This window comes from Medicago sativa, chromosome 5 (assembly GCF_051527215.1).
Source record: "Medicago sativa cultivar Bolivia chromosome 5, Bolivia_mono, whole genome shotgun sequence".
NCBI lineage: Eukaryota > Viridiplantae > Streptophyta > Magnoliopsida > Fabales > Fabaceae > Medicago > Medicago sativa.
This window is the reverse complement of record NC_140753.1, coordinates 55,384,568-55,456,656: the sequence shown is the minus strand read 5'-3', so window position 1 is coordinate 55,456,656 and position 72,089 is coordinate 55,384,568. Positions and strand designations below refer to the sequence as shown.

At 34.5% G+C, this 72,089-nt stretch overlaps 4 protein-coding genes across 4 annotated transcripts; 3 read left to right on the top strand and 1 right to left on the bottom strand.

Moving 5' to 3' along the window:
- The first annotated feature begins 6,344 nt into the window (after positions 1–6,344).
- Positions 6,345–9,513, top strand: LOC146923213 (cytochrome P450 CYP736A12-like). The gene is made up of 2 exons (XM_085715908.1): positions 6,345–7,062; positions 8,422–9,513. The coding sequence occupies exons 1-2, from the start codon at positions 6,367–6,369 to the stop codon at positions 9,259–9,261; spliced, it is 1,536 nt and encodes a 511-aa protein (XP_085572034.1). The 5' UTR covers positions 6,345–6,366; the 3' UTR covers positions 9,262–9,513.
- Positions 9,514–13,094: 3,581 nt separating this feature from the next.
- On the bottom strand, positions 13,095–17,035 carry LOC146923212 (uncharacterized). The gene is made up of 7 exons (XM_085711672.1): positions 16,871–17,035; positions 16,458–16,605; positions 14,992–16,415; positions 13,942–14,886; positions 13,746–13,859; positions 13,320–13,653; positions 13,095–13,234 (listed from the first exon to the last, which is right to left on the bottom strand). The coding sequence occupies exons 1-7, from the start codon at positions 17,033–17,035 to the stop codon at positions 13,095–13,097; spliced, it is 3,270 nt and encodes a 1,089-aa protein (XP_085567798.1).
- A 2,341-nt stretch (positions 17,036–19,376) lies between these two features.
- Positions 19,377–23,286, top strand: LOC146923211 (cytochrome P450 CYP736A12-like). The gene is made up of 2 exons (XM_085715907.1): positions 19,377–20,489; positions 22,303–23,286. The coding sequence occupies exons 1-2, from the start codon at positions 19,794–19,796 to the stop codon at positions 23,137–23,139; spliced, it is 1,533 nt and encodes a 510-aa protein (XP_085572033.1). The 5' UTR covers positions 19,377–19,793; the 3' UTR covers positions 23,140–23,286.
- A 34,569-nt stretch (positions 23,287–57,855) lies between these two features.
- On the top strand, positions 57,856–62,455 carry LOC146923210 (cytochrome P450 CYP736A12-like). The gene is made up of 2 exons (XM_085715905.1): positions 57,856–58,735; positions 61,377–62,455. The coding sequence occupies exons 1-2, from the start codon at positions 58,040–58,042 to the stop codon at positions 62,211–62,213; spliced, it is 1,533 nt and encodes a 510-aa protein (XP_085572031.1). The 5' UTR covers positions 57,856–58,039; the 3' UTR covers positions 62,214–62,455.
- Positions 62,456–72,089: the final 9,634 nt, after the last annotated feature.

Below are 72,089 nucleotides of genomic sequence, written 5' to 3'. Positions count from 1 at the left end.
ACAGGGGTACTTACTTCATAGAAATCAGCATCTTTTAATTCTATGATCACTTTAACATTTAGGTCCTAAAACCTATATGTTTCGTTATTTATCGCATACCCGATGAATACACATTCATAGGCTCTACTAGTGAGTTTAACTCTCTTGGGTTCAAAGTCCGAACTTATGTCAGACAATCCCAAGTTCAAAAAATAAGACAAGTTGAATTGTCTTTTCTTCAAAAATTTCTTAATTAGAATTTTTGTTCTTAGACTTGGGTTCTCTATACAACATAAATTTCAATTTTTGTTATAAAAATTGAACATTCAAGCATATCAATTTTATTTTCCAAAATGCACAGTCATCAATAAATATGATAAAATATCATTTTATCATTTCTAGTTTATGTGTCATCAAATTCACACATATCATAATTTATTATGTTTAGAGATTCATATTCTCTAAATTCTGATTTATATGAACTTTTGGTTCATATATCTTGACTGCAATAAATAAAATTGTCTAATCATATAACGTTGGAATTAAATCCAAGTTACTCAAATTTAAAATTAAAAGCTTGTTCACATGTCAAATATTAAAATCACACAACTAATAAAATAGAAGCAGAATTTAATTTTGATCATGTCATCAAAGTGCAGTCTTTTCTCATAAGAATGCATAGAGTACAAGTCACTAGACCTGTTCTTATAGGATTAACATCCTAAAATAATTGAGTGCTCAAATTTATATCCGTCTGCCAAAATTGATGCTCTAGCTTTCATTTATGTTGTAGCTTTCATTTACCAAAAGAAATTTATTTAGTGCACGTGCTGAACTGAAGCAATTTTGGCAGAGCATGCACACATTGATTCTAACAATGTACACTCATCTTTCAATTAGAACCGTAGCATCCTTTTTCATTTGTCAATGCACCGTACAAAATTTCCCAATCCTTGACAATTAGTTTTATCCTACTCGATCAGCCCTGTGTTACGTTAAATGTTTGTCTTTGTCAATCATCAATAGAAAATTAGAAACGATGCATCAACACTCGGGGGTTCTATTCATGTACCAATTAAGGTTATTTATTCACAGAACCGTATTGTGAATTTCTTAGTGTTGTTGTTATAACAACATACACTTCATTGTTTCAGTCGAAATTGTTTCAGTCGAAAGATGTAATTTTATAGCTTGATTTATCCTTAATGTATTTAGGGACAACGAAATCTCAATAAGTAATTTCTTCGGTAGACATAGCAGATCGAAACGTCTTAAAATTGTTGTTTTTGGATTTCCAAACTGTTGTATTTGGATTTCCAAATTCTATTATCTACCGAAGTTGTTACTAGGTTGAGTCACGACCAGGTCGCTCTCTTTAAGACGTTTCGTGGCACTACCCAAAATTGTGCAAGGTAGACTATCAACCACGCCGCCTCCAGGATAAAACAAGCCCAGCTACAACTGTGCGGTTAACTACTGCACCGTAGAAAACCATTCGAGAATTACACCTTCAAATATGGTACTAAGACCACTCTTTAATACTGAAACCACTTTAATATGGTATTATTACCATTCTATATGGTGCTAAGACCACTCAAATATGGTGTTTCCACCATTCTAACCTTTAAGTTCTCCAAACTTTCAATATGGTACTACGACCACTCAAATATGGTGATACCACCATTTCTCCTCAAATAGAAAAATATTTAAATAATTTATATACTGTTAAGATCATTCATAATTCCGACGGGACATTATTATTACGAAAGGGACTATGATCTTAATAGTACTCTTTATTCCGAAGGGACATATATTATCGAAAGGGACTATGAACTTAAGACCACTCTTAATTCCGAAGGGACATTAAACCGAAAAGGGACTATGGTCTTAAGAACACTCTTAAAAATATGGTTCAATCGATTGATCGAAGCCACTCGATACGGTACGTAACCGCTCTATTTGAAACCGAAAGGGACAGAAAGGAGTAGAAGCAGAAGAAACTTGTTAACACAAGTCGGAGGGAGAAGAGAAGAAAAGAATTCCCGACAACTCAATGAAATTCTTTTCGGTGTGTGGAATGCACTATGTGAGTTCTCTATTTATAGGGAAAATTCACAACTAATAAGTGAGAAACTTTGGGAACAAGTAATATGAGAAACTTTGGGAATAAGTAACATATTACTTTGCGATTAAGTAATTCACATATTAGATCTAGTACAAAAATATCTTAATTGAGTACTAAAATATATTAAATTTAGCACAAAAATATATCATATTATGTACCAAAATATTTTAGCAAAACTTGGGGACTAAGAAAGCACTTTCTAATAATGATTAAATTAATTATTTAATTTATCATTTCCAAATAATAAAATATATATCAATATATATTTTTTCTCTAGTGCTTATGTACCCCCATTAATTAGAGGTACACCCCCACTATATAAACACTACTAATGTGTGTGTTCCATCCGATGTGGGACTTCCACTTTTTTCAATTCACACAACACTAGTTCTACCCAACATGGGAATTTGTGTTTAGTCTTTTAACTCAATTTCCACACATGTTCCAACAATTTATCTATTTATTATTTATATCCATCTTCTATCTATCTATCTATCCATCTATTTATCTTCTATCTATTTATCTATATATCTATTTTCTATTTTCTAAACTTGAGTGATCCATAAACAAGCATTGTGCCTATGTGGCACTTCTAAAAACAAAAATCTTCATTGAAAACTAAAATTTAGAGGTTTTTAGGCAACGGTTTTCTATCATTTGAAAAAAATGTATATTTTCTATCTTCTAGAAATAGAAGATATCATTAAACTTCTATCTTCTATCTTATAAAAGATTGAACCCCTTGAACTTCTATCTTGAATCTTAGACCTTAATTTTTATTTGGAACTTATTTATGATTGTTTATAATAACAATAAAAATATATGTCAAACATTTGTTTGCTTCATTGATCTTTCAACTACATTTTTCTTTCTTCATATTCCATATCTATTTACCACTCTCTCACTCAATACTATATTAACGCCTAACTTAAATTATTAAATTGATGAGTTACAAGTTTTTTTAATTGCATATTATCCTATATATTCACTTTAACAAACCAAAAAAGAAGAATCAAGTAAATTAAAAAAATGGAAAACCAAACAATATACTAATAAAAAAATGGGACCAATAAAAGTCAAGATATTCCGCTAAGTAAAAGTTTGAGAGGAAAATCCACAAGAAGTCGTTATATCAGCACATGAATTGCATTTTAAAAAATATGAGAGAAAAGGAGACAACCGTCAAATATGAATCACACTCTAATAACTTATTTCAATGCTTTTTATGAGCAATATTGACAGGAAACATGAATGCATGTATTTATGATTTAAAAGATTAAGTGATACCCATATAAAAATCAAAACAACTTACGCACAATTGCGATCTATTAAAAAAAAGTTTTTATATGATTACATTATTAGGATAAAATATGAATTATGATGATATATCTCTTCAAACTTATGAAAGACACATCAAGAACTGTATTAATTATCCTTAACATATTTAAACAAATTTGAATTCTCATATAGTTTTTAAACAACCCTCTTATATTTAATATAAATTAATATCAAACATAACATAATATAAATTAATATTAAACATAACAATATCAACATATTTTAAAACAATATCAATCATTTAATTATGCTTATCATTGGTATTATTTTTTTTATCTGTACAAATATTTTAAGTACATATTTTATTCAAACCCGTGCAACGCACGAGTTATATACCTAGTTGAATCTTAAAAAGCACATCAAATATCAATAATCAACAATACGATTCAAAAAAACTAGACAAGATCAAACCAAACCTGATTGAAATAAACCAAACTAATACTATGAAACACAATGTATATGAATTAATGATTTGAAACTTAACTCAAATTTAATTGTGATAAAATTAAATTTTAAAAGAATCTTAATTCAATGAATTAAGATTGGGGTTAAGTATGAAAATTAATCACAATCAAATCAAATAGCTAAAAACTTTAACATCCATATACAACTAATAAAGCAAAATCAAAGAGAAAAGAGAATAGTAGAACACTAAAATTTTATAGTAGTTTTCCCTTTCGTCCTCGCTTCGGGGTACCTCTACTCTTCTTGATAGAATACGTCTTGATCAAGGACTTCCATTATTGTTGAAATTGGATTACAATTGTCCAGATTACAAAGAATTCCCTCGATAACCCTAATCTTCAATCCTAAGCAACCACAACGCCCAATCTTCAAAGTAAGCCTTGAAATTGGTGATTCTCCAAGTCTTCGAAACTCAAACTCCCATCTAGTCCTTGAAGTTCTTCACCTCGAACCCTTCTTTTCTATGTCCGAAGATTGAATCTCCTTTAAGTTGAGAAGATTAGAAAGAACCCCAATTCCCTTGGAGGTGGAAAAAAATCGCTATTTTCCCTTTGAACCCTTGATTCCCAATCAAGTTCCTTGAAATAAACCAATCTACAATCCCTATAGCACTCTAGCAATCTATGAATCAAAAACCACAAAGATTCTTAGAAAAGTGTTTAATCTAAAGAACAAATGGAGAGAGGGGTTTGAAGACTCAAGAATGATAGTTGCAATTGATTCAGTAATTCGGGAGTAATATTGGTATAACTATATATAGAATGAATGGTAAGCACAATATTTTAGGTAAAAACAACTTAGTGATTCGAATCAAGTAATGTATGATTCGATTCAGATATGTGTAAATGGACATATCTGAAGCTATGAAGGTTGATATATGAATCAAGCATTATGTGAATCGAATCAGAAAAACTTAGATAAAGGTTGATACAAATCAAAGAACTGTGATACAATTCAACAAGCCAAAACACAAGACAAGAGAAAGTCAATGATATGAATAAAGATATTGTGATTCGATTCACATGTGATACGATTCAAAGAATCATGAATCGAATCAAACTACATGACCTACAAGAAACAATGACAGAGATAATGATTGACGATTCAAAATATTGTGAACCGAATCAAGGACTTGGAAAAAAGTTGTTGCCACTCAAAAATGAAGATTTTCACACACAAATATACATTTGATATACAAAACACATATGACACAATGAGACAAGGATTGCTAGGTTGTTTACCATGTTATAGGCCTTAACGAAAACTTATTTAAACATCATCAAAGAAATCTAGATAATAAACATTATCAAAACACAAACCTAACACTATAAGCAACTTCAATTATGTTACATCAAGAATGATCAAATTTCTTCAAAGTCAAGAATAAAAATTAGATCAGAATGAAGATTAGATTGTACTTCAAAATGCATATCAAATATACAAGCATTGCAGTTCAACAACACATCATATTGAAGTTCTAAAGATCAAACTTCAGATTAAGAAATTAAAAAAACACCAAAAGAATGATGAAGGGAAACAACTTGTTCAAAGGTGTGTTAGAATATGAGATTGATCTTCAAAAGATGAAATTCAAAACCAAATAACAACAATTACTTTTGGAAGAAGTGTGGTCACCATGGAAAAAGTCTATCTCACAAAAGAAAAAATAATAGCTACTTTGCTACTTGCTCACCAAGACAAGATAGGTCCCCCCATTTCCTATATGAGGGACATCATTCAAAGATATATCACATCTCACTACATCTGATAAAAAAGACAAGATTACAAAAGTATGCAGAATACTGAGATCAAATTCAATCCCAAGTTAATAATCACTTATAATAATAGATGACAAATTTATTCAGAGAATTAATTAGTAACAAAAACAAAAAGTGAATACGGTTATAAAATCAAATTAATCTAAAATTGAAGTTATTTAAGTTTATAAAGACAAATAGTAACATAACATGCTTAATCTGCACTAAAAAAAACATAACATACTTACTCTACTACTACTATACTAGTCCTTTGGTCTATTATGCATACTATTCACACAACATATTTTGTCATATTTTTTTTACTAATATATAAAGATAAATAGTAAAATAAAGATGTTATTTTTCAAAATATCAAAATTGTGCATACATATATAAAAAATAAACAAAATCAATAATTTTATAACTGCGGGAGTAGGTTGACTAATAAATGTTGTTAAATGACTGCTTATAGCACTTTCCTTTTTTCCTTAAGAAAGTGACTAATAAATGTGGCCGATATAAATATCTCAATACGTTTATTAGGGGAAATATCTCAATACCTTTTTTAAGGGAAATATACAACCAACAGTTCCACAAACAAAAACGTACACCACCGGTTTCAAGATAATATTAGATCAACTTGGAGTTCTATATAGTCTTCAACCTTAGTTATGTACTTCAACCCAACCATTCATTGTAGACATGTCTTTTGCACTAACAACAACAATATTTTCTTTTCTTTTCTTCACTTTCACATACTTTCTATTCAAACTCTACTTACATCCAAAACAAAAAACCCTAAACCATAAAAAGCCACCAGGTCCACCATCACTACCAATAATTGGAAACCTTCACATATTAGGCAAACTTCCACATAGAACATTTCAATCACTCTCCAAAAAATATGGTCCAATCATGTCCTTACAACTTGGTCAAGTCCCAGCTATTGTCATTTCATCTTCAAAAGCCGCAGAATCATTCCTCAAAACCCATGACATCGTTTTCGCAAGCCGGCCTAAGAGTCAAGGATCTGATCTCATGTTATATGGTTCCAAAGGGATAGTTTTTTCTAAGTATGGTCCTTTTTGGCGTAGTGTGAGGAAATTTTGCACTTTGAAACTTCTTAGTGCTTCAAAAGTTGAGATGTATGGTCCTATTAGAAAAGAGGAGTTGGGTGTTTTGGTTAATACTTTGAAGAAAGCTTCTTTGGTAGGTGAGGTTGTGAATGTAAGTGAGATTGTAGAGAATCTTATAGAAGATATTGTGTATAAGATGTTGTTTGGTCGGGGTAAGTATGAGCAATTTGACTTGAAAAATTTGGTTCAACAAGAATTGGTTTTGATTGGAGCTTTTAATCTGGTTGATTATGTTCCTTGGCTAGGAATTTTTGACCTTCAGGTATGTTTGTCAAATTATAACTCGTTATGATGACTTACACAAATTAAAAGGTATAGGCTGTGTTTGGTAACACAAATAAGCTAGCTTATAGCTTGTTGGAATAGCTTATAAGCTTGTTTTGATAGGAAGTGACTTGTTTGGTAAAAAGCTTTTCACATTAGCTTATAGCTATTTCAAGTAGCTTTTGAGCTTATAGCTTTTCATTTTTTCTTCCAATTTTAACCTTTAATATTATTTTTTATAAAAACAAACTGCCCACGTTCATTTTTATTGTTGAAGGATATGGCCACGTTCTAGTGTTCTTAGTTACTCTATTATTTGATTATTTCGATTCTTTCATTTTACGTTGATTGTTATTTTAATTCTAGTCTTTGAAATATTGTTCCAAAACGGTGACTTTCTATTAAATTTATGTATTCATATTTATCGTTTTTTTCTTTTAACTTATTTACTGATTCAAATAAAAAGAAATATTTTTTCATAGAAAAATAAATAAAAAAGATATGAAAATTAAATCAGATAAAATTTGTTAAAAAAGAATATCAATTAAATTCATATATCACATTTATCATTTTGAAGTTAAAAAATACTTTGAAATAAATTAAAATATTTAAGATAAAAATATCAGTTAAAGATATTTATAAAAAAAAAAGTAAACATACATGTACTTTTATGTCATTTCATATATATCGCTCATTTTAAAAGCTAATTTTACCAAACACTTTAATTTCAAACAGCTGACTTTTCAGCTATAAGCTTTCAGCTATCAGTCATCAACTATAAGCTAGCTATTCAGCTATCAGCTAGCTTATAGCTTATTTTTACCAAACAGAGCCATAATTAATTTTTTATGAGAAAACGAAATTATATGAATTATTTTATAAAATTACCTTTTATTATTGGTATAGAAAATAATAATATTAATGTTATTGTAAAATAACTAATAATTTAGAACAATTTCTTCTAAAAACAACTTATAATTTGAGAAGGTGAGAGTACTATGTATAAGAAATAAAACATTAATTATTGACTTAAGTTTAACTTTAAGTCTCTTAAATAAATATCGTGATTGTATAATTTTGATCACTCAAGTTTTAAATATTTTACATTCCCTTAAATATATTGTTTTTTTTTTTGAGGGAATCCCTTAAATATATTGTTATATATTAATTTTTTGAACTGTAGTTTAGTTGATAAGATGTTTCACCTACACATATAAGGTTGTGGGTTCCAGTCATAAAGAAGAAAAATGGAGAACACAATCCTCTTAAAAATAAACATGCTTTAATGGTTCTGTTAAGTACTCTGCAAATATTCATTTAATAATTGATATATTAAGTTTAACTCTTTAATTGTTAGGGATTAACACGATCTTGCAAGAAACTCAGTAAAGCAATTGATGAGGTGCTAGAGGTGATATTAATAGAACATGAACAAGCTGCTAATGTAAACAAAACTAAAAATAAAGATTTTGTAGACATACTTCTTTCAATTATGCATCAAACCATTGATGTTGAGGGTGAACAAAATCTCGTAATTGATCGATCTAACATCAAAGCTATTTTGCTCGACATGATAGTGGCATCAATTGATACATCTGCTACCTCGATTGAATGGGCTTTATCTGAACTTTTAAGGCATCCAAGAGTGATGAAAAATCTTCAAGATGAAATACAAAACGAAGTAGGAAATAAAAGAATGGTTGAAGAGAAGGATTTGAAGAAGTTGAATTACTTAGATATGGTGGTTGATGAAACCTTAAGACTGTATCCTGTTGTACCCTTACTAGTCCCTCGTGAATGTAGAGAAAACATAACAATTGATGGTTATTTTATAAAGGAAAAGACGAGAATTGTGGTAAATGCATGGGCAATAGGGAGAGATCCTAATGTCTGGTCAGAAAATGCTGAAGAATTTTACCCAGAGAGATTTATTGAAAAGAAAATGAATTATCAAGGACAAGAGTTTGAAAGTTTACCATTTGGTTCTGGTCGTAGGCGTTGCCCTGGAATTCAATTGGGTTTAACTACTGTTAAGTTGGTTATAGCTCAATTTGTGCATTGCTTTAACTGGGAACTTCCATATAATACTAGTCCTTCCAATTTGAATATGGAGGAGAAATTTGGACTCACTATACCAAGAGCTCAGCATTTGCACGCAATACCAAGTTATCGTTTGGACGATGCTAATCATGAATAGTTTCAAGAACAATATTATGTGTGTTCAACAAGTTTATTGCTAGTAAAAATGCCAAGTATAGTAGGTCTAATAATGATGTTCGTATAAAATAAATTAATGTATATTGCTTGTTGTTTATATATGTTAATAGCCAAAATTTGAGTCTCCATTGGACATAGAGGTCAAGGAAATGAATAATACACGCACAACACACACCTTCATGATCATTGATTTGTGCAAATCAATATTATAAGTCACCGATGTTCGTATCAATGATTTGATAGCACAGTTTAAGTTTCTTGCAATGCAAGGAAAAGTTTCTATGAAAATTAAGATTGAGAAATTGAGAGAATTGAGAGAAAGACGAAGAGTAATTGATTTTTGTAAAACTGTTTCTCATTGAGTTGTGAAAAACTATTTACAACATGCTTATATTGTGCTTATTTACACTGCTTGCTTAGTAAGCAATCAAAACAAACTTAACTAATTTTGTTAACTAATAGCTAAACTTCCAAGAAACTTGTAACAAACTTTCTAACCATTATTTAATATCAACTAACTTGAGTTAAAACCATCTAACTTGAATTAAAATAATATCCTCCCTTAATTAAAGTTTTCCAACTTCACTTGTCCAATCAAGCTTCTTAGCTTGTTAAACCTTTCAATCTTCACAACCTTTGTAAACATATCAACAAGCTGCATTTCAGTTGAGCAATGTATGACCTTGAGAGCCTCCTTGTTCACTTTTTCTCTGAGAAAATGGAACTTTGCTTTAATGTGCTTGCTTCTTCCATGCAACACATGATTTTTGGCTAAGTTTATGGCAGATTGATTGTCTATAAACAATGCAATAGGCTTGCATTCAATCTTCAGTTCCTTTAGCATATAGTCTAGCCATGCTGCTTGACATGTTGCTAAATACCCTACAATGTACTATGATTCACAAGATGCATATATTTGCTTGGGTGCTTTAACAACATCTAATAAAACCTAAGAGATCAACACAAAGAAATCAAAAACAACATGCTAGGATAACAAGCTAAACTCAATATCAAGTAACTAATAACATCATCAAAACATTTGTGTCAAGAGACTTGAATCTCCAATAGATCTTGTGCCCCAAACAGATTCTTCATCGCATCACTCCATCTTTCCCAATTTCCACCTTCAAGAATTGGAAGATGAGTATTGAAACTATTGTTACCATTCATGGTTTCAATTACATCGTTTATGCTCCTAAATATTTGCATGATTGAAGTATTCTTTTTCCTTTAGATCAGAACCAGTGGCTCTAGATGCCAATTTGATTGCGCAACTTAAGTTTCTTGCAATGCAAGCAAGAGTTTCTATGAAAATTAGGGTTGAGAAATTGAGAGAAAGAAGAAGAGTAATTGATTGTTGTAAAATTGTATTATTATTAAGTTGTGAAAAAATATTTACAACTTAACTAATTTACATAGCTTGCTTAGGAAGCAATCAAAGCAAACTTAACTAATTTTGCTAACTAATTGCTAAATCTTCCAACAAACATTCTAACTATTATTTAATCTCAACTAACTTGAGTTAAAATCATCTAACTTGAATTAAAACTAACATGATTTTTAAGTATATTTAGAACTATATAAAAAAAATTCTTACAAAACGTTCAAAGATAAAAAATAGGGTCTTGTTAACCAGTGCCCCCTGGACACTAGTTAAGGAAACAAAAAAGGAAATATTTGCATTGAAAACATAATTCTTTACACTTTTTTAACTTTGACTACACAAGTTTCAAGTTCCTTATACTATATTTGGTTTCCTTAACCAGTGCCCCGGGGGCACTAGTTAACATTTTCCTAAAAAATAAGGGTTAAATAGTGTTTTTCCCTGTAATTTAGGCGAGTTTTGGTTTATTCTTGTAAAAAAAAGTTTGAGATTCTCCGTTATCATTTGAATATTATTTGATTTTAGAGCTTAATCACAGATGACTATACAAATTAGCTTATGTGGCGCACTGAGTCAGGATTTTTTTATTATAAAAAGGGAAGCCCGGTGCATTAAAGCTTCCACATACGCAAAGTCTGGAAGAGGTCTCACCATTTGGTGTATTGTACGCAATTTTATCCTATTTATACATAAAACACCGTTTCCAGGACTTGAATATGTGACCTTTCAATCATGTTATGTGACATTTGAAAAATATCTTAGTCAACATGTTTTAACAAATAATTCATATATTCAACGAAAATTCTTTATCTTCCCCTTTATCACATCCATCACCAAACTTTGAATAAAAAAAATAAGGGTTAATATGTGTTTACCCCCCTGTAATTTGGGCGAGTTCCGGTTTTCCCCCCTGTAAAAAATTTTGTTAAAATTCAGCCCCTGTAATTTGAAGATTCCGTCGAAAACCCCCCTGGTGGAATCTGGCACACTCCTTTTGCTGACGTGGCGTGACGTGGCGCGCCACATGTGTAAATGTTTTTTTTTTATTTTTTTTCTCCTGACACATGTGTATGTATATAACACCTCATTATTTCCATTATATTATTAAAATCATTTTTATAATTTTACAAAAAACATAAAAATAACAAAATATTATTAAATCCTCCCTCCCTTTATCGTCTTCTTCATTCTCCTTCATTTCCTTCTCCATCTCCTTCCTTCTCCTTCATTTCCTTCTCGTTCTCCATTTCCTTCTTTGATTTCAGATCCGAAGCTCGTAATCCTCTTGAATCTGTTCTTCAATTTCGTTTTTTCGATTCTGTTCTTCTCATGCTCACATTTGCGATTTTTCGTTTTTTAGGGTTTGTCATGGGTGGAAGCAAAGCATCATCAATTGGGAATTCACATGGAAGAACAACACCCAAATGTGGGTGCAATAGGTTTATGAGATTGTGGGTATCAAACACAGATGAAAACCCAAAGAGGAAATTCTGGAGGTGCTGTAATTTTTGGGAGGTAATAATTTTTTATTTTTTTTTTTTGTTTTTGTTTTCCCCTGCTCTTCTTGTAATTCTTCGGTGACTGTCACTGATCATTGTAATTCTTCAATTGGGAACCAGAATGAAGATCATTGTAATTTGTTCATATGGGATGACAAGTTAGAAACACCAAGAGTGAAAGCCCTGTTGAAAAGATTGGCTGAAAATTACAGGGACAATGAACTTGGTTGTACATTGCAAAACTCGAAAGGTTCATATGGCTACGATGTTGGAAGCAGCAACATGGTAAATCTGACTGGTAATAATGTTGAAGATGGTTGCAAGAACTGTGCAAGTATATCTGAATATCTAAGGGTGTTTGGCAATGAAATTGGAGAGGAAGTTGGAAAGGAATTAGGCAAGGTATATGGTACTGAAATGGCCTCAACCAAGCACCTAAAAACAAAGAAGAAGCTGCAAAATGAAAGAAGCAAAAGCTTTGGCCTACTTGTTATATTAGGGTTGTCATGGATTTTCTTCTTGCTTGTTGTTAAGTTTATGTAATCTGTTGAAATGTAATGTTTTGAAAGATGATCTGTTGTAACATCTTTAACTAGTATGATGTAATGGTTGGTATTAATGAAAGCAGAACTTTTCCTTTGTTACATTCTGGTTTAACTTTGGCATCAGTAACATCATGAAATTAGTGCATGAAATTCTTAAGAAAAGAGCACATAAAGTGCATTACTCATTAGATAATAAGGTGAATAAGGTGAATAAGTCATTACTTAGCACCACTGTTAATTGTGCTTAAAACACATTACAAAACATTCAAAATATAGCACCCATTGTGCTTACAGTCATAACAGTGAACAAACTTTAAGTAGGATGCACACAAAGTACTTAATGTCATTACATTACAAAACAGTAACATCTAAGCTGAAACAAAAGCTATTTCTCTGCAACTAAAGTTGGCAATGTTCTCATATGTGGAAGAACTACTCCTTCCTTGTCTGTAGTACCTTCTTGTGTTAACACCCCTTCTTCAGACTCATCTAACACCATAGGTGCATCTGCAGTAGCCCCTGGACCTGTAATTGCCTTTGTCTTTAGCTTCCTTAACCTATCACTTGTCCTCTTCTTAACCTGCTGGACTTTATTCTTCAACTTAGCAACAGTTGTAAAAGATGGCCCATTCAGCATCCTTGGCCCATTCATCATCCTTGGCCATTCTTGGCCCAGTTGCAGCAATAGGTACCTCATTTGCAGTTGCAGACACATCAGGAACAACATTTTGTGTAGTTTCAGTAACAGGGACTTTAACCTGAGATGCAGTAGCAGGAAACTGTGTTTCAGCTGCAGAGGCTTGAACCTCAGATGCAGCAGCAGACACTTGGTCAGATGTAGCAGCAAAAATAGGGACTTCAGGAATGGATGCAAACACTACATCAGGAATGTCATCAAACACATCTTCAATGGATTCCAAAGCATTATGAGAACTATATTGTTTCTACAAAATAGCAAGAAAACAATATACCTTAAGTAATTTAATACAGTATCATGTGTAAAACTAATGGATATGCAGTGATTATAAGAAAATACCTGTCTTTTAGCAGGGTTATTGGAGTTGTCCATTTCAGCAGTTTGAGCATTAGATGTCTCACCATTTTCAGCAGCATCCTCATTTTCACCACTAGCAGTCTGCTTTGGTTTTCTCTATACATTTTCAAACTTTATCAGTTGTTGGTTAAAAGTTAACATAGGTAAATAAAGTTAAAAAAAAGTCAATAAAATATACCTTTCTCTTAGCAGCATTTGGATCCTGAATAGTACTTTTACACTTCCTTTTGTTGTGTCCAAACTTGTCACACTTGGTACATCTATAATTCACTCCAGGTCTCCTCATTCTAGTGCCAAGCTCATCAAGTTCCCTAATCCTCAGCTTTTTGGGCCTTCCAGGTCCTCTTTTGAAATGAGGTGGCAAAGGTTCTTCTATGTCTACTTCAGGCCACATTTCCATGCCATTAATGGGGCTGACTCCAAAACCATAACACTCCAGATACTTTGCCCTTGAGTAGTACTCATCAACATAATCTGAAGGGTTTTGCTTCCTATAAGATAATGCAGCAACTGCATGTCTACAAGGAATCCCTACCAATTCCCAAAACCCACAAGAACAAGTTCTCTTACCAGTATCAACAATGAATTGTGCCTCACCAAAATGATGTATCACTTGCCATTCATCCCCCATGGACAACTGTGGTGTCCACTGTCCAGAATAAAATACTTCTTTATCTAACCTCTTCCTAGGCATAGGCATGATGTTGTGTTGCCAACTATCTAATTTAAACCTAGCAGTACCAATCCTATTCATTAAGTAAGTCCTGATCCATTCACACATTGACAAAAATGGTTTATCCCTAGCCACTAATATTGTTGCATTAAAGGACTCAGTTAGGTTGTTCATTAGTACATCACACATAGGGTAGTAAGAAAAAGCATGCTTACACCAACTTTTAGTAGGATGTTGCATCAACCATTCCCATGCACCATCATCAATCTTCTTTAATTCATCCATTTTTGCCTTCCAAGCTTGGAAGTAGGTTGCTTTAGCAGCACCCATCATCAGGTCCCTTATCAAGGTTCCACCACCAAACTTCTTCTTGAAATTTGCATATAGGTGTCTTAAACAAAGTCTGTGCTCAATGGATTCAAACATATCTTCAAAGACTGACATTAAACCCTATAAACAGATGAAAAACAGTTAAGATACTATAGTTAAAAACTCACAAAATAGAACTCACAAAACAAATAAGATAGTTAAAAATCACACTTGATGTTGTTATACCTTCTGTTGGTCAGATATGAAGACATATCTTTTATCATTGCCTATGTCACCCATCAACAGCTCCATAAACCATTTCCAGCTTGCCTTACTTTCTACTTCAACAACACCAAAGGCCAGGGGAAAATATTGGTCATTGGGATCCCTTCCAACAGCTAACAGAAGTTGTCCACCATATCTGGTCTTCAAGTGGCACCCATCTACCCCCACAAAAGGTCTACATGCAGCTTTGAATCCTCTCTTGCATCCATCAAATGAAAAGTAGAAAGACCCAAACCTTGGTTGAAGTGTAGGACCAAGTCTTTCAACATTTACCTTTGCAGTGTTACCAGGACAGACCCTAGTTAATTCAGCAGCATATCTCCAGACCATGTTATACTGTCTGTCAGCATCCCCATCAACAATCTTTTGTGCTATCTGCTTTGCTCTCCATGCCCTCCCTTTTGTAATATCTACTGAATGGTTCTTCCTCAAATCATTCATGATGTCTTTGATTGTGACTTTCTCAGTTGTTTGTAGTTTGTTAACAACAGCAAAGTTTGCAACCCAGTCAGCCTTGGCAGATCTGTTTTTTGTAACCCTCCCACACTTGTGGTCCTTTACATAGGATTTAATTTGGTACGTGTGCCTGTTACCCACTTTAGAACAAAGACATAAATACCCACACTTCTTTTTTTCCCCCTCCTGTCTTTTATCTCCTTTTTTCACAGCATCTTCCTTACACACAGTCCTTACCCTATAACTCTCATTTTTTTCAAAGCTAATTTCATGGCCATTAAGTACATTCCACTCTCTTATTGCATCCTTGAATTCTTTCAATGAATTAAATTCCATACCTAGCCTAAACTCATAATCCTTGTTTAATTGCTCCTTTCTGAACTTGTCATACCTAGGCCATGGCTCATGGTCTGAGTCATCTGGATCTGAGCTATCTAACTCCTCACTAAAGTAATCATCAACTGCTTCCACCATAGGAGCCTTACCCTCTCCCTCACTTAAGTTTTGCTCCTCCTTCTTCTCTGGTTCAACTATAGGACCCTTACCTTTTCCCTTACTAAGGTTTTTCTTCTTCTCTGGTTCCTTCTTCTTCTTCATATTGCCTATTAACAACTTCTCTGCAGGGACTTCTTCATTTTCAATATCATCAAACCCATCATCTAGCGCAATAGCTCTCTCATTTTCACTGTCATCTAGCCCTAGATCATCAAACCCATCATCACTGCTATAACCACTATCCTCCATCTCAGTGTTGTTCTTCATATCAAAATAAATTAGTTCCCTGAATTCCAAATCTCTTACCAACACCTGATGTTGATTGTGTTCTAAGTATATATGTCCATCAACTTCATCACCAATAGCCTTTATAGCAACTTCTTCAGCAAGATCATCAACATAAATTTGAAAAAACCTACCATCTTTCCCATCAACTGCACCCCAAATTCTGTAGTGTTGTTTATCATAGCCTCAACCAGTTACAATCTCATCAATTGCAGCCATACCCCAAGTCTGTAAGTCAATATCACTTACTATTGTTTGCTTTCCGCTTCTATAGAACAAGACAGCATCCCTAACAAATTCACCCCCGTGATGAAAGATACAGTTGAACAACAATTTTTCCTGCAAATTTTTCCAGACCAATCAAAGTTAGACACGTGTATGTGGACCCCACTCACATACCCCACACAACACAGTAAGCAAAGCAATTTACTTTGTTAGGACTAAAAAACCCTAAACGACAACACCCTAAAAGACAAAAATCTATGCAAATGTATGTTTTTTTAAGCCAGTTGCAGGACCACAACAACTAAAACATGATGTCTTTGTTAAATGCATGCAAAAGGCTTCAAACAAAGAACGATAAAGAAGAAAGAAACAAAATTACCGAATTGTTTCCAGCTTCTTTGTTCATTTTCGCCTCTGCTACGACCGTCTTTCCTCCGTCTTCAATGTTCTTCTTCGCATCGTTCCCGTTCTTCTTCTTCGCATTGTTCCCGTTCTTCCGATTCTTCTTTTCAGTGGCTACCTTCTTCTTCTTCGCGTTCTTCATGTTCTTCATAATCTTCTGGGTTTCAATTTCGATTCGATTGTGATTCTGGGTTTCGATTCTCAGTTGGTTTCGTTTGAGAGAGGTTCTGAGTTTGGGTTTTGAAAAATGGAAGATGAAAGTGTGTTTTGTTAGGGTTGAAAATGAAATTACCAAGTGACTTTCTATTTTCTCTGATTTTGTTTTAATAATATTTTGTTATTTTTATGTTTTTTGTAAAATTATGAAAATGATTTTAATAATATAATGGAAATAATGAGGTGTTATATACATACACATGTGTCAGGCGAAAAAAAATAAAAAAAAAACATTTACACATGTGGCGCGCCACGTCACGCCACGTCAGCAAAAGGAGTGTGCCAGATTCCACCAGGGGGTTTTCGACGGAATCTTCAAATTACAGGGGCTGAATTTTAACAAAATTTTTTACAGGGGGGAAAACCGGAACTCGCCCAAATTACAGGGGGGTAAACACATATTAACCCAAAAAATAATCATCACTAAAATCATGAAAAAAAAATGCAGAAAACAAACCCATCCAATCCATTACAATCTAAACATCCCATCAAACAAATTCAACGAAAATCTACATTAACCAAATCACAACACCACATCAAATCTACATTTGACAAACTCGAAAAATTCTAGATATGAGATTAATAAAAACCTAGAATCCAATTCAAGAACTGTTAAATTTGGTAACGAACTTGGCACCTTCCAAAACAACATTCAATGAAAAAGCTCGCCAATTCCAAAACCAGACATGTGAATTCAATCACGTGAGAGGGGTGAACTCACCGATGCCGGAATTAGAAATCTCCCTAGTTGACTCAGCCCTATGAAGCACTCGTAAATGACACATATCCAAGGAGTATCTGAATTTTTTATTTAAAAATAAAAAATAATTTTTTTTTATACGTCATTGACACGTTGCAATACGCCGTCGACAAGTCTCTGATATGCCTCAGATACATCTCATGGCTGTTCAGTTTTCAATTTCCCCCTCCTTAATTAGTATTCTCTGAACTTTAATTACTTTATCGCTTTAATGCATATAAATTATAATCTACCCATTTAGTTTATTAGCATTTTAAGTTTTTTTTCTTTTCCCATAATTCTTTTATGGTTGCAAATTGAAATCACAGCTAACTAAGAGTACATATAATATGCCACATTTACCAATTCTGAGCAAACCACTATAGAGGATAGAGTTCTGAGTTTAGTTGGAAATTCACCACTTCTATCGAGTTTGTGTTGTGACTTTTTGTTTAAAATTTGTAACTAATGTTTACAACTTTATTTTGATTTTTATATGTGTATGTTAAATATATCGTATCTTATATTTTTTCTATGACTGATATATCGATATGTGTCGTATCTGATACTCGTATGGTGTCCGTGATTAATAGATTCAGCCAAACGACTAACAACCACAACCTGCAAATTCTAGAAACGACAACCAAGGTTTTTGTCTTTGACCTTTTGGAAGCTAGTTTACTAAGTAATGAATAAGATGAGCACCATAGTCCTCAGTTACTTGTGACCCAATTAATTGAAAAGTTCTGTTATAACTACCGATGACAGACCATCTTACATTATTTTTAGCATATTTTTCAGTCATTTTTATTTAGTTTTGATCTAAACTGGTTTTTCGGGATATTTTATAATGTTTTTATTTCGAGTCATGTATTTCTAGTTTCTCCAAAACAACAATTTTAGGGTGTTTTAATGTAATTCAAGAAGAAATCATATAAATATATTTGGTAACAAAAACAAAAGGTGAATACGGATATAAGATCAAATTAATCTGAAATTTAAATTATTTAAGTTTATAAAGACAAATAGCAACATACATACTTTTTTTTTTTTTACAAGAGCAACATACATACTTAATCTGCTAAAAAAAAACATAACATACTTATTCTACTAGTGCTACTATATTACTCCCTGGGTCTATTATGTATGCTATTCATACAAGATATTTGATGATATTATTCTATTGATATATAAAGATAAATTATTAAATAGTAAGATAAAGATGTTATTAGATTTTTCTTGACAAAATACTTTCAAAAGATCTACTTTTAATTATCTTTTGTTAATATTCTTCTAAAAAATGTATTTTTTGTTAATGCCAAAAATGTGCATTGTCATGTAAGAAACAGGAAACAAAATCAATCGTTTTATAATTGAGGGAGTAGGTTGACTAATTAAATGTTTTGAAAACACTACAGTACTGAGCACTTTCCTTTTTCCGTTAAGAAAGTTACACAAACAAATACGCACCACCAGTTTCTCAATAGTCATAAATATTTAACCAAAATCAATCATCTTGATAGAGTTTATGGCGCTGGAGAAAAGGGGCCAGTCATAAATAACTCAATAGTCAATACTTTTATTTTCGGGGAAACATCTCACAACCAACAATTCCACAAACACATGTCAAGAAAACAATTCCACAAACACATGTCAAGAAAAAAAAAAAAAAACCAATTCCACAAACAAACAAGTACCCCACCAGTTTCAAGATAATGTGAGATCAACTTGGAGTTTTATATAGTCTTTTATCTTCAAGAAAAAACAATTCCACAAACACATGTCAAGAAAACAATTCCACAATTGGTCAAAAAAAAAAAAAACAATTCCACAAACAAACAAGTACCCCACCAGTTTCAAGATAATGTGAGATCAACTTGGAGTTCTATATAGTCTTTTATCTTCAACCTTGATACGTACTTCAACCAAATCATTCATTGTAGGCATGTCTTTTGCAGTAACAACAACAATATTTGCTTTTCTTCTCTTCACTTTCATCTACTTTCTATTCAAACTCTTCTCACATCCAAAACCAAAAACCCTAAACCATAAAAAGCCACCAGGTCCACCAACACTACCAATAATCGGAAACCTTCACATATTAGGCAAACTTCCACATAGAACACTTCAATCACTCTCCAAAAAATATGGTCCAATCATGTCCTTACAGCTAGGTCAAGTCCCAGCTATTGTCATTTCATCTTCAAAAGCAGCCGAGTCATTTCTCAAAACCCATGACATCGTTTTCGCTAGCCGGCCAAAGATTCAAGGATCTGAGCTCATGTCCTATGGTTCCAAAGGGATGGCTTTTTGTGAGTATGGTCCTTATTGGCGTAGTGTGAGGAAATTTTGCACTTTGAAACTTCTTAGTACTTCGAAAGTTGAGATGTCTGGTCCTATTAGAAAAGAGGAGTTGGATGTTTTGGTTAACACCTTGAAGAAAGCTTCTTTGGTAGGTGAGGTTGTGAATGTTAGTGAGGTTGTAGAGAATCTTATAGAAGATATTGTGTATAAGATGATGTTTGGTCGGAGTAAGTATGAGCAATTTGACTTGAAGAGTTTGGTTCAAGAAGGATTGGCTTTGATTGGAGCTTTTAATCTGGCTGATTATGTTCCTTGGTTAGGAATTTTTGATCTTCAGGTATGTTTGTCAAACTATACCTGGTTAATTTTGTATGAGAAAACAAAATTATGGATCATTTGATAAAATTACATTTATAGAAAAAATAAATTAAAGAATTAAAATAAGAGAAAATAATAAATATTTAAGAATATGATAGAAATAATATGCTATTGTAAAACTGACTTATAATTTTTAACTTTTTATTTATTAAAATTGACTTATAATTTAAAACAATTTCCCCCTACAATAACTTATAATTTAGGAGTATTCGTGAGCTTAACTCAGTTGGTATAGACAATGCATAAAAAAAAATATGCAAGGTCTGGGGTTCAAACCCCTGCCACCACAAAAAAAGATTAATTATTGACTTAAGCTTAATTTTAAGTCTCATAAATAAATATCGTGAATGTATATAATTTTTGTCACTCAATATGTAATTGCACGATATATATTTGTCTTTTAGTGTTTTTTCATCTAGTTCAATAAATAAAAGGGAAAATTGCACTCACCTCCCCTAAGTTTTCTTTAAATGACACAAACATCCCCTCTAGTTTTAAAATAGACATCAACCTTCCTTAAGTTATCATTAAATAGATAAATATTTCCCTTTTCTCTTAACTGCTGTCATCTTTCTGTTAACATATGGATGGATGTGAAGTTGAAGTTGTCACCGTCTTCATTTACCATTTTAGTGATTTGTCTATTTTAAAAATAAAAATATCATCTTCCCTATGAATATCATCTTTCTACAAGTGTTCAGACTAAGTATGAATAAAAAATGAGTTGAAGAGTAGCACACCGACACCACAAAACTGTTCTTAATTTACTTAAAAAAAACTGTTTGCAATCACCGAATAATTTGGATGAATATTAGCCATAATATTGATCCCTCCAGCGCACATGGATTCAACCATTTAGGATTGACAAATTCATAGCAGGGCTATTTATAGTATCACTAAGTTTTTTGAGACAAGTTTTTTTTCTCTAAACTAAACAGATGGTTAACAGAGTTAACTTGAGGGGAGGTTAATGTATTTTTGAAACTAGAGGGGAAGTGTGTGACATTTAACCAAACCTCGGGGGAGGTCATTGTAATTTTCCCTAAATAAAATGGTTACCTAATTTTAAACTCAACTACCCTTCACTTGTAGTTAGTATTCCAATGATTTTACTTATAACTATCTCAAATACCACGTGATTGTTGAAATTGGGGGATAAATTTGACAATCTTAATATTTGAGGTATTAAAAGTAGGAGAAATTTTGAAAAAATCAGACGACCCTTCCTTGCCCAATGGAAAAATATTAAGGTCGCGATAATTTTATTTTATTTTTGATAATTTTTTGATAATGTAATTTTCTTTTGGTAGTGTTTAATCTTTAACAATGAAAGGTTGCGGTAATTTAGAAACTAAATTAAATCAAGTTTTAAATATTTTACATTTCCTTAATTTTTTTTTTGAGGAAACATTTCCTTAAATAAATATATATATATATATATATATATATATATATATATATATATATATATATATTGTTATCGATTGTCCTCGTGAGCTTAACTCAGTTGGCATGAACAATATAATGTATGCAAGGTCCGGGGTTCAAACCCCGACCACCACAAAAGAAAAAAATATTGTTATCGATTTTTTAGGTGCAGTTTTGTTGGTAAAATGCTTCAACTATATTCATAGGGCTATGGGTTCTAGTCATTAAGTGGGAAAATGGATAACATTGATCCTCTTTTAAAATAACATGCTCTAATAGTTTTGTTAAGTACAATGAAAATATTCATTTAGTAATTGATACTTTATGTTTTAACTCATTGTTAGGGATTAACAAGATCTTGCAAGAAAGTCAGTAAAGCAATTGATGAGGTGCTAGAGGTGATATTAACAGAACATGAACAAGCTGCTAATGTAAACAAAACTCGTGAAGATTTTGTAGACATACTTCTTTCAATTATGCACCAAACCATTGATGTCGATGGTGAACAAAATCTCGTCATTGATCGAACTAACATCAAGGCTATTTTGCTCGACATGATAGTGGCAGCAATTGATACATCTGCTACCTCGATTGAATGGGTTTTATCTGAACTTTTAAGACATCCAAGAGTGATGAAAAAACTTCAAGATGAGATACAAAATGAAGTAGGAAATAAAAGAATGGTTGACGAGAAGGATCTAAAGAAGTTGAGTTATTTAGATATGGTGGTTGATGAGGCCTTAAGACTTTACCCTGTAGCACCGTTACTAGTCCCTCGTGAATCTAGAGAGAGCACAACAATTGATGGTTATTTTATAAAGGAAAAGACACGACTTATAGTAAATGTATGGGCAATAGGGAGAGATCCTAATGTTTGGTCAGAAAATGCTGAAGAATTTTACCCAGAGAGATTTATTGAGAAAAAAATGAATTATCTCGGACAAGAGTTTGAATCTATACCATTTGGTTCTGGTCGTAGGCGTTGTCCTGGAATTCAATTGGGTTTAATTACTGTTAAGTTGGTTATAGCTCAATTTGTGCATTGTTTTAATTGGGAACTTCCACACAATATTAGTCCTTCCAATTTGAATATGGAGGAGAAATTTGGACTCACTATACCAAGAGCTCAACATTTGCATGCAATACCGAGTTATCGTTTGAATGATGCTAAGCATGAATAGTTTCAAGAACAATACTATGTTGGTTCAACAAGTTTATTGCTAGTAAAAATGCCAAGTATTGTAGGTCTAATAATGATGTTTGAGTAAAATAAGTTAATGCATATGCTTATTGTTTATATATGTTAACCGCCGACATTTGAGTCTCCATTGGACATGGTGGTCATTGAAATGAATAATACACGCACATCACACGCCTTCATGATCAATGATTTGAACCAAATTATTTTTTGACTTTAAAAATAATAATAAAAATTGCCGTCGCTTCTTGGTTTAGCGCCGCCGCTCCCCTTGTGAAAGATTTTGCCGTCGTTCAATGAGAAACGGTCTCCCCTGAACGTGTTTGTTGTTGCCTTGTTCTATTTCCTTCGATATTACTCCTTTTCATAGAGATTAAAGACAACGCTGATTCCTTTGCCTTCGCAATCATGTCCTTTGTATTATGAGTGATATTTTTTTTTTGTTTGTTAAGTAGTCTATTGGCTAGAGCTCACACAATTTTATTGTGGAGAAATGGAGTGTCGGGACCCCTACCAATTGAGCTAAGCTCACGGGGATTTATGACTGATTTCTTTAATTGTCGGCGTTGTTGTTAATTGTGCCATATCTTTCCATAGTATTCTTTTCCTTATAGATAAAGATTATGCTAGTTCCATTACTTTCTTCAATCATGTGCTTTGTCGTTTGTTGCATCCTTGATGCTATAGAAGCATATGAAAATTGGAAGCCCATGTAAGCATAGGTCTTTGATCCAAATATTAGCATCAATTACATTCAAATTTATTGAATTTGTATTGCAAATTTTTGTATAGTTGAAAATACATATCTTTCATAGACCCTTAATTTTTTATTTGTAACTCATTTATATATTAATGAAGCTGTCGAATCAATAAAAATATTTCAATGATTTTTTAAAAAAAAAAAAAAAATCTACGACAATCATTTCTTTGTTTCACTAATCTTTCAACTACCTTTTTCTTTCTTCATATTCGATAACTATTTATCACTCTCTCACTCAATACGGTATAATTTAAATTAATAAATTGATGAGTTACAAGTGTTTTTAATTGCTTATTATCCTATTGACTTTAACAAATCAAAAAGTAAGAATTAAATAAATAAGAAAATGGTAAACGAAACAATAGACTAAAAAAACAAGACCAATACTAAATAAAAGTTAGAGAGAAAAATATAAAAAAAAATCATTGTATCAGCACATGAATTGGATTTTCAATAAATATGAGGAAAAAAGAGACAAAACCTCTAAAGACGAATCACATTCTGACTGCTTATTTCAATCATTTTGTGAACAATATTGACAGAAAACATGAATACCGCTAGCTCTGATCGAAAAGAATAAGTGATACCAAGAGAAAAAGCGAAAAAAACTTGCAAGTGCACAATTGCGATCCATAAAAAGAAAAGTTCTTATATAATTACACTACTATGATAAAATATTAAATATGATATACCTCTTCAAACTTATGAAATATTAACAAGAACCACCAAAAATATTAATTATCCTAAAAATATTCAAACAAATATGAATTCTCATATAGTTTCTAAACAACCCTCTTATATTTATATAATTTAATATTAAACATAACAATATCAATATATTTTTAAACATTATCAACCATTTAATTTTATGTGATAATGCTTATCACAATTATTATTATCTCATTTTTAAAAATATTTCAAGTATGTATTCTAATGAAACTCATGCAACCTACGGGTTATATACCTAGTAGTCATAAATATTTAAGAGCATTGCTATTTAACTAGAGAGTTTTTATCAAGAATTTATCAAGAAAATGTCTCAACCAATTAAATTTGTTATTTGGCGGAAATCAAGGAAGATAATGGTGTGTAATTAAAAAAATGTGTTAACATACATTATCTTGAAATTTTCATGATAAATTTTGGGTGAGGCCTAGATTACCCTCTCTTATTTAGGGGGTATTTACCCTTTCAAGATATCAACCAATCAAAATGTAATATACAAATGTAACATTAAATGTCAAATAAATGAGTCAATTTTTCTATAAAAAAAATCAATTTTAATAAGGTAACTTTTAATTTTTATTTAATTATATTTAGGTATACAATCTTAATTAATTTACACTATAGGGCTTGTAACAATTAAAATTTCACATCAAATTCAACCCATAAATATTTATTTTTTAGGATGCAAAATAAATAAGTTTTTGGAATACTTTTAAAACATTATTTGTTTTTTTAATTAAAAACAAAAAGGTGTAGCCAATTTTTTCTCTACAAAAATAAAAAATTGTTCCTAATTTGTACTTCCACGGATAAGTTGATATAACAAATTTCCACCAATATTTGTATTTTTGTTGCAAAATTAATAAGTCTTTAGAATACTTTAAAATTTTAAATATTATTTGTTTTTTTAATCTACTAACAATATATAAAAAAATTATTAAAAAACAATATATTTATTAAAAAAATATATATCAAAATCAAAATCCAACAAAATTTCATAATTGTCCTTCTTAAAAACCAATATATTATCATGATATAATTATAGACAACTATTTTTTTCAATTCCACACAACAAATTTAAATATCTACTTTTACTACTAATCTACTACTACTAATACTATAATAAGAAAATTAGAAAATCTTACTCGAGTAAAATTTCATAATTATCCTCACAATCTTCTTAATTTTATGGGTTTAATCGTCATTTTTAAAAAATAAAATACAAATTTATTCATTTTGAAAAAAATATTATATATATTTTTGTTTATCTTTCTAGCCTAACTAATTCTCTATGTATCTTCATTTTTCAGATTTATCACTTCCAAGCCTAACTAATTCTCTATACCGTCATTTTGTTCTCATCTATTTTAATCTCTTAATCTTAATAATTTGCATATTTAAAAAAATTAATAGAAACGATACAATAATGTTATATTTTTTTTAAATAATCATTAGTTTTCAAAATTTAAGCATATCAACTTTCTCATATAGGTATACATAAAATTTGATTTTGGAGATATAAGCACATAAAGTCTACAATGAGTGCGGTGTAAATATTTAACAGTATTTTGGAGAAACAATACAATGATGTTGATATTTTAAAAATAGTCACGAGTTTTCTAAATTTTATCATATTGACTGTTATATATTATTAAAAAAAAAATTCTTCTGCATATATAAGTATATAAAATCTTCAACGAGTGCGGTGCAAATTTTTATCGGTGTTTTAAATATAAAATAAACAGTTATTTAATAGAAACACTACATTGATGTTGATATTTTGAAAATAATCATGAGTTTTAAAAAATTTATTTTACTTACTTTCTTATATGTGTATATAGAAATTTGTTTTCGTGTACATAAGAAAATAAAATCCACAACATACGCGATTCAAATTTTTAACATTTTTTTATATATAATATATTAAAAAAAACATTTGATAGTACTAACAAAGTAATTATTTTTTAAATGATTACCACAATGTTACGTGACCCGTGCGTAACCGCACGGGTCTATTACTAGTTAAAAAATAAAATAAACCATGGCAGTTTTTTTCAAAGGAGAAAACATGACAATTGTTTTATTAAAAAATAAGCTATGAACTTGGCTGTTATTTTTTAAGCCATGAACATGTTGTTTTATTAAAAAAATAATTAAATTGTATTAATAGAGTTAAAATTGGAAGAAAATATAAAAAAACTACCAGCTATAAGCTCAAAAGCTATTTGAAATAGCTTCTCAAAAAACACTATAAGCTAGTGGAAAAAGCTTTTTACCCAACACATCTTATTATATCAAAACAAACTTATAAGCTAGTCCAACAAGCTATAAGCTAGCTTATTCGTGTTACCAAACACAGCCATGATGGGTTAAATTTGATGTGAAATTTTAATTGTTACAAGCCCTATAGTGTAAATTAATTAAGATTGTATACCTAAATATAATTAAATAAAAATTAAAAGTTACCTCATTAAAATTTATTTTTTTTATAGAAAAAATTGACTCATTTATTTGACATTTAATGTTACATTTGTATATTACATTTTGATTGATTGATATCTTGAAGGGATAAATACCCCATAAACAAGAGAGGGTAATGTAGAAAAAACGGGTGAAGATCATCTCCATTTATTATCCTCTCCATTTCTACCATTTGGAAAGATAAAGACACATAAAAAAGTCAAAAGTAATTAATCATAGTGGGACCCACTTTATGGTAGGACCCGCTACCTATTTTATGTGTCTATCTCTCACCAAATTGCATATTTCCATTTATTTTCTAAATGGAGAGGATCTTCACCCAAAAAAAACCTAAATTTTGTCATTGTATCTTTCATTTCCCTTTCACCAAAATCAATCATCTTGATAGGGTTAGTACATCACGAGTAACTCAAATCCTGTCGATTTGTGGAGGAAAAGGCAATCTCAAGTTCCATTCATAAACACATGACACATGGAAAGTAAAGCATCTAACGGTTCTACTTTATTTCATGAGGTTAATTTATTTTAATAAACATAACTAGTTACAAACCCGTGCTTCGCACGGGTTCAATAACGTATTCGATAAAAAAATTCTTCGAAAGAATAGATGTTAAAACGACGAAACATTGTGATTCATCATAAAATATGTATGGGCTGGTTAAGAGAGCATATAATCAGTTTATGAGATTAGGAATTGGCATAATATTTAGTATGAAAACAATTGGAACCAATAAAGGAACCAATGATGTGTGAATTATGATTACATATTATCCAAAATTATAAAAAAGAGTGTTGTTGTTATAGAGTTACCAAAAAAGGATTGATACCCATATTTACATCAGATAAAATCAAGCAAAGAAGTAGCATCGGTGAGTGAAGATAATCTAGTCTAGGATTAGAGTTAAGGTGATCTATTGAAATTTCGGATCATGAACACCAAATCTTTATTTGGGAACGACTTGAACGTGCATATTTTTAGGTGGCTTCTCTAGATCAAAAATTAGCTTATCACCTACCTCTAACATATGTTCTCGGCAAAAGTTGAACCATTGGCCGCCTAAGTATTTTTCGTAACATGCCCTCTTTACCGTTATCAAGCGACACTTATACCTTTTTTGAGCTTGTTTGTCGATGAGTGTGATTGTTTTCCGTGTTCCTTTTAGAAATGTGCTTGATATCTCATTTGGGAAGTGCTAGGTACAAAACAAATTGCAGTGTTAATTAGATGTTATATATATAAATACATTTCTAAAACATTTACTAAAGCATTATAAAGATTTGCTGTAGAAAAAGAGCATGTTCTATTTTGTTAAAGAGATTAGGAAAACATTATAATTAACATGATACTAATTGGAACCAATGAAGGAACCAACAATGTGCAGATTAACGTTACATAATATTTAGGTTTATAAAAGAGACTGCAAGTGTCAAAGACTAACTAAAAAGGGATTTTTGCCAATATTTACATCAGACAAAATGAAAACAACAAATGACATCCCAAAATGGAACCACTACCCACCCAAGTATTTTTCATAGCTTGCTCTTTCGGCGGTAATGAGGCGACACTTATACTTTCTCTGTGTCTGGTCATCAATGAGATAGATTGTTTTACGCTTTCCTTTCAGAATTGTTCTTGACACCTCGTTTGGGAAATGTCAAACAGGGAAATAACAACAATATTAGTCTAATGCATATTAACATAGATAAGATGTATGCGAATATAGTTACATATAATTTATAAAATAAAGGTAGCTTAACTGATTTTAAGCTAAAGAAAATGTATCATGACTTCTAATTTATCTTCCTATTATCTTCCTGTAAGGTCTAGATAAATGCATGTATGTGCATTATATGAACCCCGTTGACCAATTAACATTGTTGAAACAAATGGAAATTAAACATCACTCCCGCATGTGCATTTATAGCTAGCACCATTTGACATTGATGTCTGTTTTATCTTGGTTTTTCGGGTGTCAAACATTGATTACGTTTGAACCTTTCTAACCGGTGATATCTTATTTTTTCTTGGGAAGGGAAAAAGTAAGCAAAACCCTTGAGAATCGAGGTCCGGGAGTTGTTTTCGCTACGGGAAGGTGTTAGGCACCCATAACGACTATAGTATCCTATAGGAACCGTCTTTAATTTCTACGCGCGCGCTTTATTTTTAAATGCTATTTTGAAAGTGTTTATTAAACCTAAGAATGCTAAATGAAGAATTGGAGGGAGAAGAATGTTTTTGGATTTTTATTTTAGTTGAATTGAAGGAAATTTGTTCCTTGCCTACGTACCCGTTTAAGGGATCAAATCCACCGTAGTTCTCTCTCAAAAATGTTTTTGTTTTTGTTGGTTGATTTTAAGTTTGAAAAATGGGATTTTGAAGAATAGAAAGAGGCCTCAAGGGCATGAGATTAGGAAATTGTGAGGTTTGATTAGTGATTTGCAAAAGAAGTCAAAGTTTGATTATTTTCATTGAAATTTGATTAAGAAAATAGAAAAGAAAATACAATGGGATGTTGGATCCCAAGGTTTATTTGGAAAAGATTTGAGTGAAGTTGTTCACATTTGTTTGGAAAATTGGTTTTTTTTTTCTAAGTATAAATCCTAGGCATTCATCTAAGCATACAATCCTAAACATACATCTAAACATGCATATTCTAGCTATTGTGGTGTGTGTGCATGTGTCGGTGCTTGTGTTGGTGTACATCATTAGAGTCCATTGTCCTTTACATCATATCCTAGATACATTCTATGGCCTCTTTGCCAAGAAATTAAAATGACATGAAAGTAAAATATTACAAAAACTCCTAAATCTTTACATTCTAATTTTGGTACAAATTAAATTGCAAGAAAAATAGAGATGAATATGGGATGAATTGAAGATGCTTATGAAATGATGAAACATGAAATGAAAAGAATTAGTAGCACATGACAATATCAAAGGAAATGAAGTAAGAGAAATACTAGAATATAAAGGATAGAAAATAAGTGCAAACATGGCTAAAATTTGTTCTTAGAATGCAAGAACCATATGACCTATAATTCTCACATTCCAATACATTTTTAAAAGTTTAGAATCAAGCCTTGGAATGGGAATTAGGGGCAACATGATTTACTTGGCAATTTAAGACAAATTTTAAGCATATTTGCATTATTTAACTACACAATGACTTGTAAGCTAAGTAACCTACCAAGACTCACAATTATGCAACAATATTAAACACAAACAGTAGCTAAAATCCTATGAACTCAAGTGGTGTAGGTCACCAATATCCATCAAGCTATTTGGATTAAAATCAAGCCAAGTTTCAATTATTTTTAGCACAAAATACCAAAAAAATAGTAGGAAAATTAGCACCTTATTTTTTAACCAACTTTAACATGTGAAAATTATCACAAAAGTGCTACAAAATATCAAGAAGTCTACATGAATTTTTTGGAATTTTTTTTTAAGGTTTTTTGGACTAAAAAGTGCAAGAAAATTACTAATTCTAACAAAAATAAGAGAAAAAATGCTTCAATTATTTTTCACAGGCTTTAGCACAAAAAAAAGGTCACGAAAATGTCAAGGAAAATATCAATAACACATAGAAAAAGATTCAAGGATTTTTGTGAAGAAAATTGGACATGTAAGGGTGCAAATAGCAAGAAACCAGTGGAACATGCAAGATACAGGGGTGTGCATAGCAAAAACGTGTGCAGGCGTGGCAATTGGGCTTAAAACCAATGGAATGAACCGGGAAGGGTCAAGAAACGGGTTGATCCATGGAGCGAACCGGTTCAGGCTAGTATAAAGCCCCAAGAACCGGTTCAGCCTCCATTTCTCACACTCCTTTCTCTCTCTAAACAAGCAAAGATGAGAGAGAAGCTCTGCAAGTAGAGGCCTTCTTCTCCGACCTTCTTTTCTTCTCCGGCGCGGCGGCCGGTCACCTTCCGGTGCCGTCGCCGTCGCCGGAAAACCATAACTGCTCAGATTTCAAAAAATTTTTATGATTTTAAAACCGTTTTTAGCTTCTAATACCAAATCCGAGCTTCAATTTTGCAAAAAAGGATCGGAGAAGAGCAGATCTACGCTTTAGCGCACATATACAAAAGAGGCAAAAACGAATGGGAGAGAAAGGAAGAACAGTTACCTTTGTTGATATGCTTTTCCCTCACGTCGTTGTCTTGATTGGAGCACTTTTTGCTTCGATCTACGACGGCTTCTCTTCCTCTCGTACAATCCACAATTCGAGCTTGATCTTGGACGTTCGTGGAACGTTCGTCCTTGGTGAGGAAGCGGTTTCGTATTCCTCTGTTTTGCTTGTTTCACGCGTCCGTCACCGTCACGAATGGCTTGAGTTGATGAATCTTTGACGTTTTCATTGCTGGATTCGTGTGTGAGTGACGAATTGATGAGTTTTGATGATTTGCGATTCTGTTACCGTCGCAATTTTCAATGGTGATTCGAATTTCCTTGATTCACCGATTGGAAGTGAGAATGGTGAAAGGTTTGTGTGTTTTTGGTGACGATGATGGTGATAGATTCCTGGAATTTGGTTATTGTTGAAGATGAATATTCATGAAGATTCATGCAATGTTCATCTTGTTCTTGATTTTTTGGCTTTTTGATCTGTATTTGGGTGGAGAGAGAAAAGAAAAGTTGTTAGAGACTTTTTGGAGAATGTGCAGAAAAATGAATAATTGTTGACCCTTTGACTGATGAGGTGGCCTTTTATAGGCTGCCACTTGTGAATGTTGGACCTGTTAAATGATGACATGTGGCATAACTAACTCTTGGACAAATGAAAAAAGGACACGTGGCACTGGACTGTGACTTGGACAAAAATGGACTAAAAATGCAATTTTTAGGAATTTAGGACTAAAAATAAAAATAAAATGAATTAAAATTGGTAATTGGAAAATAACGTAAAGTGAAACGATTAAAATTGACAAAACGGACTAAAACGAACCAATGGCCTAAATGAGGTACTTTAAAGTAACCTCTCTCTGCCAAAATTTCGCGTGAAATGACCAAAATGCCCCTAGGGCTAAAACGACTGAAAATGACTCAGATGCGAATTTAAAATGGATTTTAACAAGGAATTGAAACAAAAACTTATTTAAACCAACTTGAAAGACTCAGAGACGAATTTTAAGATTTGAACAGAGTCTTGACACTTGAAAAGACTAAAATACCCCTAGGGGCAAAACTGACCTAAAATGACTTCAAATGTAATTTTTGAAATGGATTCTGACATAGAATGAAACAAAGATTTATTCAAACTTATTTGAAAGGACTCAATCAAAATTTTGAAAGACTGAGAGAAATTTGACATAGGAAATGACTAAAATGCCCTTACATGTGAATTTTGCAAATAACATTGAAATAGAATGCAGAGAAAGATGTAACTGATCAGAGACAGTTCAAATGATTTAAAATGCAAGAAAGGGAGAATTGAATAAGTATTTTTAGGTCCAAAATTAGGGTATAACAGCTGCCCCTATTTAAGTTTCTTTGTCCGGAGAGTCAAGAGACGAAGTCTTAGAGTTGACGGGACGAAGATACTTAAATATTAACATTTGCACTGTTTTTGGACATAAAAATACATTTTCAAAGTTTCAAAAATGTGAATGCCATGCAACACTGTGATTATGAATGCAAGACAAACAACTGGAGTCTATGGAACCTGTCATGTTACTGGGGATTCAGATAGACACTGGCAGGGTAGACAAACCAGGGATAGAAAGTAAGGTACAAGCTGTTCTTTGGGTCGAACTAGTCACTTGACCAAGGAATACAAAACAAGAGATAGGTGCAAGCTGTTCTTGGGATTGAACTTGGCACTTGACCGGAAACATAGACATATAGGCAGATACAAGTTGTTCTTTGGATCGAACTTGACACTTGGTTGAAGATACAAACAGATAGGCAGACACAAACTGTTCTTTTGGATTGAACTGGCTGTTTGGCTGGAGACATAGACAAAAGGGTTGATACAAGCTGTTTCTTTGGATCGAACTTGCTTGTTGAATTATCACCACATCATGTGGGAGAGTGCAGACTGTTCTCTTAGATCGAACTTGTCGTTTGACCGATAACAAAGCATAAGCTGGGTACAAACTGTTCTTCAAATTAAACTTGCTGTCTGACCGATAACAAAGCATAAGTTGGGTACAAACTGTTCTATCGAACTTGCCGTTTGACCGATAACAGAACATAAGCTGGGTACAAACTGTTCTATCGAACTTGCCGTTTGTCCGGAAGCATAGGTGTATAAGCAGGTACAAGTGGTTCTTTTTTGGATCGAACCTGGCACTTGACCAGTAACAAGATACAAATTGAGAGTCTGGTTTAACAAGATACCATTTGAGGGTAAATTGTCATTGACCTGATTTGCAAATAGACATGACCATTTTTGTTGGCCCAAGGGTAAATTGACATTGATTTGAATTGAATTGAAAGTTGAAATTGACATTCGACATTGGCTTAGAAATTGAAATTGACATTGACATTGACATTGATATTGACATTGGCTTGGCAATTGAAATTGACATTGACATTGGATATTGACATTTGACATTGACATTGACATTGGATATTGACATTTGAAATTGACATTGACATTGACATTGGAATTGGATATTAACATTTGACATTGACATTGACATTGGGTATTGACATTGGATATTGACATTGGAATTGGAGATTGACATTGACATTGACATTGTCATTGGATGTCAACATTGGAATTGGAGATTGACATTGACATTGTCATTGGATGTCAACATTGGAATTGGAGATTGACATTGACATTGTCATTGGATGTCAACATTGACATTGTTATTGAAGTTGAGATTGCTTTGAATTTGACAGTTGAAATTGAAATTGAGATTGGAAATTGCTTCGAATTTGACAGTGTGACATTGAATTGGATTTGACAGTTGGAATTGAAATTGGAATTGACTTTGAACTTGATAGTTGACAGTTGGATTGAATTTTGACAGTTGAGAGTTGGATATGCAACATGTATGCATGGTATAGCAAGATTGTTTGATGTATGAGCACATAAAATGCATGATTATGCATGTATGAATGTTTGAAATGCATGATTGGTTGGCAATTTGGCAGAGAAGTTTCACAAAGGCAGACAAGACATTGGAAGATTGGGCACGTAGTGGCTCGTGCTGCAACATATTCACGGGGGAAAAACCTCTTTGGAGAGACCGTCGTCGAGAGACGTATCGAAACCATGGCTGAGGGCAATAAAACTTGTAAAGGAGGGACCCTTGGAAGGTTCTTGGATACAGATCGCCGTTGCTAGGCGTGTCAGTGCTGGGTAAACATTGGATGTTCGCATCTGTGGTCAATGCTTTTCAATTTTTCATTCTTTCATTTTTCATTTTCAAACCCCATTTTTGCCTGAACCGCCCTTTCGGGTTTTCGATTCACCGGGGAATAAACATTCTTTTCATTGCCCCATTTTTGCCTGATTTGCCTTCACAGGTTGTCAATCAGCGGGGTGCTCATTTTTGCCTAAGCCGCCCTTTCGGGTTTTCAACTTAGCGAGCTTTTCATTTTCATTTCTCCATTTTTCTTTTCATTCTGTTTTTTCATTCTTGCCATTGACCACAGACCATCCTGGGGAGTAACCTGCTTGTAACATGTATTGAAATAGACATTGATATTCATTCATTCATGCATGTTTTATTGAAATGTACCCTGTTGCTCAGGTTTGCTTTCAAAATAGACAGGAAAAATGTTTTAATTTTCAAAAATGTTTGTTTCAGACATTGACATTATCAAATAGCAAGAAGATGTTTTGTACAAAGCATTGAAAGTAGAAAGAAAATAGAATTTCAAACAATAGAAAGGCTCAAATTGATGTAGAAGAGTGAGAGTCAGCCAAAGGCATGACTTCACGGATTTACAAAGCTTGGAAAATGGTAATTTTATTGGTTGGTGAGACATTGAACACGATGACCGCTACACTTCATAGAAATTTTGAATTCACAGGTACAGAAGCTTCTGATGAAGATGATCATTGACAGTTGTAGATGCCCCAAGGGGTGATGGTGATTTGCCAGATATAGTTACTTGTCTTTTATTGTCAACCTCATTTTTGCATGAACCGCCCTTTCGGGTTTTCGGCTCATCGAGGCTCTCATTCTTGCCTGAGTTGCGTACAATCTCAGCGAGCTTTTTCATATTCATTTTTTTGTCCCTAACTTTTGCCTGGATCGCCCTTTCGGGTTTTCGATCCACCGGGAAGCGCATTTTTGCCTAGGCCGCCCTTTCGGGTTTTCGACCTACCACGCTGTTCTTTTCTTTTTAGACAAAGTATTTCTTGACTATATCGGCATTAACAGGATTTGGAAGCTCAACACCATCCATGTGTGTAAGAATCAAAGCACCACCAGAGAAAGCCTTCTTGACAACATAAGGACCTTCGTAGTTAGGTGTCCACTTGCCCCTTAGGTCGGGTTGCTGACTTATCCTTCTTTTCAATACAAGTTCGCCTTCCTTGAATTCTCGAGGTCGGACTTTCTTGTCAAAAGCGTTCTTCATTCGCACTTGATACAACTGTCCATGAGCCATAGCGTCCATACGTTTCTCTTCAATCAGATTCAACTGGTCATACCGACTTTGACACCATTCAGCCTCAGTTAACTTTGCTTCCATGATCACTCGAAGAGATGGAATCTCCACTTCTAGTGGGAGAACTGCTTCCATACCATACACAAGAGAGAAAGGAGTTGCCCCGGTTGAACTGCGCACTGTAGTACGGTAACCATGCAAGGCAAACGGTAGCATTTCATGCCAGTCTTTGTAAGTAGTGACCATCTTCTGAACAATCTTCTTGATGTTCTTGTTAGCGGCCTCGACTGCGCCATTCATCTGAGGTCTATAAGGAGAAGAATTATGATGTTCAATTTTGAATTCTTCACATAAAGCTTGCATCATGCTATTGTTCAGATTGGAACCATTGTCAGTAATGATCTTGTTGGGAACACCATATCGACAGATGATGTTATTCTTGATAAACTTGACAACCACTTGCTTGGTCACATTTGCATAGGAGGCAGCTTCAACCCACTTGGTGAAGTAGTCAATTGCCACTAGGATGAAACGATGTCCATTGGAAGCCTTCGGTTCAATTCTTCCGATCATGTCAATGCCCCACATAGAGAAAGGCCATGGGGAAGATATAACATTGAGAGCATGTGGAGGCACATGAATCTTATCAGCGTAAATTTGACACTTGTGGCATCTTTTAGCATGTTTGTGGCAGTCACGCTCCATGGTTATCCAGTAATAGCCGGCTCTTAACAATTTCCTTGACATGGTGTGACCCGAAGCATGGGTCCCAAAGGTACCGTCATGTACATCATGCATCAATTTCTCAGCTTCTTGTTTGTCAACACATCTCAACAAGACCATGTCATAGTTCCTTTTGTATAGGATTTCTCCGTCCAGAAGGAATCTGCTAGCCCATCGCCTCAAGGTCTTTTTATCCCTGTTGGAAGCACCAGGTGGATATTCACGATTCTGCAAGAATTGTTTGATGTTATAATACCAAGGCTTTTTATCATTCACATCTTCATTAACTTGATCTGGCATATCTTCAATGGTAAACACATGAGCAGGTCTATCAAGACGTTGTACTTTGATTACCGGCACATCGTTCCAGTGATTGACACGAAACATGGAAGACAAAGTAGCAAGAGCGTCAGCCATTTGATTTTCATCCCGAGGGATATGGTGCAGCTCAACCTTGGTAAAGTATGTCAGCAGCCGTCTTGCATAGTCACGGTATGGGATCAGCTTCTCATGATGAGTCTCCCATTCACCTTTTATCTGATTAATAACAAGTGCAGAATCTCCATAGATGTCAAGGTGCTTAATTCTCAGGTCAAGGGCTTCTTCAATGCCCAAGATGCATGCTTCATATTCAGCTATGTTGTTTGTGCATTCGAAGGTTATTCGAGCGGTGAAAGGAATGTGGTGCCCCTGTGGAGTTACAATGATGGCTCCAATTCCTTTACCATAAGCATTAACAGCACCATCAAACACCAATCCCCACTTGCTATTGGGATCTGGCCCTTCATTGATCAGTGGCTCTTCACAGTCTTTCGCTTTCAAATACATAATCTCTTCATCGGGGAAATCAAACTTAATTGGCTGGTAATCATCAAGAGGTTGACAAGCAAGATGCTCAGCAAGGACACTTCCTTTGATTGCTTTCTGAGCTTTGTACACAATATCATATTCAGACAACAACATTTGCCAACGTGCGATCTTTCCAGTAACAGCAGGCTTTTCAAAGATGTACTTGATTGGATCCATTCGGGATATCAACCAAGTTGTATGATTCACCATGTAATGACGCAGGCGTTTGGCAGCCCAAGCTAAAGCACAACAAGTCTTTTCAAGCATTGTATACCGAGTCTCACAGTCAGTGAACTTCTTGCTCAGATAGTAGATGGCATGCTCTTTCTTACCAGTCTCATCTTGCTGACCGAGAACACAACCCACTGAATCATCTAACACCGACAGATACATAATCAAAGGCCTTCCTTCCACTGGTGGGACAAGGATAGGTGGCTCTAACAGGTATTCTTTAATGCTGTCAAAAGCTTCTTGACATTCATCATTCCATACAACGGGCTGATTCTTTCTGAGCAATTTGAAAATTGGACCACAAGTAGTGGTCATGTGAGATATGAATCTTGAAATATAGTTCAGACGTCCGAGGAAACCTCTGACTTGCTTCTCAGTTTGAGGGGCCGGCATCTCTCTGATGGCTCGGACTTTGTCAGGATCAACTTCAATGCCTCTTTGGCTGACAATGAAGCCTAGCAACTTTCCAGATCGTACACCGAATGTGCACTTGTTAGGATTCAACCGCAGCTTGTACTTTCTTAGTCTTTCAAACATCTTTTCCAAATACACAACATGCTGCTCTTCATCACTTGACTTCACGATCATATCATCAACATATACTTCAATCTCTTTGTGAATCATATCATGAAACAGAGTTGTCATACCTCTTTGATAGGTAGCACCAGCATTTATCAAGCCAAACGGCATCACTTTATAACAGAACGTTCCCCACGGAGTGATGAAGGACGTCTTTTCTCTATCTTCAGGAGACATCCGTATCTGGTTGTAACCGGAGAAACCATCCATGAAAGAGAACACTTTGGATTGAGCAGTACTGTCAACAAGCACATCAATATGAGGCAATGGGAAGTTGTCTTTTGGACTGGCTTTATTCAGATCTCTGTAATCAACACACATTCGAACTTTCCCATCTTTCTTTGGTACTGGTACGATGTTGGCAATCCACTCAGGATATTCAGCTGTCATGAGGAAACCCGCATCAATTTGCTTCTGTACCTCAGCCTTGATCTTAAGAGCCATGTCTGGACGAGACCTTCTCAATTTCTGTTTGACAGGAGGACATTCAGGTCTTGTCGGTATCCGATGTTCCACAATCTTGGGGTCTAGACCCGGCATATCTTCATAGGACCATGCAAAGACATCTGGATAATCATGAAGGAGCTGAATAATCTTCTTTTTCACTTCTGGCTCAAGTGCAGCACCAATCTTGATCTCTCGCTTGTTCTCTTCAGTACCCAGGTTGATGAGCTCAATTTCTTCATGGTGAGGCTGAATGGCTCTTCTTTCTTGCTCAAGCAGTCGAGTGATCTCATACGGTATCTCTTCATCATCATCATCCTCATCTTCAGCTTCATATACAGGGAATTCAAAATTTGGAGGAACCATAGGGTCACTGTGTTCAACGGGATTATTATGGTTCAATCTGCATAATATGATTGGGATGACTTTAGAAAAAATGTTTTCTATGCAGATTTTTGAAATTAATAAGAAAAATACAGATGTTTTGGTTTTTTCTGGCATTACCATTATTTCCAAGAAAAAGGCACTAAAAAGTAAAAAACAAAGAGCCGTGAGAAAGACGACAACTTTTTATTGATTAACGGCAATGCCGAAACAAACACGCCCTTACAAAGATATCACTTTCGCCTTGGGCAGAGCGAAAGGATTGTTATTTTGAAAACAAAAGACATGAGCAACAAAACACATTACATGGAAGCATGCATGACTAAGGGAACATCAATGGCCTCCCAATTTCTCACAGTGCCCCCTGGTATAACAAATGTGGGCACATGACTACTTTCAGCAGCATCTTTAGCAATAGCATTGATGAACCCAGCACTGTAGAAAGTTCCCTTTGAAACACCAGAGGTTGGGGAGAATCCAAGGCCCTCTTTACGCTTGTTTTCCAGAATCTGAATCACTTTGCCCCAGCCAGCAGCCTGCCCTTCTTGAACAGCCTTCTGGGCATCTTTCAACGAAGCCATGCTAGCACCAGTCCTTCGGGGTTCTGCACCCTCAACAGTCAAGCCTTGAAACGACGTCCCTTCAGCGGACCCTGCTTCAACACAAGAGAAAGATGATATTTGGCTAACTAGGTATGCTTCCTCACCATGCACAGTGACAATCTTACCATTCCTCATGAACTTAAGCTTCTGATGCAAAGTAGAGGTGACTGCTCCAGCGTCGTGGATCCAGGGTCTACCGAGAAGACAGCTGTAAGAAGCATTGATGTCCATGACTTGGAAGGTAATCTGAAAGGTCTCAGGACCAATGGTAATTGGCAAGTCCACTTCCCCGAGAACATCTTTGCGGGATCCAACAAAAGCTTTAACCAGATAGCTGCTACCTCTCAGAGAAATTCCATGATGGCTCAATTGCCTTAGTGTGGATTCAGGCATTACATTCAGAGACGATCCAGTGTCTACCAACACATTGGATATCATGTCAGATCCACAATGTACTGAGATATGTAGAGCCAAGTTATGGTGTTTCCCTGCTTCGGGGAGCTCATCATCACCAAACCCTAAGTTGTTGCAGGCGGTAATATTACTCACTATCCCATCAAACTGATCCACAGAGACTTCGTGGTCAACATAAGCTTGCTCGAGTATCTTCATTAACACTTTCCTATGAGCCTCTGAGCTCATGAGCAGAGACAAGATGGATATCTTTGATGGGGTCTGTAGCAGTTGGTCAACAATCTTATAGTCACTTTTCTTGATAAGCCTCAGGATTTCGTCCAGATTGGACTCTTCAATAGATTGGCCTGCCGGGCCGGTGTTCTTGTCAACAGGAGAAACAACTGGTGGAGCTATTGTGGCAATAGGTGTTACCACCTTCTTTTGAAACAAGGGTGGACGGACTTCTCCACTTCTCAGAGTTGTAACTTCACCGGCAACATTGTCAACTGTAGCTGGGGATACCAGAGGCACCTCCACTCCGTTCTCAACCATGGTTGCATTGTACTTGTAGGGAATTGCTTTGGTAGAGGTATAAGATACCGGACCAGGTAACCTGATCACCAAAGGTTCAACATTCTTTGCACTTTCAACAGGAGAGTCATGAAACACTGGGACGATTACACATACATCACTAGCAATCAAGTGTTTATCATCCATCAAGCTCTGGATATCACCTTGCACCACACAACAGCCCATAGGATTCTGAAGACACTCTGAACAAGCAGCATGATCATGATTGAACAGAGAAGCCTGGCAGAGCTTGACATGTAACGGTACCAAGGGAGTAACAACATTGCGGACATCCAACATAGGATCCTCTTGAGGAACGGGGACCCCTTCAAAAGCTTCAATCATATTGACAGCAGCATGGTTTGGAAGCGGGTTGTCAAGGACATGAGGAACACTGTTCTCAAAGGTCAAACGGCCTTTTTCTATCAGATCTTTCACAATATATTTCAGAGCAAAGCAACCTTCGATATCGTGGCCTTGAGCACCCTGATGGAATTCACATGTTAAGTCCTGACGGAACCTGGGAGGCAACGGATTAGGAGGAGGCTTGCCTGGTCTGGTGACGCAGTGTCCCTTAGCTAGTAGAGTTGGGAGCAGCTCACCATACCGCATTGGTATTGTTGGAAAAGAAGGTTTGGGTCGGGGACCCTGTTGTTGCTGCCGTTGCTGTTGAGCAGGAGGCTGTTGTTGTGTTTGCTGAGGGATAGCATTGACGGGCATTGGTGGTTGACCCGGTGGCAGAGGATATTGCTGGTAGAACGGTGGGAAGAAAGGATGTTGAGAGTATTGCATGTAGTGGTAAGGCAGAGGTAGTTGCATGGCTGCAGATGGGTTACCAAATACCATCCCTACATCAGATTCTTTCCTCTTATGATGACCATTACCGTACTTCTTTGGTGCACTGTTTGATGAAGATTCACCCTTCTCAAGGACAATAATACCATCTCGGACGGCCTCCTCTAGGCGAGTTCCCATTGTAACCATATCAGAGAATTTGTTTGGGGCAGAGACTATCATTCTCTCCTTGTATTCCTTCTTCAGAGTCTTCAGGAATGTCTGTGTCAACTCTTCCTCATCAAGTCGAGGAGAAACACGGGCAGCTGCCCCTCTCCACCTCTGGGCATATTCACGGAAGGTTTCATCTGATTTCTGAGATAGGGCTTTAAGAGAGTCCCTGTTTGGCCTTAGACGGGTATTGAACTCATATTGACCTTCAAAAGCAGCAGCAAGTTCCTCAAAAGTATGGATGTTATCTTTGCTCAGACTAGTGTACCAATCTGCTGCATCATCTGTCAAACTACTCTGGAAACAATGGATCATCAGTGCATCATTGTCTGCATAGTTAGCCATCTTTCGGACATATCGGATAACATGGTTGTGTGGGCAAGAAGTCCCATTGTACTTGTCAAATTCTGGCTCTTTGAATTTCTTAGGAACCTCGAATCGGGATACCAAGCATAGATCACGGGCCTTAGCGGGAGCACCATTGTTTCCTCGGCTAGCCTTGACCTCACGGAGTTCTCCGGCCAACTCCTTCAACTGTCTCTTCATAGCTTCCATTGCGGGATCTTGTCCACGAGGAGTGTCAACATCAATCACCTGTTGTACAGTGTGTACAATAGGGTCGGTAACAACGGTAGTCACCTGAGGCATAGCAGTGGACACAGGAATCTGTCCTTGACCAGCAAAACCAGAGACACCAGCAGCAGTATTAGGAGAATAGTAAGCTGAGAGGCCATAAGGACGACCATTGGGCATAACAAAACGAGCATCAGTAGCCACAGTAGACAGTGGGATAGAGGGAATCACCTCAGCAGTAACTGGAACAGAAGTGGCTGGTTGTTCCTGTGCAGCCATCATGGTGGACATAGCGTCATGAGCTTTAGCCAGATCTTCTTTCATAGCAGCCAATTCGGCACGGAGCTGAGCATTTTCTTCTTCAAAGTTAGCCATAATTCTTCTCTTGTGAAATCTTGTTTGATGAATTCTGTCTGGTTGGTAGACTTTGCGAGTACGAGCCACTTTTCAGACTGCGGCGGACAAAACCAGGAGGCAATGAGCACGAGAGAAGTTCTTTGTGACCAATGAATGCATATGATGCATGAAATGTGTAAATGCATATGCAAAAAGACTCTTTTTGTATTATCGAGGGGTTTTAGACAAATTAGAAACTTGTAAACATTACTAAACAACAATTAACATAAACGGGGAACAAACAGCCAACATATAGTTTTACAAGACAATTTCAACATAAACAAATGGAAATAACAACAAAGAAAATGCAATCCTCAAGCATAGGAAGTGGAAGCGTCGTCCTCAGACTCAGACTCATAGTCGCAGTATCGTGCATAGAAGTCACGGGCACTCCTAGCCCTCTTGGAGTCCCTCATAAGCAACCTGTCTTTATCCTCAATCTCTCTCTTAGCCTTAGCTAACTCTTTCTTCAGGGTCAGGACCTCATGGGTCTGCTGCTCATCTTTTCCATCCAAAGTCATGATCAAGTTCTCAGCCTCATAGTATCTAGCCCTCCACCGATGTTTCTCCCGACTCTCCATAGCTAGATGCTCCTGATACATCTCCTGGGTAGGTGGGGGTAGAGGCAAAGGCATGGTAGGAACAGTTGCAGACACATATCTCATAGAGGGGTAAGGCATACCAATCTCCTCAGCTTGGTTTATCACCCACTGTGTATAGGCCTCATGAGCAATACCGGACCTTACACCCATATGCTTCACCTCTTTCTTCCGAAGCTTGGTCCAAGCTTCCATGAAATCCTCTCTTATGCCGGTGGGAGCCTTAGAGTAGTGAAAGAAGTAAGGAGCCGTAGCAAGATTGATGGGCTTATCTCTCATCGGGAAACCAAATTGTCGCAAAGCAAGTTCCGGGTTATAGTTGATTCCACCCCGGGTACCAAGAAGAGGCACGTTAAGAAACTTTCCGCCACCAAAGATGATTTCCTTAACCCTAGAAGCTGGAGTGAGCCAAACCACTTCATTGGGAGTGAGAGCCATAATCCTCTGTGAAATATGTTATACCCTAATTTTGGACCTAAAAATACTTGTTCAATTCTTCTTTTCTTGCATTACAAGCTATTTGATATGTCTCTGATTAATTGCATCTTTCTCTGCATTTTATTTCAATGTTATTTGCAAAATTCGTGAAAAAGGGCATTTTAGTCATTTCCTATGTCAAAATTTCTTTCAGTCTTTTGAAAATTTGTTTGAGTCTTTTCATTTGGTTAGACTAAGTCTCTGTTTCATTCTATGTCAAAATCTATTTCAAAAATTGCATTTGAAGTCATTTCGAGTCAGTTTTGACCCTAGGGGCATTTTAGTCTTTTCATGTGTTAAAACCCTGTTTAAATTCTAAAAATTGTCTCTGAGTCTTTTAATTCGCTTGTATGAACTCTTGCTTCAATTTCCTGTTAAAAATCCATTTTAAAATTTCATCTGAGTCATTTTTAGTCGTTTTAGTCCCTAGGGGCGTTTTGGTCATTTCACATAAAATTGCTGATTCTTTCTAATCTGCTTCGTTGTTTTTAATCGTATCGCTTTACGTTAATTTTCAATTTACTTTTTCCATTCAATTTTAGTTTTAATTTTCATTTTAGTCCTCGTACTTTTGTTATTTGCATTTTAATCCTTTTTTAAGTCAAAGTCAAGGTTTGTTACAAGTCCAAGTACACATGGCATTGTCTCATTGGTCCAAGCTTACCACATCACCTATATAAGTCAAACCCTTAGTCAAAATTTTACAACTAATCATTTCTTTTCCACACTAATTATTTTTCAATCATTTTCACAAAAAACACAAAGACTTTTTCTCTCAATTTTCCCTCCACCTCTAACAAACTCTCTCAACCTCTATCTCCACCCTAACAACTTTCTCTCACCACCATAACAACTTTCTCCGACCACCACTCAACCACCCTAACCAACCTAAACCACCACCATCTTCATCATTCCATTCTCATAACCACCCAAATTCACCACCACTTCCACCATAGCCAAAAGCATCGACAATATCCATAACCGCTACGTCTTCACCCTAACCACAATTCTACTGATTCTGTTATTCTTCCAGTTACTACCAAAGATTCAACGAAATCCGGATTCACGCATTCTCTAACCATCAAGCTTGATGAGAAGAACTTTCGGTTATGGAGCCAGCAAGTTAACGGTGTCATCATGGCGCACGATCTTCATCGTTTTGTTCTCAATTCAAAGATTCCACTGCAATTCGCATCTGAGAGCGATTGCCTTCAAAACAAGATCTCCGACGAACATCAACTGAATCGGAATTGATGAAGTTCGACGAGAGGAAGCTCGAAACCAAGTTTGAACCTAAATGCAGAAGTGAACGGTACTGGATCATAGCAAGAAGAAAAAACTGAGGTCATGACCAGAGAAGAAAGCTCCCAACGGCGCCGGAAAATCAAACCTCATGGACGCTACCAGCTTCGTCCTCGGCGTTCGCACCAATCAACTCTGTGGCGCTCAATTGAAAGATCTCATCTACGATCATGAGAAAGAACAGAAAGGTCGAAGAGCGTTTGTGAGATCGGTTTATCAGCGTGCGAATGAATCCGAAATCAAATTCATCAAAACCGTTATCGCTGCTGGTGCTAGGTGATGTGGAATCAATTGTGTCGAAGAATCCGAAGGAATTCGATGGGCTTATTGAGCAGATATTTGGATCTGATGAGCTTAAGAGAGAGTAATTCGAAGAGGAGAAAGCTTCTGCTGAAATCGGCGTTTGTTTATCAGAAGAAGAAGAAGAAGATGGGGAAAGGAGAGGCACCGCAAGGAAGAAGAAGGTACTCTGTTTGTTCACGTGTTGTTTTGTTTGAAAATCTCCTTTCCATTTTATCTTATGCGTTCGCGTGCACCATATGCCATGCTCCCTCACTGCTAGCCATCATGTGATCTAAATCAAGTGGCTCCTATGCACTCTGTTATGGGTTCAGACCCTCATGTTTTGGGCTTGGGGCCTATTTCCTTCTGCTGCATATTCTGTTGTTATTTTTCAACGCTGTAATTGCTTTTGCACCCCTGTTTGTTTCAAGAACCTCGTAAAAAAGTCTAAAAAATTTCCTAATAATTTTTCTTGATATTTTTGTTGATTCCTAGTGATTTTTACCTATTAATATTGACTAGAAAAATATAAGTGGAAATATAGGTTACTTGATTAGTGTAATGTTTTGATTCTTGCTAAAGTCTTGTTAATAAAAAAATTCTAAAAGTTTGTGTGAGTTTTTGTGTGAAGTAGTGTCGATACTTGAGACCTATCGTTTGGAAAATAATTGCGTGTTAAGACCTACTTCGAAAATAATGTGTGTTTGTTGTGTCATTTTACCACTTTTTTTTGTTAAGACTTTCGTGAAAATTGTGATGTGATCTTGTCCTTGAATTTTGGTGCATAAGTGTGACTTTGAGTATGTCGTTCTTGGAGTGATTTTGTTTCTTGATTTAGCATATGCCTGCTGTTCTTGTTATAAGTCCTTCACCTTGTGAATAATGTGTGTTTCTTGTGTTAAATAAAGTGCAAATAGGCTTGAAAATACTATGATCATATTGCATACTAATTTCCCTTGATTTCTCACATCATGATTGAATTAAAACTTTTGAGATGTTACCATTGATGTGAGGATTCTAGGCCTTAGTTTTGCCTTAGGATTTTAGTAATCTTTCAAGTACTATTTCATCATGTTTTTTGATTAAGTTCTTGGTTATCTCATTGTTAATTTCTAGTTACCTTAATTCTCTTTACTTGTTTCAATTTCTTTTCTATATTTTTGTGCTACTAACCCTTTTCCTTTCATGTTTCATGAGCATATTTCATCCCTCAATTTTAGTTTCATTTCTTGCACTTTAATTTCGTGCCATTTAATTTGTACCAAAGTTAGAATGTAAATGATTAGGATTCTTGTAATATTTTACTTTCATGCTTTTAATTTCTTGGCAAAGAGGCCATAGAATGTATCTAGGGTATGATGTAAAGGACAATGGACTCTAATGATGTACACCGACACAAGCACCGACACATGCACACACATCACTATATAGTTAGAATATGCATGTTTAGATGTATGTTTAGGATTGTATGTTTAGATGAATGCCTAGGACTTATACTTAGAAAAAACCAATTTTCCAAACAAATGTGAACAACTTCACTCAAAGCTTTTCCAAATAAACCTTGGGATCCAACATCCCATTGTATTTTCTTTTCCATTTTCTTAATCAAATTTCAATGAAAATAATCAAACTTTGACCTCTTTTGCAAATCACTAATCAAACCTCACAATTTCCTAATCTCATGCCCTTGAGGCCTCTTTCTATTCTTCAAATTCCAATTTTCAAACTTAAAATCAACCAACAAAAACAAAAACATTTTTGAGAGAGAACTACGGTGGATTTGATCCCTTAAACGGGTACGTAGGCAAGGAACAAAATTCCTTCAATTCAATTAAAACAAAAATCCAAAAAACATTCTTCTCCCTCCAATTCTTCATTTAGTAATTCTTAGGTGTAAATATCATTTCAAAATAGCATTTAAAAATAAAGCGCGCGCGTAGAAATTAAAGACGGTTCCTATAGGATACTATAGTCGTTATGGGTGCCTAACACCTTCCCGTAGCGAAAACAACTCCCGGACCTCGATTCTCAAGGGTTTTGCTTACTTTTTCCCTTCCCAAGAAAAAATAAGATATCACCGGTTTAAAAGGTTCAAACGTAATCAATGTTTGACACCCGAAAACCAAGATAAACAAAATAGACCAATTCTCCGGATTGTCGTGAAAAGACTTCGGAAGGTGCGAAATAAACCACCTATAGAGGAGGGGCACACAACAAAGAATGTATCCACGACCCTTGCCGGAACGATCGTGAATAGCATGATATGTGTCAGCTAGCAAAGTAGGAACCGGATTCTTGGAGTGGAAGATCATAATAGCATTCATGTCCACGAAGTCGTCAAGATTCGGAAAGAGAATGAGCCCATAGATGAGAAGTGCAAGAATAGCCTCAAGAGTGTCTTGGCAAGTGGTATTGAGGTGAGCTTTCTCAAGAAGATACTCTGAAGTGAACCCTCGGATGCGTGCCTTAGTGACAAGATTCTTGGAGACATCGGTGGTCTTGAGATAGAGATCTTTAGCAATAACCAATGGAGGAGGAGGATTCTCAAGTCCCGAGAAAGGTACCCCCTTAGCAATAGATAGATCCATCAAGTGAGAATAAGCCTCTAGAGTAGGCATCAACTGAAAGTCTGGAAAAGTAAAGCACCGATTCCTCGGATCATAGAATTGCACTAGAGTGTGCATAAGCTTCTCATCCACATTAGTATGAAGAATAGGAAGTAAAGCCCCGTAACGATGTCGGAAACCAGTCGGATCCTCAATCTTGAGTGCCAAATCTCTCAAACTAGCCAAATCCACTTCCTTGAACTTGTAGGACTTAGTCATCTTCATTCCTACAATGTTTACAAATTCAACTCGTCTAAGCCCTTCGATAACAATGCATGACAAAAGTTTATGCATGTATGCATGTATGCGTGAATGCATGATTATGTTCAAGTTCGGAGAAAACATGGTGGGTGAAGTTCAAAGTCGAGGAGTCATGGGTGGACACGGCGTCCGGTGAAACTAGGGCTTTAGGATAATAGTAACCGGGTTCTAAAAAGGTTCCCAAGTTGCAACCTCTCCGACGTATATCATGGTGTCACGAGACAACACTCGCTCCATGATTATACGTGGAAGGTCTAACTTGAGTGTAGTATCGCGTGACGACTAAAACTTGAGACAACACTCGGTTTAGCCTCCGCACTACATCCTAGAAAATGGCCATGGATGGGTTTGGTTATCTACGGTTCATAGCGTCATAGAACAAATAGAAGTAAAGTGCCTAAACGCGACAACACGCGCCGACAACATCACCCCCAAAATGCCTCAGCTATGTGGGATTGATCGCATAATCCAAAACACGAGGCAACCCCCGGAATGAATTGTCGATTATATCCCTCCTAAATCCTAAGTTCACTCAGCCCGGGTGCAGGACTTTTGATATTCTCACCCCACACGTTTGCAAGAAATTAAACATTTATTCACATAGGAAAGCAAGTAAAAGAAGCAAGTAAAAATACAAGCGCAAGCGTGGAAATAAAGACTAGGCGTAACTCTCGAATCTCCCCAGTGAAGTCGCCAGCTGTTTTATCTTGGTTTTTCGGGTGTCAAACATTGATTACGTTTGAACCTTTCTAACCGGTGATATCTTATTTTTTCTTGGGAAGGGAAAAAGTAAGCAAAACCCTTGAGAATCGAGGTCCGGGAGTTGTTTTCGCTACGGGAAGGTGTTAGGCACCCATAACGACTATAGTATCCTATAGGAACCGTCTTTAATTTCTACGCGCGCGCTTTATTTTTAAATGCTATTTTGAAAGTGTTTATTAAACCTAAGAATGCTAAATGAAGAATTGGAGGGAGAAGAATGTTTTTGGATTTTTATTTTAGTTGAATTGAAGGAAATTTGTTCCTTGCCTACGTACCCGTTTAAGGGATCAAATCCACCGTAGTTCTCTCTCAAAAATGTTTTTGTTTTTGTTGGTTGATTTTAAGTTTGAAAAATGGGATTTTGAAGAATAGAAAGAGGCCTCAAGGGCATGAGATTAGGAAATTGTGAGGTTTGATTAGTGATTTGCAAAAGAAGTCAAAGTTTGATTATTTTCATTGAAATTTGATTAAGAAAATAGAAAAGAAAATACAATGGGATGTTGGATCCCAAGGTTTATTTGGAAAAGATTTGAGTGAAGTTGTTCACATTTGTATGGAAAATTGGTTTTTTTTTTCTAAGTATAAATCCTAGGCATTCATCTAAGCATACAATCCTAAACATACATCTAAACATGCATATTCTAGCTATTGTGGTGTGTGTGCATGTGTCGGTGCTTGTGTTGGTGTACATCATTAGAGTCCATTGTCCTTTACATCATATCCTAGATACATTCTATGGCCTCTTTGCCAAGAAATTAAAATGACATGAAAGTAAAATATTACAAAAACTCCTAAATCTTTACATTCTAATTTTGGTACAAATTAAATTGCAAGAAAAATAGAGATGAATATGGGATGAATTGAAGATGCTTATGAAATGATGAAACATGAAATGAAAAGAATTAGTAGCACATGACAATATCAAAGGAAATGAAGTAAGAGAAATACTAGAATATAAAGGATAGAAAATAAGTGCAAACATGGCTAAAATTTGTTCTTAGAATGCAAGAACCATATGACCTATAATTCTCACATTCCAATACATTTTTAAAAGTTTAGAATCAAGCCTTGGAATGGGAATTAGGGGCAACATGATTTACTTGGCAATTTAAGACAAATTTTAAGCATATTTGCATTATTTAACTACACAATGACTTGTAAGCTAAGTAACCTACCAAGACTCACAATTATGCAACAATATTAAACACAAACAGTAGCTAAAATCCTATGAACTCAAGTGGTGTAGGTTTCCAATATCCATCAAGCTATTTGGATTAAAATCAAGCCAAGTTTCAATTATTTTTAGCACAAAATACCAAAAAAATAGTAGGAAAATTAGCACCTTATTTTTTAACCAACTTTAACATGTGAAAATTATCACAAAAGTGCTACAAAATATCAAGAAGTCTACATGAATTTTTTGGAATTTTTTTTTAAGGTTTTTTGGACTAAAAAGTGCAAGAAAATTACTAATTCTAACAAAAATAAGAGAAAAAATGCTTCAATTATTTTTCACAGGCTTTAGCACAAAAAAAAGGTCACGAAAATGTCAAGGAAAATATCAATAACACATAGAAAAAGATTCAAGGATTTTTGTGAAGAAAATTGGACATGTAAGGGTGCAAATAGCAAGAAACCAGTGGAACATGCAAGATACAGGGGTGTGCATAGCAAAAACGTGTGCAGGCGTGGCAATTGGGCTTAAAACCAATGGAATGAACCGGGAAGGGTCAAGAAACGGGTTGATCCATGGAGCGAACCGGTTCAGGCTAGTATAAAGCCCCAAGAACCGGTTCAGCCTCCATTTCTCACACTCCTTTCTCTCTCTAAACAAGCAAAGATGAGAGAGAAGCTCTGCAAGTAGAGGCCTTCTTCTCCGACCTTCTTTTCTTCTCCGGCGCGGCGGCCGGTCACCTTCCGGTGCCGTCGCCGTCGCCGGAAAACCATAACTGCTCAGATTTCAAAAATTTTTTATGATTTTAAAACCGTTTTTAGCTTCTAATACCAAATCCGAGCTTCAATTTTGCAAAAAAGGATCGGAGAAGAGCAGATCTACGCTTTAGCGCACATATACAAAAGAGGCAAAAACGAATGGGAGAGAAAGGAAGAACAGTTACCTTTGTTGATATGCTTTTCCCTCACGTCGTTGTCTTGATTGGAGCACTTTTTGCTTCGATCTACGACGGCTTCTCTTCCTCTCGTACAATCCACAATTCGAGCTTGATCTTGGACGTTCGTGGAACGTTCGTCCTTGGTGAGGAAGCGGTTTCGTATTCCTCTGTTTTGCTTGTTTCACGCGTCCGTCACCGTCACGAATGGCTTGAGTTGATGAATCTTTGACGTTTTCATTGCTGGATTCGTGTGTGAGTGACGAATTGATGAGTTTTGATGATTTGCGATTCTGTTACCGTCGCAATTTTCAATGGTGATTCGAATTTCCTTGATTCACCGATTGGAAGTGAGAATGGTGAAAGGTTTGTGTGTTTTTGGTGACGATGATGGTGATAGATTCCTGGAATTTGGTTATTGTTGAAGATGAATATTCATGAAGATTCATGCAATGTTCATCTTGTTCTTGATTTTTTGGCTTTTTGATCTGTATTTGGGTGGAGAGAGAAAAGAAAAGTTGTTAGAGACTTTTTGGAGAATGTGCAGAAAAATGAATAATTGTTGACCCTTTGACTGATGAGGTGGCCTTTTATAGGCTGCCACTTGTGAATGTTGGACCTGTTAAATGATGACATGTGGCATAACTAACTCTTGGACAAATGAAAAAAGGACACGTGGCACTGGACTGTGACTTGGACAAAAATGGACTAAAAATGCAATTTTTAGGAATTTAGGACTAAAAATAAAAATAAAATGAATTAAAATTGGTAATTGGAAAATAACGTAAAGTGAAACGATTAAAATTGACAAAACGGACTAAAACGAACCAATGGCCTAAATGAGGTACTTTAAAGTAACCTCTCTCTGCCAAAATTTCGCGTGAAATGACCAAAATGCCCCTAGGGCTAAAACGACTGAAAATGACTCAGATGCGAATTTAAAATGGATTTTAACAAGGAATTGAAACAAAAACTTATTTAAACCAACTTGAAAGACTCAGAGACGAATTTTAAGATTTGAACAGAGTCTTGACACTTGAAAAGACTAAAATACCCCTAGGGGCAAAACTGACCTAAAATGACTTCAAATGTAATTTTTGAAATGGATTCTGACATAGAATGAAACAAAGATTTATTCAAACTTATTTGAAAGGACTCAATCAAAATTTTGAAAGACTGAGAGAAATTCGACATAGGAAATGACTAAAATGCCCTTACATGTGAATTTTGCAAATAACATTGAAATAGAATGCAGAGAAAGATGTAACTGATCAGAGACAGTTCAAATGATTTAAAATGCAAGAAAGGGAGAATTGAATAAGTATTTTTAGGTCCAAAATTAGGGTATAACAATGTCTTCGAACATTTGGTGCAACTCTCATAATACCATCCAAACTGGTTAGGATTGAATTTAGTTGTTTTCCAAATAGTGATGCAATATGTATCTTAACACAAATTATGCACATGAAATAAAAAATAATGCAATATGTATTTTTAATTTGTGCGTAAAAAAACTCAAAGCATGTTCATGCATAAAAAAAGCAGACCATGACTAAGTTTATAAATTCAGCAATTGGCCTAACCTGCGACAGATTGGAAAAATCGCTGTACGAAGTACGTTGAGAAGAAGCCGAACTCTAACTTAAGTTCTAACTGATACTTTGACTCTGAGCTTGAGAAGTGTTAAGGTCACAACAACAATTCAAGAAACATGGTTAAAAAACAATCAAATCAGATTGTGAAATAATAAGTTACTCTAACATTGTATTGTAAAATCATAATGCAAACTTACTAAGTCTTAAACTTCTCAACAACCGGATAATGTAGGTTGATGAGCAGCCTCGAACCTGACCAATTGTTACATATATTTGGGTTTCCATTGACTACAAAATGGAAGCAAAGAACTCAAGGTAAATAGATGGTAAATGATCAAGCTACGGAGTATTTTTCCCATAATGTTACATCAACTATATTCCCACTGCATAAGGAAAGACATCTTACAGTTCATTATCAAACTTATACAACATTCTATCATCTGATGTTGACAAATTAGAAAATAATATCTTTTATCTATCAACACAGTGTTCATACACGGTTTCTTTCCAGTCCCAATTGGTATTGTCTTAACAATCTCATGAAGAAGCCCGATGATTTCTTAAAAAAATATTACATCTATAAGAATATTATAATCGGAGAAAAAAAAAATTAAAGTCCATAACTATATCATATAAAACGTCAGTTTTGAATTTTCCACCTTGAATTTCCTTAAATGACTTAAAGCGAAATTCATGAGTAAGAACGTTAGTTAACATGTCATACTTCTGCACCTTTGTACCAGAACCAAAAACAACCTTAAAGAGATTAAATGCAATGTCATTATCAAACACATGACAATTACACAAAGTATAAGTCTTGTTTTCCACGATCAAAACCTTCCAATGCTCCAATTCTCGATATCGAGTTATTACATGAACTCGATCACCCTAAATCCGATAAAGAAACCAAAAAATATAAATAAATCAGAATGTACACTAATAAGTAACATTGATAAATCATAAAGGAAATTACAACAAATCTTAACTAACTCATCTAACATTTGCATCACAAATAATGAGCTTCATATGTTGACTCTAATTACTACCATTCACAATCCAAGAATCCAGCACTCCAAATCCTATTTTCCAAATGTCCAAATCATTTTTGAGATCCTTAATGTAGTCATAATCCCTTGACATTGAAAGTCCAATATATAAATACAATAATACATCATTTAATTTTATTCCCTTTGTTCATTCTGATATCGAAATCAACTTTTGTATAATCAAATCAACCTAATCTTAAATGCACAAATTTTTGTATCATCAACTTTTTGGACCACAATGATATGACCAAAACAAATTTACACCAATCAACTTTCGTACGGCTCAATCATATAGGAAAGAATAAACCAAATATGAAAATTGTTACAGCTTTATGATTACTCACAAAAACTAAAATAACCCACATGCATCAATTTTTTTTCAACTACAGTACCAGAAGCTAAAATAGCAATTGTGTCAAAACCTTACCATGAGCTAAAATTCAATCATCATGACCTCTACTATACTCCACATAACAAAGGAAGATTTTTCTACAGACATGCAACATAAACCAAAAGATATGCATAGTTTGTTACAATATAAAGGTGCAATATATATATATATATATATATATATATATATATATATATATATATATATATATATAGGGTTATGTTACAAGCCAGCCTTTGGTGGTGTCTTTTATCAAGCCACACCTTAAGGTGTGATTTTCACTTTTTAGTTATAACTTTGCTAAAAGACACCTTCACAAAAGGTGTCTTCTATCATAACCCATATATATATATATATATATATATATATATATATATATATATATATATATATATATATATAAGTATAATTTTTCTAGGCATCTAGACCTTTTTTGAAGAAAAGACATCTACAATTTTACTTTTAATTAAAATCAAAATTTTATAAAAATAATCATATGCATTATGCAACGCCAAAAAAAATTATACGCAGTAGCGTAACAAAAAAACAGACACACATAAAGTATTACTCTAAGCGCTAATGTGTGTGTGTATATTTGCGAGGTTGAAGAAAGAAAATAAAAATATTTGGTATCATTAAATGACAGCGTGAATAAAAATATCTGTGAGGTTGTGATGATTAAACGATACTGAAATTAAATATATAAGTGATAAAAAGATAATAAAATTCCTTTGAAAAAAAGGTAATAAAATTAAATGGGGCCTCCTTAAAAAAAATTAAATAGAACGATTCCAAAAAAAAATTAAATGGAAGAAAAAAACATATTGAAATATAATATTAAAAAATAAAAATAAAAGAAAATGTTCCCAACGTGAATTGAAGAGAGATGTTTGTGAAATAAATTGTCGAGAAGTAGTTTTTTGAAGTGACATTCAACAACTTTTGGTCAAAGTTCATTCCATTCAATTTTATGCATTAAAAAAAGTACCTTTTTTAGTAAGTACTTAATTGATATTTTATTTAGCCTAACTTCTTCTTTAAAATGTAGAGAAGTTGAAAAAAACCCAGGTCAAACGGTATCTAAATCTCCCACAACGGCAGTGTAGAAGCAACTCTAAGCGCTAATGTGTGTGTGTATATTTGCGAGGTTGAAGAAAGAAAATAAAAATATTTGGTATCATTAAATGACAGCGTGAATAAAAATATCTGTGAGGTTGTGATGATTAAACGATACTGAAATTAAATATATAAGTGATAAAAAGATAATAAAATTCCTTTGAAAAAAGGTAATAAAATTAAATGGGGCCTCCTTAAAAAAAATTAAATAGAACGATTCCAAAAAAAAAATTAAATGGAAGAAAAAAACATATTGAAATATAATATTAAAAAATAAAAATAAAAGAAAATGTTCCCAACGTGAATTGAAGAGAGATGTTTGTGAAATAAATTGTCGAGAAGTAGTTTTTTGAAGTGACATTCAACAACTTTTGGTCAAAGTTCATTCCATTCAATTTTATGCATTAAAAAAAGTACCTTTTTTAGTAAGTACTTAATTGATATTTTATTTAGCCTAACTTCTTCTTTAAAATGTAGAGAAGTTGAAAAAAACCCAGGTCAAACGGTATCTAAATCTCCCACAACGGCAGTGTAGAAGCAACTGAATTTGGGATAAAAAATTGGAAAATAGTTAAAAATAAAAAAATTGGGAAATAGTTAAAAGTTTTTAAAAATATAAAAATTGGAAAATAGTTAAAAAAAAATCGGTGAGGTAGCACTCAACCAAGCAACACTAAAAAAAATTATATGCATTAGCGTAACAAAAAAACAGACAGAGGGACATAAAATATTACTCTAAACGTTAATGTGTGTGTATATATTCGCGAGGTTGAAGAAAGGAAATAAAAATATTTTGTATCATTAAATGACAACGTGAATAAAAATATTTGTGAGGTTGCGATGATTAAACGATATTGAAATTAAATATATAAGTGATAAAAAGATAATAAAATTTCTTTGAAAAAAGATAATAAAATTAAATGGGACCTCCTTAAAAAATTAAATGGAACGGTTAAAAAAAAAGTTAAATGGAAGAAAAAAACATATTCAAATATAATATTAAAAAATAAAAGAAAAGGTTCCCAGCGTGAGTTGAAAAGAGGTGCTTGTGAAATAAATTGTCGAGAAGTAGTTTTTTAAAGTAACATTCAACAATTTTTGGCCAAAGCTCATTCCATTCAATTTTATGCATTCAAAAAAATTATTTTTTTTAGTAAGTACTTAATTGATATTGTGTTTGACCTAACTTCTCCTTAAAAATGTAGAGAAGTTGGAAAAAAAAGTCGGGTCAACCGATACCTTAATCTCCTACAACGGCAATGTAGAAGCAACTGAATTTGAGAGAAAAAAATTGAAAAATAGTTAAAAACATAAAAATCGGAAAATAGTTAAAAGTTATTAAAAATATAAAAAATATAAAATAATTAAAAAAAATTGTGAGGGGCAAAATGGTAAATTGTACCTATAGAAAGGTGAGGTGGCAAAACCAAATTCCACCAATTTGGAAATTACAAAAATGCCCCTCCTAGGGGCAAAATGGGAGATTCATAGGACATCTATTTTAATAGAAGTATATAGAATCGGAAAATAGTTAAAAGTTATTAAAAATATAAAAAATATAAAATAATTAAAAAAAATTGTGAGGGGCAAAATGGTAAATTGTACCTATAGAAAGGTGAGGTGGCAAAACCAAATTCCACCAATTTGGAAATTACAAAAATGCCCCTCCTAGGGGCAAAATGGGAGATTCATAGGACATCTATTTTAATAGAAGTATATAGACTACCTTCTCTCTCTCTCTCTCTCTCGTTGGAATTCTTTGTAAAACCTGGAAAAATTCTTAACAACCCCATTTCGTTATAACGCTACGCCGGTATCGTCGTCGACCACACCTTCACTCCCACAGTCGTGTTACCAAACATAAAGGTGTTGTCGCTGCGCCGACTCGTCTTCACGGTGTCGTTGCTGTTCCGACTCATCATCGTGTCGTAGGGGTTGGGGCAGGGGCTCTTGTTGTCGTCACTGATTCCTCCTCTTCTGTTTGAGTTGTATCAGAGGTGGGTGTCAATTTATGATTAATTTAACCGAAAGCCAGAAGCTTAAGAGACTGTAGACACAACACAAGAATTATAACACGTAATTGCAAGAGATTCAGATTGAATTTAAGCATTTAACAGTGAACATAGAAGTCGAAGAAAGAGGAAACCGCACAATGAATCGCACAATGTTACTTGAAGACAAGGGTGTGGTTGTTGCAATGAAGGGTCACGAGATTACAAAGTTTTTTTGGTCTGTTTCTGAAATAAATAAATATGTTTTAATTGATAAAAGTATGGAAAAAAATAGATGAGCCATCGATTTCGATTAGCACTTTGGTGACATTAATATCACCGTGACATTAATTTTGGTCCATAGAATCATGTGCCATTGCATTTGGTCCATAGGATCTTGTAAACATAAACCCTCTCTGCACATGTGTCAAAATTTGATTGGCTCTTGGCATAATGTCTCCGTGACATTATGTCACTGAAGTATTTTCCATTGATTTCCAGGTTTTGCAAAGAATTCCAACGAGAGAGAGAGAGAAAGAAGGGACATGGTTTACTTAATAGTTATGTTTATTAAAATAAATTAACCTCATGAAATAAATTAGAACCATTAGATGCTTTACTTTCCACGTGTCATGTATATATGAATGGAACTTGAGATTGCCTTTTCCTCCACATGGAGAGGATCTGCACCCTTTTTTTTTTGGGGGGAAGGGGTAGCACTTTGGTGCCATTAATGGCACCGTGCCATTAAATCTGGGCCACACAAACACATTGTCATTGCATGTGGGCCACACAACACATCCATCTTGGTGCCATTAATGACCCAGATTTAATGGCACGGTGCCATTAATGGCACCAAAGTGCTACCCGGGGGAAGTATCTCACAACCAACAATTCCACAAACACATGTCGAAAAAACAATTCAACAACCAAACACGTGCATCACGAGTTACAAGATAATATGAGATCAACTTGGAGTTCTATATAGTCTTCATCTTCAACCTTGTTACGTACTTCAGCCAAAACAAACCAAACCATTCATTAATTGTAGACATGTCTTTTGCAGCAGCAACAACAATATTTGCTTTCCTTTTCTTCACTTTCACATACTTTCTATTCAAACTCTTCTTACATCCAAAACAAAAAACCGTTATCCATAAAAAACCACCAGGTCCTCCATCACTACCAATAATCGGAAACCTACACATATTAGGTACACTTCCACATAGAACACTTCAATCACTCTCCAAACAATATGGTCCAATTATGTCCTTACAACTTGGTCAAGTCCCAGCTGTTGTCATTTCATCTTCAAAAGCAGCAGAATCATTCCTCAAAACCCATGACATCGTTTTCGCAAACCGACCGAAACTTATAGCAGCACATATCATCTCTTATGGTTGCAAAGGGTTAGCGTTTTCTAAGTACGATCCTTATTGGCGTAGTGTGAGGAAACTTTGCACTTCAAAACTTCTTAGTGGTTCGAAAGTTGAGATGTTTGGTCCTATTAGGAAGGAAAAGTTGGATGTTTTGATTAAGTCATTGGAGAAAGCTGCTTTGGTGGGTGAGGTTGTGAATGTTAGTGAAGTTGTAGAAAATCTTATAGAGGATATTGTGTATAAGATGGTGTTTGGTCGGAGTAAGTATGATCAATTTGACTTGAAGAGTTTGGTTCAAGAAGGATTGGCTTTATTCGGAGCTTTCAATCTGGCTGATTATGTTCCTTGGCTAGGTATTTTTGACCTTCAGGTATATTTTGTCAAATTATACCTCGTTTTATTCATTTACACAGATTAACAAGTATAATTAATTTTGTAAGAGAAGTTTCTTTAACATGTGCAATGTTGCACTCGTTAGACAAACCCTTTTATAAAAGGCTTAAATATGGTATTGGTCCCTGCAAAATAGGTCAGTTTTGGTTTTAGTCCCTGCAAATTTTTTTTATAGTTTTTGGTCCCTGCAAAAATAGGCCAGTTTTGGTTTTAGTCCCTGCAAAATTTTTGTTTTTGGAAATAGTCCCTGACCCCAATTATGTAATAAAAAAATTAAAAAAAAATTAAAAAATTCTGGAAAAATGAAAAATTAATAAAAAATTGAACAAAATATTAAAAAATTCTGGAAAAATGAAAAATTAATAAAAAAATTGAAAAAAAATATTAAAAAATTCTGGAAAATTGAAAAATTAATAAAAAAATTGAAAAAAATATTAAAAAATTCTGGAAAATTGAAAAATTTAAAAAATATTAAAAAATTCCGGAAAAATGAAAAATTAATAAAAAATTGAAAAAAATTATTAAAAAATTTTGGAAAATTGAAAAATTAATAAAAATAAAAAAAATAAAGAAAAAATTTAAAAATTCTGGAAAAATTAATAAAAATAAAAAATGATTAAAAAATAAAATAATCTAATAAAATGAAAAATAATGATAAAATCTGAAAAAAATAAAAAAGATTAAAAAATTATGAAAAAATAAAATTTCGAAATTTTTTGAAAAAAATTAAAATTCTGGAAAAATGAAATTTTCGAAATTTAATTAAAATTTTCGAAGTTTTAATAAAAATTCTGAAAAATTTCATTAGTATATATGTCGAGCTTAAGTTTTTTCAGTGTATTTATTTCCAAAAAAAATTTCGGGAATTTTGTGTATTTATAAACCGAGAATAAGGGAAAAAATATGTGTATTTATAAACCGAGCTTAGGTTTTTTGTGTATTTTTCGAAATTTCAAAATTTTCATTAGTATTTTTTCTAGGAATTTTTGTGTATTTATAAACCGGGAACTTTTGTGTATTTATAAATCGAGAATAATGGAAATTTCGAATATATACTAATCAAAATTTCGAAAAATACTAATGAAAATTTGAAAAATTTCATTTGTTTAAAAATGATTAATCTTTTTAATTTTTTTCGAAATTTTTTAGATATTTTCCAGAATTTTTTCAGAATTTTTATTTTTCATTAAAATTTTATTTAGAATTTTTCCAGAATTTTTGTTAAAATTTAATTTTCCCAGAATTTTAATTTTTTTTAGAAAATTTCAAAATTTTATTTTTTCAGAATTTTCTAATCTTTTTTATTTTTTTTTTCAGAATTTAGCATTATTTTTCATTTTATTAGATTATATTATTTTTTTAATCGTTTTTTATTTTTATTAATTTTTCCAGAATTTTTAATTTTTTTCCGTATTTTTTTAAATTTTTTTTTCATTTTTATTAATTTTTCAATTTTCCAGAATTTTTTAATATTTTTTTCAATTTTTTATTAATTTTTCAATTTTCCAGAATTTTTAAATATTTTTTTCAATTTTTTTATTAATTTTTCATTTTTCCAGAATTTTTTTAATTTTTTTATTAATTTTTCATTTTTCCAGAATTTTTTAATATTTTTTTCAATTTTTTTATTAATTTTTCATTTTTCCTGAATTTTTGCAGGGATCAAAAACTATAAAAAAACTTTTTGCAGGGACTAAAACCAAAACTGGCCTATTTTTGCAGGGACCAAAAACTATAAAAATATTTTGCAGGGACTAAAACCAAAACTGACCTATTTTTGCAGGGACCAAAACCTATAAAAAAAATTTGCAGGGACTAAAACCAAAACTGGCCTATTTTGCAGGGACCAATACCATATTTAAGCCTTTATAAAACTACTTTTCATCAATACTTTAGAAAAATTAAACTAGATAATTAAAATAAGGGAAAGTAATAAATATTTAAAAATATGGTAGAAATAATAAAATTAATGATATTGTAAAATGACTTATAATTTTAAATAATTTCCCCCTAAAAAAACTTATAATTTAGGAGTGAGGGAGTGCCATGTATAACTTATTGACTTAAGTCTAATTTGAAGTCTCATAAATAAACGTCGTCATTGTATATAATTTTAGTCACTCCATATGTAACTACCCTTCACTTGTAGTTAGGCATTCTGATGATTTTAGTTATAAATACCTCAAATACCAAGCGATTGTTTGAAAATTGGGGATAAATTTCACAATCTCAATATTTGAGGTGCTAAAAGCCTAAAAGTAGAAGAAATTTTGAAAAAAATCAGACGACCCCTTTATTTATTCTTGATAATTTTATGGTGTAGTTTTCTTTTGGTGGTGTTTAAGCTTTAAAAATGAAAAGCTGCGATAATTTAGAAACTAAATTAAATCAAGTTTTAAATATTTTACATTTCCTTAAAAATATTGTTATCGATTTTTTAAATGCAGGTTAGTTGGTAAGATGCTTCAACTATATTCACAGGGCTATGAGTTCTAGTCATGAAGGGGGAAATGTATAACATTGATCCTCTTTTAAAAAAACATGCTCTAATGGTTTTGTTAAGTACAATGAAAATATTCATTTAGTAATTGATATTTTATGTTTTAACTCATTGTTAGGGATTAACAAGATCTTGCAAGAAAGTCAGTAAAGCAATTGATGAGGTGCTAGAGGTGATATTAACAGAACATGAACAAGCTGTTAATGTAAACAAAACTCGTAAAGATTTTGTAGACATACTTCTTTCAATTATGCACCAAACCATTGATGTCGAGGGCGAACAAAATCTCGTCATTGATCAAACTAACATCAAGGCTATTTTACTCGACATGATAGTGGCAGCAATTGATACATCTGCTACCTCAATTGAATGGGCTTTATCTGAACTTTTAAGACATCCAAGAGTGATGAAAAAGCTTCAAGATGAGATACAAAATGAAGTAGGAAATAAAAGAATGGTTGACGAGAAGGATCTGAAGAAGTTGAATTATTTAGACATGGTGATTGATGAGACCTTAAGACTTCACCCAGTAGCACCGTTACTAGTCCCTCGTGAATCTAGAGGGAGCACAACAATTGATGGTTATTTTATAAAGGAAAAGACACGACTTATAGTAAATGCATGGGCAATAGGGAGAGATTGTAATGTTTGGTCAGAAAATGCTGAAGAATTTTATCCAGAGAGATTTATTGAGAAAAAAATGAATTATCTCGGACAAGATTTTGAATCTATACCATTTGGTTCTGGTCGTAGGCGTTGTCCTGGAATTCAACTGGGTTTAATTACTGTTAAGTTGGTTATAGCTCAATTTATGCATTGCTTTAATTGGGAACTTCCACATAATATTAGTCCTTCTGATTTGAATATGGAGGGGAAATTTGGACTCACTATACCAAGAGCTCATCATTTGCACGCAATACTAAGTTATCGTTTGGATGATGCTCAACATGAATAGTTCCTTGTTCTTGTTCAAGCTTATTTCTAGTAAAAATGCCAAGTATATTAGGTCTAATAATGATGTTCGTATAAAATAAGGTAATGTATATTGCTTGTTGTTTATATACGTTAATTGATATTTGAGTCTCCACCGGACATGGTGGTCAATGTAATGTAATGAATAATACACGCACATCACACACCGTCACGATCAATGATTTGGTGCAAATCAATAGTAGAAATCAATGATGTTCGTATCAATCATTTTCGGGTATATTTAGAACAGTATCAAAAGTTTTCAAAAATATTAATTTTTTTTCACATGGAATGAATTAAATATAAATTTTTGAAACACAAAAAGTTGAAAGATAAAAATAAAGGCTAAATAGTGTTTTCTCTCGGGATTAATTTGGGCGAGTTATAAAAAAAAATGTATGAGATTATCCTTTTCCATTTGAATATTTTTCTATTTTAGAGTAGATTGACATATTACTATATATATGAGTTTATGTCGCGTACTGAATGAGGATTTTATTTTATTTTTATGAAAATGGCAGCTCGGTCGCGTACTGAATGAGGATTTTATTTTATTTTGATGAAAATGGCAGCTCGGTCCATTAAAACTCCTGCATACGTAGGGGTTCGTAATCGAAGTCTCACTAATTATTGTATTGTACACAATTTTATCCTATTTTTACATAAAAGAGCGATTCCATGACTTCAACTCGTGACATTTCAGTCACGTTACGTGACATTTGAAAAATAACTTAGTCATCATTTTTTCATAAACAATTAAAAAATTATGTTTAAAATTCTTTCTCTTCCCCTTTATCACATCCATCACCAAACATTGAATAACAAAAATAAAATCATCACTAAAGTCATACAAAAAATGCAGAAAATAAACTCACCCATTCATCAACAATTTAAACATCCCATAAAATAAATTCAACAAAAATCTACATTAACCAAATCACAACTTCACATCAAATTTACATTTGACAAACTCAAATAATTCTAGATATGATATTAACACAATAAAGACCTAGAATCCAATTCAAAATTTGTTTAATGAAGAAGCTCACCGGTTTCAGAATCAGACATGTGAGTTCAATCGCACGAGAGGGGTGAACTCGCTGGTGCCGGACTTAGAAATCTCCCTAATTGATTCAACCCTATGAAGCACGCGTAAATGGTTGCCAAATCTCACCTCATGCTCTCATCGATATGTATCCAAGGAGTATACAAAAATTTTAATTAAAAATAAAAAATAAAAAATATCATTACGACACTGACACGTTTTGATACGTCGTCAACACGTCTCTGATATGCCTTTGATACATCCCATGAAGTAACATAATGAAGAGAGAGAGAGAGAGAGAGAGAGAGAGAGAGAGAGAGAGAGAGAGAGAGAGAGAGAGAGAGAGAGAGAGAGAGAGAGAGAAGAGAAGAGACTAAAGTGAAAAAGTGAATTGTATTATTATTGTTAATGAGTTCTGTTACAGTGAAACTATTTATAAGATAAGTGTAACTATGCCACCTCATCACAATCTGATGAGGCAGTTAGAACTAGACAGCTGACATTTCCAGCTGGCACACTAAACACGGCGTAATTTTAATTACTCATCAGCTAAACTTTTGTGTACTTCTTTGACCCCCCCCCCCAAAGGTCAAGGTGAGGTTCCTTGTAAGCCACCTTGAGCTTGGTACGAAAAGCTAGAAACTTGTCAACTGACAGAGGCTTAGTGATGATATCAGCAATCTAATCCTATCCAAGAATATCAACTACACTGAGCTGCTGTGCCAGAACCTTTTCCCTGACAAAAAACAAATCTATTTCCATATGCTTTGTTCTGGCATGAAGTACAGGATTATGAGCCATTTCCATAGTACTCTGATTATCACAATATATTGTAGAGGCAACAAGAGGAACATCGAGTTCATGAAGCAGATTTGTACCCAAAGTATCTCTGCAGTAGTAAGAGCAAGGCTCCTATATTCAGCCTCTGCACTGGACCTGGCTACAACAGTCTATTTTCTTGACCACCAAGAGATCATATTAGGCCCAAAATAAAGAGCAGAGCCAGAAACTGATCTTCTATCATCTGGATTAGCATCCTAGTTTGCATCACAAACCCATAAAGAGAGATAGAACATGACCAGAAGCAGCATGAGATAGCTGGAGGCCCAGATGTAAGGTCCCTTTCAAGTAGCAAAGGATCCTTTTAACAGCCTACTAGTGACTATCCAGAGGGTGAGCCATGAACTAACAAACCTTGTTGACTGAATAGCTGAGTTCTGGTCTAGTAATAGTAGCATATTGCAGAGCTCCTCGATCCTATAGATCTGAAGAAGGTAGGATCACTGACATGGGTTGAACCTGTCTTACAAAGTTTAGAACCAGAAGAGATAGGTGTGGAAATGGAATTGGCTTCATGCATATCAGTCTTGAGTAATAAATCTCATATGTATTTGCCTTGTGTAAGAAGTAGGGAACCAGATGACGGAGCCTGAACTTCAATGCCCAGAAAGTAATCTAAATCACCCAAATCTTTGAGTGAGAATGAGTTGTTAAGCCGCTGAGTTACAAATTGGAGGAATGCTGAAGAATTGCTAGTGAGGATGATATCATCCACATACACAAGGAAGTAAGCAACAACAGAATCACTACAAGAAATTTTTCATTTTGCGACACTTACTCTGCGACCCTTGGCTTAGAACCGTCGCAGATTACACTTTTGCGACTGTTATTACGACTGTTTGGATCAAGGGTCGCAAGTTGTTTACTTTTTTTCAAGCACTTTTCACATTAAATCTTTCGGCCAAATATTCTATCACTCCCGCTTCTCCAATTCAGTCTCCCTCCCATACCAAAACCCCAAATGCCAATTTTATTCCACAATCTCACTTTTCCCCAAATTAAAACCTAAATTTCTATCACCCAATTTCACTCTCACCCATAATCTCGACAGCACTGATAATCAAAGCAGAGCTGAGGTGTGAAATCAACCTAGTTTAGTTCTTTATCATCTTCTCAACCAGGTTAGGTTTGTTCCTTCGTTTCTCTCACGCTATTCTTATTCCTCTCTCTCAATTATTGACCCCTTTCCTCTTTCCTTTTCTAGGGTTTCTGTTTTTCTAATTAACAACCTCACCCTAATTCATAATTTACCTATATCTCTCTCTAATTGAAATTTTATTTTATTTAATTAATATTTAAACGAAGTATCTAGTATCTGTAATTTCTTTGGTTTTTCGTGTAGGTTGAAGTTCTACGATTAGATCACAATGCTTTTTGTTGAATCAATGTGATTAAGTTTTTTTTTTACCTAAACGCGATCTTATAATTGTTTATCATGATTAATCATTCTAATTTGTGTCGATTCTTTTATGTCATTATTGAATAGTTGGGTTAAGTTTAATGTGTAACCTAGCTAATTTTTTTTATCAAGCTTGTAAATATCTGTTGCTTCTGAAAAAGGTTCTGTTTGATTGCAAAAGTTACGAAGCTGTTTGTCATCACGTTGGTTTGTCGTGTCGAAATCACGTTGAGCTACTTTTTTTGGGTGTTAGCCCTTCGGTTCTTAAGGTAAAAGGTGTCTTGTAATTTGGAGTTCGGTTGTAAAGTTTGACCAAGAATTGCTCTACTAAGAAATCGAACTCAGGTGAGCTATTGTGATTTTGCAGAAGCTACATAGTGTTTTATTTTGCAAAATCGCGGTGACTTACAATGATTTTGGCAAATCCACCGTGATACTATACATAGAATTTTTGGTTGGATTAAGGAACTAGATGGGGACGGGCTTGATTGGTATTTTTTTTTATTTTGTTTTGTTTTTGTTTTAGTCTGTTTGTTGTTCTTAAATTAGAAATATACTCATTTATATGTGACTGCTTCTTGAGAAAATGTTTGGAGAAAATGCAATTATTTCATAATATATTAGCATTTTGAGTGTGTTAGATCATAGTTTGAATGTTTTATGTATATGGTTTCAGGTTGAACAACCTTTATGCCTTAACTGCATGCGAGTTTTCTATGATAAGCTTGATAACGAGGTCAAAGATGTTAATAGGGACATTGAAGCATATGAAGCATGTCTTAAGCGCTTGGAGGGGGAGGCCAAAGATGTCCTCAGCGAGGCAGATTTTCTTAAGGAGAAATTGAAGGTGCTCATCAAGTTTATTATCTACAATGTGTTTATTACTTAACTGTTTATTTAGGATTGAAGTTCAAACCATTAGTTGTATTCATAACCTCTGTTTGCTTAAGTTCAAACCATTAGTTGTATTCATAACCTTTGTTTGCTTTGTTTGAATTTATGGCCAGTATGTGTTTTCTTGTTATATTGTTTTATTCTGAATATAGTATTTGAAAACACATTCCATGTTGGAAGCATTTCAATTCAAATTTATTTTCTTTGATTATATGGAGAACAGTTTAACATCACACCATAATTTGTGTTAACAACAGGTGCCCAATTAGGGATGTGTATGTTTGAAGAAAAAATGATGTGACCAGAGCTGTGTTAGCTCTGTTGGTTAGTTCTTGGTAGCTAAAGTTGAGTTAGTTAGCCCTCTAACTTTGGTAGCTGACGTTGGATATAAATAGAGGGTAGTGAATGTAAATGGGTTCAGTTAGTTGGTTTTTTATTAGTTTCTTTAGGAGGGAGACACACCCTTTGGTATAGAGTTATAGAGGGATATTCAATAGCATTCCCATGTTCTCTTTCTGTTATTTGCTAGTTTATGGTCCAGTTCTATCAAATTGGGTTACACCTGCCTTAAATTTTAAAGTTATGGCTATCATTGTTTGTTTGGAGATTTGGAGTTTTTTTAAATAAAAAAATCAGAAATGTCTTTATTCTAAATGCTGAAGTAAATGTTGAACTGAAGGAACTTGAGTTAAAATCTAGCCACTTCAAAGAATTGGAGGAGCGGTATATTTTCACCGTACCTTTGTCCGTAACAATATTATATTTTCAAATAAAACAATGTCATAGTTCAAGATACTGAAAAATCTCTAACATCACCCCTCAACCCCCAAAATAAACTTTCTGTGAATCTTTCTTCTTTTATTCTTTAGTGTGTACGGATGCTTGATGTTGATGACATGCCGTCATTACGTAATTTTTAGGACTTATAGTGACATTTTGATAGAGTTCTCATGCAACTTATACTGTTTTGGAGTGCAAAAAGCAGAAATTTTGAAGCCTGTCTGAAGCAAATCGCGCCACGCCAATTTCAAGCCGTGCTGCGATTTTGGAAGCGAAATTACAACATCCCTGTTTGATGGAAATCGCGGCACGCCAATTAACAAGGCGCGGCGCGATTTTGATGGGTCAGGCCCAAAACTTCTATAAATACTGCAATCAAACTGAAGAACAAGGGTTACGATTTTGGAGAAGCAAAGTGCGATTTTGAGACATCGGAGACGGCTAGAAGGGCGATTTCTTCAACCTTTTACCAATTCATGTATGTTTTATTTCAATCATTGATTATGCTATTTGTAAACTCGATTATGAGTAGCTAAATCTCTTAGAGATTAGATCCGAGATGAATCTTTGTAACCCTAATTGACACATGTTGCTGTGAAACTCTATTTTGTTTATGAATTCAATTCTAGTTTATTCAATTCAATTGTTCTTAATGATTTTTATATCTTGGTCACATAACCTGATTTTGTGAGAACGAATGACCACTGACCATGACTTTCGACTTAGACCTAATTGAATTGTTCTAATAAACAGGGTTAGTTTAGGAATAGATAATCGTTTGTTAGTGATAATAGGTTAACGTTCGGTAAAACCTTCAAGAATTATTAGACCACCCAAGGGATTGAGGGCTGTAGTTTGAGAAGAGGGTTCTAATTCAAGGGATTGATTAGAGCTATTTTGTTAATCATCGTAAATTAGAAGAAGATTCATAACAAATAGGTGCGGTATACCAATTAGGGGAACTTAGAGGATTCGAAGGATCTGATCTCATCTCTCTCCATATTTTCTTAATCAATTCTATTTTCTTTTATTTGATTTCATAAAATCAAACCTAATCTACTGCCTAGTGGCAACCTAAAATAAACTTTACACATCCTATTTCTATAACGCGATTGAATTATTGAAGTTAAAAACAGTCCTCGTGGGATCGATATTTTTACTACTTCGATAGTATTTGGTGCACTTGCCAAACGTCTATCAAGTTTTTGGCGCCGTTGCCGGGGACTGTTGATTTATTTCAACAAGGCAATTGCGTTATAATTTAGGATTTCTGCAATTTAATTTTCTGTTTTTATTTTATTTTTCTGTTTTAGTATTCATTGATTACTTTGCGTTGTGTAGTGCTACTAAGGTATTTTGCTGTTTATGCGAGGTAAGGTGAGCGCCGACGATCTCGAATTCAATCCAGAAATTGAAAGGACTACTAGAGCACTCCGGAAAGCTGCCCGGTTGCAAAGGTTGTCTCATTCCGTTCCACCGGGTGTTCGAGAACAAATACCGGAGCCACTCTCAACTGAATCTGAAACATCTGCTTCTCTTCAATCTGCAACTATGGAAGGAGTTGTACCACCGAGACCTAAGCTAGGAGACTACGGGTTAGCAACTCATCGCGGTCAACTGACCCACACTTTTCAACCAGCTAACCCCGTTGCTTTCGATATCAAGGCCACCGTCCTCAACGGTTTGAGGGACAAACAATTCGATGGGACTGAAGCTATGAGTCCACATGAACACTTGAGCCGCTTTGCTGAAACTTGCGAGTTTTGTGTGCAACCAGCCACCGTGACTGAAGCACAAAAGAAACTAAGGCTATTTCCTTTCACCTTGACGGGAAGAGCAAAAGATTGGTTGCTAACAATACCCAACGGGACTGTCCAAGCATGGGAAGAATTAGAGCTGAAGTTCTTGGAGAAATATTTCCCTATGTCTAAATATTGGGAAAAGAAGATGGAGATTTCTAACTTCAAGCAAGGGGAGAATGAGTCGTTGTATGATGCTTGGGAACGATTCAATTTGCTTCTTAAGAGATGCCCTAATCATGAGTTCACCGAGAAACAATACCTCCAAATCTTCACTGAGGGGGTAACACCAAACACTATGATGTTCTTAGATGCTTCTGCGGGAGGTAGTCTCAAGAGCAAAACTGATCATGAAGTCCAAGCTTTGATAGAAAACATGGCTGGAAATGAGTATCGTGCTGAAGCTAAGAAGAAGGAAAGAGGAGTGTTTGGGGTGAGTGAACAAACTGCTATCTTAGCCAACCAAGCAGCCATGAACAAGCAAATAGAGGCTCTAACTAAGGAGTTTCAAGGCTTCACTTTGGCCCACAAGCAACAACAAGTAGCTGCAATCAAGTGCGACTTATGTGGTGAAGAACATCCCAATGGTGAATGTGTACCAGAAGGATCTAGTGAGGAAGCTAACTGCATGGGAGGATATCAAAGGCAAAATCAATACTACACTCCAGGAATCAACAAGCATCCCAATCTAAGCTACTCAAATAATAACGCTTTGAACTCTCAGATGCTTACTCCTCCACAACAACAACAACAAAGAAAGCCATCAGCTCTTGAGGAAACTATGATGAACTTTATGAAGATGACTCAAGGCAACTTTGAAGAGATGAAGAAGAGTCAAGAAGCTGAAAGAAAGAACAATGAAGCTTCCAGAAAGATGCTTGAAACTCAATTGGGGCAATTAGCTAAGCAATTGGCTGAACAAAACAAAGGCGGATTCTCAGGTAACACTAAAGATAACCCTAAGAATGAGTCTTGTAATGCTATTGAATTGAGGAGCAAAAAGGTTTTGACACCTTTAGTTCCAAAAGCTCCAAAGAAGGTTGATGATGTAGTAGTTGAGGTGGAGGAAGATGGTGAAGTTGAAAAGAATAATGAGGGTGTAGTTGAAAAAGAAAATGATCATGGAGTAGTTGAAAACGAAAGGAAGAAAAAAATAGAGGGAGAAAAAAGTGAGAAGTTAATAGATGAGAATTCAATCTTGAGGAAGTCGAAGAGTCAAATCTTGAAAGATGGAGATAAACCACAAGTTATTCCATCATATGTGAAGCTTCCATACCCTCACTTAGCCAAGAAGAAAGAAAAGGATGAAGGTCAATTCAAGAAGTTCATGCAACTTTTCTCACAACTTCAGGTGAATATTCCTTTCGGTGAAGCTCTTGATCAAATGCCATTATATGCTAAGTTCATGAAAGACTTGTTGACTAAAAGAAGGAAGCCTAAGGATGATGAGAACATAGCACTTTCAGAGAATTGTAGTGCTATTCTCCAGAAGAAGTTACCACCTAAGCTGAAAGATCCTGGTGCTTTTACTATCCCTTGTTCCATTGGACCGGTAGACATTGGTAGAGCTTTATGTGACTTGGGAGCAAGTATCAACTTGATGCCTCTTTCAATGATGAAGAAGCTTAAGTGTGGGGAGCCAAAACCAACAAGAATGACCATCACTTTAGCTGATCGGTCAATCTCTTATCCTTTCGGTGTGCTTGAAGATGTGCTCGTCAAGGTTAATGATTTGGTGTTTCCTGCAGATTTTGTGATCTTGGATATGGATGAAGATGAAGAAATGCCACTCATTCTAGGAAGACCATTCCATGCAACTGGTCGTGCTTTGATTGATATTGAGAAAGGAGAGCTAATGTTGAGATTCCATAAGGAGCAAGTCGTGTTCAATATATTTGAGGCAATGAAGCACAAAGATGAAAATCCCAAGTGTTACCGGATTGACGTTGTTGAAGAAATAGTTGAAGATGACTCTTATGAACCTCAACCAACACAACCTCTTGAACGTGCAATTATGAATTCTATAGAAAGTTGTGATGCTGATGAAGATCTTGAAGTAAGTGATTGTGTCAAGCAACTTGAAGCAAGAAAGCAAGAGTTGGGACCGGTAAAAATAGAAGAACTAATGGGTAGGTACTCTATGGATACTCCTACTTTGAATGGAGAAAGAGAGAAGAATCCAGAGTTAAAAGAACTCCCTTCTCACTTGAAGTATGTTTTTCTCACCAAAGATGCCTCTAAACCAGTAATCATCATCAATACCTTGACACCTTTGGAAGAAGAAAAATTAATGAGGGTGTTAAGAGACAATCAAGGAGCTTTGGGGTGGAACATTTCTGATTTGAAGGGTATTAGTCCAGCTTATTGCATGCACAAAATACACATGGAGGCTGAATACAAACCGGTGGTTCAACCTCAAAGGAGACTTAACCCAACAATGAAGGAAGTGGTGAAGAAAGAGGTGTTGAAGTTACTAGATGCAGGTATGATCTACCCTATCTCAGATAGCTCATGGGTAAGTCCAGTTCACGTGGTGCCTAAGAAAGGAGGAATGAACGTGGTAGCTAATGAAAAAAATGAATTGATACCCACCCGTACCGTCACTGGTTGGAGAATGTGTATAGACTACCGGAGGTTGAATACCGCAACAAGAAAGGATAACTTCCCATTACCATTCATGGATCAAATGATTGAGAGATTGGCTGGCCAAGCCTTTTATTGTTTCTTGGATGGGTATTCGGGGTATAATCAAATTGTAGTGGCTTCGGAAGATCAAGAAAAGACTGCCTTCACTTGTCCATTTGGCGTATTTGCCTATCGAAGGATGCCCTTTAAGCTGTGTAATGCGCCGGCGACCTTTCAAAGGTGTATGCTCTCCATCTTCTCTGTTATGATAGAGAAGAACATTGAGGTATTTATGGACGACTTTTCTGTTTTTGGTAAGTCTTTTGATCAATGCTTGTTCCATTTAAATGCTGTACTTAAAAGATGCACCGAAACTAACCTTGTTTTGAAGTGGGAAAAATGTCATTTTATGGTAACTGAAGGTATAGTTTTGGGGCATAAAATAAGTGCTAAAGGCATTGAGGTGGACCAAGCTAA

Coding starts and splice junctions, on each gene's coding strand:
- LOC146923210 (XM_085715905.1), top strand. CDS start 58,040: ATGTCTTTTGCAGCAGCAACAACAATATTTGCTTTCCTTTTCTTCACT. Junction 58,736..61,376: donor TAGGTATTTTTGACCTTCAG/GTATATTTTGTC, acceptor ACTCATTGTTAG/GGATTAACAAGATCTTGCAA.
- LOC146923213 (XM_085715908.1), top strand. CDS start 6,367: ATGTCTTTTGCACTAACAACAACAATATTTTCTTTTCTTTTCTTCACT. Junction 7,063..8,421: donor TAGGAATTTTTGACCTTCAG/GTATGTTTGTCA, acceptor TTTAATTGTTAG/GGATTAACACGATCTTGCAA.
- LOC146923211 (XM_085715907.1), top strand. CDS start 19,794: ATGTCTTTTGCAGTAACAACAACAATATTTGCTTTTCTTCTCTTCACT. Junction 20,490..22,302: donor TAGGAATTTTTGATCTTCAG/GTATGTTTGTCA, acceptor ACTCATTGTTAG/GGATTAACAAGATCTTGCAA.
- LOC146923212 (XM_085711672.1), bottom strand. CDS start 17,035: ATGAAGAACGCGAAGAAGAAGAAGGTAGCCACTGAAAAGAAGAATCGG. Junction 16,606..16,870: donor AAGAAGCTGGAAACAATTCG/GTAATTTTGTTT, acceptor AAAAATTTGCAG/GAAAAATTGTTGTTCAACTG. Junction 13,654..13,745: donor ATAACCCTGCTAAAAGACAG/GTATTTTCTTAT, acceptor GCTATTTTGTAG/AAACAATATAGTTCTCATAA.